Here is a 72089-nt window from a genome sequence, read left to right on the forward strand (position 1 = left end):
AAAGCGTAATTGGGTGCTTAATAAGTTCAAGATGCTTATATGCTCAACTATATGAATTCTGAATTCTAAGACTGAAGCATGCTTGATGGTGTGAATCATGGGGTGAATTTGAATAAATGAGTTTAGTATTTACCTGCAAATATTTGGTGTTGGTGGCTGCTGTTATTGATATTGAATCAGTGGATAGATACACTGAAATATAAAGATTGTTTCTCAAACGATGCAGGTTGAGTGAGCTTAGGAAGAAATGGAAGGAGTTAAGCCAAATCTTACCTCTAAAGTTTGGCAGAATAGTAATGAATGGAGTTCCTCCTTCACGTGGGTTATTAGTGCAGAATGGAGAGAGTTGCTGCTGATAATGAGATTATATGGAAAGAATTGTTGGCTGATTGACAGGTGAAAGGCATGGCTTTCGGTGGAAAAGGTGACAGCCCACTTATTTGGTGCCAAACAAATAAATATTTGAGTGGAGTTGGTGAGAAAAAGAGTAGTGGTGCACTTGAGTGTGGTGGGGAAAAAAAATGTAGTGGAGGATTAATGATGTATATTCCATGTCTCGGTAATTCTGTAACTGTAATAAAATACTAGTTTCGATTTTCAATCATCGCATTTCTGTATCTTGCTTGATATGTTATTCCTTGCCTGCTAACTTGATAAACTGTAATATAACTTAAATTAAATCCGTAGATTTAATCTGCGTTGCAGTCGGAATAATTCCTCGACTTTTAGTAGCACTAATAAAATATAACTGCTTTTGTTTCTCGATTAATAAATAACATGACTTTGCTAAGTCAGTTACAACTTGAAAATAATAATTATTGAATGGCTCAATAATCCTCGTCGCATTTTTCTCATACGTTATAAAAGTATAAAGCTAAAATAATAACTCTGTCTCTTATAAAAAAATTCAGGATCATAAACTGGATTCATATATAACTGGCAGCTGGGTTTCATTTACTAAAAGATGCGATATTAACTATCGCGATACCATATTAAATAAAAATAAAAAATGCGGGTCATTACACCACTAGAGCTCGTGGAGGGTATGAGTACTTCGTCACTTTCATTGACGATTACTCAAGATATGGGTATATTTACCTACTTCAACGCAAGTCTGAATGCTTTGAGAAATTCAAAGAATTCAAGGCTGAAGTGGAGAAGAGATTGGGTAAATCTATCAAGTCATTGCGGTCTGATCGCGGTGGCGAATACCTCGGGAACGAGTTCTTGCAATACTTGTCAGATTCAGGGATTACATCCCAATTGACTGCACCGGGTACTCCCCAACAGAATGGTGTAGCAGAGAGAAGAAATAGAACTCTTTTGGAAATGGTAAGATCGATGATGAGTTATGCATCATTGCCTATTTCGTTTTGGGGATATGCCTTGGAAACAACGGTATACTTGCTGAATCTAGTGCCTTCCAAATCGGTTCCTAAAACTCCTGTCGAGTTATGGTATGGGTACCAGCCCAGTCTAAACCATATAAAGATATGGGGTTGTCCTGCATACGTGCTAGACCAGGAAGCGAAGAAATTGGAACCTAGATGTGAAGTAATGCTATTTATAGGATATCCTAAAGGAACGAAAGGTGGTTATTTTTATAATCCTAAGGATCAGAAAGTGGTTGTTAGCACCAACGCACGATTCTTGGAACATGATTATATAGATAATCACAAGTCTAGGTCCGAGATTGTCCTTCAAGAAATCGAAGGCAATGGACGGGCGATTCCATCACCCCAGCCAAGTGTGCAAGTGAATGCACCACAAGACACTGCACAAACCATTGTCACAGCTGTACCACCACCGCTTCGTCGTAGTGGGAGGGTTGTAGTTCAACCCGATCGATTTATGTTCTTGGGAGAATCTTCGGATCTACTCCCTGTTGATGAACAAAAGGATGTCGACCCTGATAACTATAGACAAGCGATGAAAGATCAAGATGCAGATTCTTGGTACGAGGCCATGGTTTCTGAGATAGAATCCATGGGTGCTATGGATGTATACGAGAAGACCGAACTACCAGATGGCTTTGTAGCTATAGGTAGTAGGTCGGTATACAAGAGAAAGAGAGATTCGGATGGCGAAGTCGCAGCTTTTAAAGCTAGACTGGTGGCGAAAGGTTATACCCAGGAACAGGGTATAGATTATGATGAGACCTTTTCGCCGGTTGCCATGCTCAAGTCTATCCGAATACTCCTTGCCATAGCAGCCCACATGAACCTTGAGATTTGGCAAATGGATGCCAAGACCGCTTTCTTAAACGGTTTCCTTGAAGAAGGAAGGGACATCTATATGCAGCAACCTGAAGGGTTTGTGAAGAAGGGCGAAGAGCATCTTGTGTGGAAGCTTAAGAAGTCCATTTATGGACTTAAGCAAGCTTCGAGGTCATGGAACAAACGTTTTGACGAGGTCATTAAATCCTATGGATTTACTCGTTGTGAGAACGAAAGTTGCGTGTACCGTTTAGATGCCAATGGTGACGTGGTTTTCCTTGCACTTTATGTAGATGATATCCTCCTCATTGGCAACAATGTTGAGCTATTATCAGACATAAAGAAGTGGTTATCCGAACAGTTTCAAATGAAAGACTTAGGAGATGCAGCGTACATCCTGGGGATCAAGGTCGTTCGTGATCGCCAGAAAAGGATGTTGAGCTTATCTCAAGCGTCTTACATTGATACTGTGATTGCTCGTTTTAGCATGCAAAATGCCAAGAAAGGCTTGCTACCTTTTAGACATGGCATTCCTCTGTCTAAGGACATGTGTCCTAAGACGCCTGGTGAGGTTGAGGAGATGAGGAAGATACCCTATGCTTCCGCCGTAGGTAGCCTCATGTATGCGATGCTATGCACGAGACCTGATATTTGCTATGTCGTTGGCATGGTTGCAAGATATCAGTCGAACCCTGGACCAGGACACTGGACTGCGGTAAAGCATATTCTCAAGTACCTGAAACGGACTCGAGATTATAGGCTAGTTTACCAGTCAGACAGTCTATTTCCTTTGGGTTACACCGATTCGGATTTCCAGGCTGACCGGGATGAGAAGAGATCTACCTCTGGTTATGTGTTTACCTTGGGAGGTGGAGCCGTATCATGGCGGAGTGCAAAGCAGAAGTGCATTGCAGACTCCACCATGGAAGCCGAGTATGTAGCTGCTTCGGAAGCTGCTAAGGAGGCTGTATGGTTCCGGAACTACCTCTTGGATCTAGGAGTGGTCCCTAATTTGCCTAAGAGTATCATAATTTATTGTGATAACTCGGGTGCAGTGGCAAATTCCAAGGAACCCAGGAGCCACAAGGCGTCAAAACACATAGAGAGAAAGTACCACATCATACGAGAAATCGTAAACAGAGGAGATGTGCTAGTAGAAAAGATTGATACATTGGAGAACCTAGCTGATCCTTTCACGAAAAGCTTACCGCAAGAGACCTATGAGAAGCATGCTCGAGGGATGGGATTACGGTTGATGCCACCCACTTAGAGAAAAACTTTCAGTATAAGTGGGAGAGATGAAGTGAAGTTTTGTAATAGCTAGTATTTAGACACATTGTATACTAAAAGTTTTGCTTTAGTATAAGTGGGAGATTGTTGGATTTGTATACTGAAAGCAAGAACTTTATGCTTGTATACAATGATTCCTGTTATTCACTATTCTTATCTCCTATCTGATTGTGTTCATGATTGCATATGTATGTTCTTTATCTCTGTATAAGTAGATTATATGGTGTGTTGTAGATCACAGAAGACCATATAATTGGAATAACCTTAAGAGATATAATATGATCACAGCCGAAATAACTCTAGGACAAGTTATTGGTTTAGGCTGCAGTATAGATGGAAGTAGTTTGTCTTGGCTACTTGTTTATACTGGTACGTCATTACGTATTGATAGGACCACAGTTTGAGATGTATTCTTCTATCTGACTTAAGTGAAGAATCAAGATCTCGGTGACTTATAAATCTTAATACTAATAAGTATTCAGATATATATGTTGACTCGTATATCACTTTGACTTACTATGGGTGAAGGTTATATACTAACTCGAGTACTCTGTATCTTGGGTGATAGCGGTTAATATATGATATTTGATTATCTGTATTAGTACCCGTATCCGGTATAGGATAATGACATCCCCTTAAGGAGCTCAATAAGGTTTATTGCGCTAAACCCTGCAGGTTGATTAAGTTCAGGCGCAATAATAAAGTTTGAGTGGTACTACTTAAGGAATTATTAAGAGATTAATTAATTTAAGCTGTCAGAGCTCTAATTAATTAATGGATGTCGGATATTTTAAAAACGGAGATTTTATAAGTCTAAATACAAGCCCCGACTCATCACCGGCAATAAAGGGGTAAGTCAGTATCGGTTCTCTAGTGGAATGAACTGATATTTATAAATTAATTATGGTCTGGGCTGACCATGGATAAATTAATTTATTTGAGGCCCATCTTTATTCCTTGTATCTGGTCCCTGGGCTGGCCCAATGTCTCCTAGCCCTAGAAGACATAAAAATCGTCCCTCACAAGAAAAGGAGCGCCCCATACGTATTTAATTATCTATTAAATACAGCTGTCAGCTCTCAGGAAAATACACTGATAAAAATTAGGGTTTTGAGAGCAGAGAGAGGCGCAGGAACGTGAGTGGTGATTTCTGTCTTGGGAATTTCCATAGCTCGTTGTCCATCCAACGTTGGGAATTGAGCGGGATACAGTCGAGAAGATCAGAGCTGGAGTCTGAATCATTCGACGCGATCATCAACAGCTTGTGCATCCGATTCTCAAGTAAGTATTTCCTAACACCTGTGTGCAGCTGTTAAATTCATAGGAGCATGTTAGGAATTAATCGTTGTATGATGAATTAATAATAATCCAAGAAACGATCATCGGGCAATTGAGTATTAATTCAATTTAATATTCCTTCAATCCGTGACCCTGCCCTGTAGATCTGCCATCGTTGGTTGGCCTAAAACATCTACGGACGACTCGAGGGCTCTAATGTGGTCACGCAGCAAGAGTTATTCCTACTCTGGTGCATGGTAGAGAAGAGGAGGGTAAACTTCGGGTTCACCGCAGCATTGTAGTTTCAGTATGTGATAACCCATACCAACAAGTACCTCTCTCTATGCCCGCTGGTGACCATTCTCATAAAGAAGCTCACGGATTTCAACTATGACTCCCCGGAGGAAGAAACTGTAGCAGAGACCCGCTTCCTTAATACTGGACTCCTCATGCATTGGAGGATCATCGAAGCCGATGAAAGTGGTGGCTACCGCTTGGTCTACCCAGAGAGCAGCTCCGTCAGGCCAGAACCGAGAGCAGCGAAGGAGCAGGGAGCACCTCGCCTTGTCAGTGGTGAGGGCATCGCGCTGATGGTAGAGCTGAAGGAGATAAAGGACGAGCTGTTGATGTTGGATGGAGAAGTGGCAACTCTGAGAGAGACGATGGAAGCTGGTTTCAAGGTGATCATGGACAAGCTGGATGTGGAGGGCGAGCCCTCCGATCAAAATGACTAGGTTTTTTCCCCCTGAACTTTTTAGATTAGATTTTGTTTTTGCTTTTGATTTTATGTTTTAGTGTCTTCTGCGTCTGTGTTTGAGTCGATCTTTACCTGCACTGGTTGATGGTGATGAGAATACGCATGTTGATTTTGGTTTGTGGTATGACTTATGGAGAGTGTGATATGCATGATAGTAGTAGTGAGCTTACAGAGAGAAACCCACTAGTGAGATCCTAGCCAAATTAAAACTTGCATATTTTCTGGTGAGGCTGTGCTGTGATAGAGACTCTGAACTTTGTTTGTGAACTTCTACTACTAGTATTGACTCGCATGATTAGGGCATAATCCTTTTATTAGGGCCCCAGAATTATTCTTTGATGCTTAATGTGATGAATACCCTTGCTTCGCCAATTTGAGCCAAACATTTCTTTCTTAAGCCTTTTGATTGATGAATTTATATTGAAAGGAAAGAATTGTTGTTGTGCATAAAATGATAAGAAAGGAGTTTTGAAGGAAAAAGAAAATCTGGGCACAAAAAAAAAATGATGATAAAATGTTGCAAAATCAAAGAAAAAGATTAGTCCCTACTGAAAACAAGGGAGTTAAATGTTGGTTGTGGTCTTACTGAGTAAAAATGCTGGGCATGGGTGATACTGAATTAACCTACTTAACTATACATGTCTCACCTCTGCTCCGTATACCCCATTACAACCAAATTAAAGTCCGTTTGATAAGTCATGCTAGTCTGATTTACTTGTAGTTTTCAATCAAACTCATAGAAGAACTGGTACAGCATAGCACGAGTATATACACTGAGCTATATACTTGAGTGAGAGAGAAGCTACTATCACACATTATGCATCTCCATTACTCTTTGGTTTGTGGTTTGACTAGGCTGAATGATGCATGTTATGAAGGAATATCAAATTTAATTAATACTCTACTTGCGCAAGGATCGTCTCTTGGATTATCATAATTCACCATATATCGATTAAACCTAACATGCTCTTATTAATTTAAATACTGCACCGAGGAGTTAAGAAATACCTGAAGAATTCCTAAGAATTCATTAATTCGCCACTGAACAGGTCAGTCAACTTCAACGCTCTATTTGACCCCTTAAACGACCTCCAATCGTATTTTTCACAGAAATACGACTTCTTCGTCTTCGAAAGAGATTTCTGTGGCCGTCTTTTTTACCTCAATCGGAGTTTTGTAAAGGAAGTTATGGCTATTTTTTAGGAGACTGACAGAACCTAGTTTCCTGCAAAAATCTGACTCCAGCTCAGATCTTCTGAATTGTATCCCGCTCAGTTCCCAATGTTAGATGGACAACGAACTATGAGAACTCTCAGAGAATTCGACCCCTACAGTTGGCGCCTCCTTATTGCTCTGCTCTCTAAAACCCTAATTTTTGTGTGTCTTATTCTGAGAGCAGATATCTGTATTTAAAGACAAAACACAGACCTAGGGCCTTAATAACTGTAGTAGGCGACTCCTACTGGGCTCAGGAGACTTTGGGCCAATCCAGGGATCAGATACAAGGAATAAAGATGGGCCTCTAATGAATTAATTCTTATGATCAGCCCAGATCATAATTAATTCATAAATATTAATTCATTCCACTAGAGAATCAATATTGACTTACCCCTTTATTACCGATGATGAGTCGGGCTTGTATTTAGACTTATTAGACCTCTGTGTTTAAAATATCCGACATCCATTAATTAATTGAAGCTCTGACAGCTTATATTAATTAATCTCTTTGTAATCCTTAAGTAGTACCACTCAACCCTTATTATTGCGTCTGAACTTAATCAACCTGCAGGGTTTAACGCAATAAACCTTTTGAGCTCCTTAAGGGGATGTCATTATCCTATACCGGATACGGGTACTAATACAGATAACCAAATATCATATATTAACCGCTATCCCCCAAGATACAAAGTACTCAAGTTAATATATAACTCTCACCCATAGTAAATCAAAGTGATACACGAATCAACATATATATTTGAAACCTTATTAGTATTAAGATCTTATTAAGTTACCGAGATCTTGATCCTTCACATATGTCAGATAGAAGAATACATCTCACTGTGATCCTATCAATACGTTACGACGTACCAGTATAGACAAGTAGTCAAGACAAACTCCTTCAATCTATACTGCAGCCTAAACCAACAACTCATCCTAGAGTCATCTCAGCTGTGATCAATTTATATCTCTTAAGGTTATTCCAATTATATGGTATTCTGTGATCTACAACACACCATATAATCTACTTATATAGAGACAAAGGACATACATATGCAATCATGAACACAATCAGATAGGAGATTAAATAGTGAACTTAGGAAACATTGTATACAAGCATAAAACGTTCTTGCTTTCAGTATAAAAATCCAACATGTTAGTATGATCTGAACCAGATATCTGTGCAAGTCTCGTGTCTTAAAGTTTTTATTCATTTTCTTTCATCTCTTTTTCGTCCGTGTCTTCTGTGAATCCACCTACATACTTGAGGGCAAGTATGGTTTAAGTGTGTAGGTGTGATGCGTCTTCGACTTTTGGGCCATTTGTTTATGTCAGTTCAGGTCTTTCCGGGAGAAAACCAAGCCATAATGGGGAAGCAGTCTAGTAGAGCGCAAACAGAGAAAATGAAGTTGGAATGGGCATTACCAGCCCAGATTGCAATACCATGTTTACCAGCATGGAGCCTAAGCGCAGTACCTCTCAAGTGTAACTTGGGGCATGAGAACCCAAAGCAACCCACCTGGTATGAGTCAAACTGAAGGAAGCTATCCGTCTGACCACTACAAGCGAAAGAAGTCAGCCGTTGCCAGAATTCAGAATCAATTGCAAGGATGATGAAGGATGATCGAGGAAAGCAAAGAAAGAAGTAGAAGGATCCAGAAAGATGGAGAGTTGACCTAATCTGCTGCTGAAGGAAAGAATCAATCGGATCTTCAATCATATCAACCATGATGGAGCCAGAAAAGGAAAGAAGATCCTGATGAAGATTTGAAGGCTGGCGCAGCTAGGGTTAGCCCTCCACCAGACGTCAGTATAAAAGGAGAAGCAGCCCCAGCTATTAAGAACTTTTGATCCTAGAATTTTTGTCTGCTGCATTTTATTTAGAACTTTAATCTTTTGGCCGACTTGTGGCAATCCAGAAACACTTTACATTTCAGTTCTTTTAATTTCGTTAAACACTTTTACTACTTTCTTGTATTTTAATTCGTGTGCAAGGAACAAGATCAAGGGCCTTTTGCCTGAGGTATTTTTCATTAATTCAAGTATTTATCTTTTACTCTATGTTGCGTTTATGTTATTTTGTTTTAATGTTTATCAATATGTGTGAGTAGTTCTTTTGGTAAGGTTAAGGGGTAGAAGTAATTGTTGTCGATATGTGAAATAATTGTGAGGCATTTGTGCGTTCGGTTGAGTCCAGTGGTTTCGGATGGATCTGTACCGACTCGTAGGCAGTCGAGGCCTAGCAGGTGATCTCCGTTCTGGTGAAACTATAATTAAACCTATCATATCTATGGTGGAGATTCTCTTATGAGCTACCTGTGTTCCCATGATTATCCGATTCTCAGAAAGTTAAAAAGAGAGTTATATTGGAAAGAGAGAGAGCGTGCGTTTTATTTCAAGGTCGTGGGTATTTATAGGCATTACAACTGAGGGCAAGATAGTAATTTTATAAAGTCACTTATTTCGTGTGCTAACTACCGAACTAACTAGGCCTATCATTGGTATATGCCCTGTCGGGTCCTTGTCTCCTAAATGCAGAGCTAGCCTGGAAAGCCTTCCTCTGGTTATCTCATCTGGAAGTCTACGGGTGCTCTTCTTCTCTTTGGACGGACCCATCTCGGTTGGTCAGCTCTAGAAGGTTGCTTCGGACTTTCTTCTCTGCCCAATTCCTGCGGCTTTCTCGAACTCTGCTATTTATATCTAGAGTAATTTATTCTGCCTTAATGCGATCTGCTCCTCCGTATTATTCTGGTCTACCAAGTCAAGCCACATGTTCTGATCCTAAAGGCTTGCATACTTTACCCCTCATCACATTCGGTAAAAGGTTGTACATGTCAAGCAAAGGCCATGCATACTTGGGCGTGACAACCAGTATGCCCATAACCGAGTAGCTGCGTAACATCAACAAAAGATATTGTAGATCCGGAAGGCGAGGAAATGATTAATGGGATACACTGTCCTCCCTCGATCTTGGACTTCTCTAGTGACCATCCATCAACTGTGACGAGGCATAAAGCCATGGTTATTGATCGAGGGAAGCACTACGCATCCGTAGGAGTATCATGTGATTGGTTGGACGCAGTTTCAAAAATGAATAGTCCATGATGGTACGCCTTCCGAAGGTGCGGAACCGTAGACCTCAGGAGAGAAGGTTGGTGATGGTCATACTTGGTGGATAACGGGTATGACTACTATCTATGGAGAAGTGAAGCACAGCCTTGTGATCGGAGAAAAACCGTGATCTTTGGACCAAGTGATTACAATGGACTCAACCATCCTAAGTGTGAAGTATGATCTCTTGAAACGCCCCAATGTCTTCGGGCCACGCCTTGAGGTTATATGGATCATGGTTGGATCATCAGTATGCCTATGACCAATACAAATATCGACAACAGTTATGACCTAATCGAAAACCTTACCCCTTGTTATATTTGATCTTCGTTTCGTTTACTTGTGCAGGTTATACAGATTGAGACTTATGACACCTCAATTTGTCTTCAGAGAACAAAGTGATTCCTCACTCCCTGTGGGATTCGACCCTATACTTACTAGTAAGACTGATCTTTGGTTGCGAGCAATAGGAGCATGTACTGTCCGTCTAGGGGATACACGGGTATTTTGATCGTACCGCACGATAGGTGCGTGTCACCTCTTGCTCGTGGCCATACACCAGAGGAGATACAACTCGTGTTGGGCAATAAAATTGCTACTGTCCTTCTTGCCAAAGAAGTTGTACGCAAGAATTCGGTGGAAAATTCTATGTGCCCCGCTCTTGAGCTCGTAGGCCTTCGTGGCCCCTGAGTTGAACTATCCTCATCTACCAACGATGCTCCATTTCTCGGCCTAGTTGGCTGGTGCTTGCTTCGATGTTCCACGCACCGCTTGCTTGTACTCCTTTGATTTCAACTCCACTAGCGTGGCCATGTAAAGAATTGATTAAAATCATTGATGGAGAGAGTGTTTCTCTGCCCCATCAACTCAAACTTGATGGCCTCCGTTCCGAGCCCAATTCTGCTCGGATTCTTCACCTCAAGGTTTGGATGAACTCCCTCGTCAAACTCTCATAGAATTTCCCGGACCAATCCAAAAACTTCTCCCAACCTATCGCTCTAAAATACTTCCTGACCTCCCCGTCCACACCTAGTGTTTTCAAAATTGTGAAATCCACAGTTTAGGGCTCGAAAATCCTACATTTTTCGGCCCTTCATAAGGCTTGATCTTTTCTCCCTTTTTTGTTGGCCTAACAATCACAGGTGTGTCGGCCTTCTGCTTTCTTTTGACTTGTGACGATGAGGACGTCGTCTTGGTTATTTCTATTTTGGTCTCAGTCTCGATGGTCTCTTTTCTCTTCGACTTGTGATTATTCTTGCCCTACTTTTTCCTCCTGCTCAGTCTCCTCTGCGACTACTTCCTCTTCGGCCCACCTCTCTATTTTTTTCTTTTCCTCTGCTTCCTCCTCCATAGAGACTGGAGAGGCGAAGATATATTTCTCTGGACTTTTTTTGGTTGAGGAGGATTCTGAGTCAGACTCAGGGGCGGCGACGAGCTCCTTATCTTTCTTCTTGATCGCCGGTACTTTGATTCATTTTTCTTTCTTTAGTAGTTCCTTCTTCGGCTGTTGTACCTCCGAAGCTTTCTCGGTCGCCTTTTCAATGGCGACCTCTACTTCTTCAGTTTTTACTGGTGAAGGCAATTTGGGGGCAGGCTCGGATTGGGTTTTCTCTGCAGGAGACACGACAATCTTACCTTTGCGCTTTGATTTTGGAGGTGTTGGAGTGGTGGTGAGGTCGATTGAAGTACCGGGTGGAATCTTCTTTGGGAGTTTGGCCTTGTGCTTACCATGGTGAAAGAGAAAGTGGAGAGGCATATGGTTTTTAAAAAGGGAGGGAAAGAGAAGCTATCGAAGAAATTGTTGGGAAATTGATGAAAAATCCTAGCCCTAGTTTCATGATACCAAAACTCTTAGATTGTCTCTTCAGTAGACTAGAACTTTTCGAACTCAAGTGTTAGAGTTCAGTTACATAGTTAGACTGAAGATCTGAACATTGAAGACCATCGGACTGAAGACTGCTCAATTAAAGATCGGATCTGAAAAGACTAAAGTCAAATACTTATGTATTTAATGAATGAAGACTTCACTAAAGATCTGGCCACGTGGAATTAGCGGACTGATACATAAATCAAGTATCAGTTGACATTCTTCCTCGGACTGAAGACCTTAAGTTAAAATGAAGCCATGTACACACCAAGTATAGTCGCATTAAATGCAGAGATATTGAAGATCGTCCTTTCCTTAGTAAAAGCATTCCTTTCTTGTGCTAACTTTCAGAAGCGCTATGCTCCTGCACCTAGAGACGTTATTCCTCACCAAATCAGGAACCTCGAAGATTGAAGCCTCAACCAAAATTCAAATCTATCTCACAACGGCCGAATTCTTGAAGACCATTTTGCCAATGGATCTATAAAAGACTTCGCCTATTGACTCATCCAAAAACACCTAACGGATGGACTCGAATTTATACGAGGTCGTCCTAGGGTGGTAAGGTGACTCAAGTCGTCTCACAAGGAAGACTTAGCAGGGCTCTAATCGTATTGCTCACAAGAAACTTAAAAGAAATCTAAACACTCTAATCGGGTAATTGGGTCTGACACTTTCTCTCCGATTAACTAATGCGTAATTAAAATAAAGCATATAAAGTTAACTAGGCAAAAGATAGGAAGCCAATAAGAACGCAAGAAGGAAAACAAAGCTAAGGTTCTAAACTAGCAATCTAGAAAGCAATCATCAATTCAACACCATAAACAACGATTATCTAGGCGAAATAACATATTAACATTTAATCAAATGAATGTTAAGCAAACACACACAATCCAAGAGAATTCCGCAAGCAACTCAACGACGAACTAACTAGAACATGGTATTTGAACATTACGAAATCAACAAGAGTTTCCAACTCCAACACTAAACCAAACGATCATAAACTTGTAAACATCAAAGATTAATAACTACCTAGGCAAGAAACTAAATCAAGCATAAGATTCGAATGCAAAGAAAATCTTAATCTCCATAAAAAGAAATCTCTAAACTTTCACCAACAAGAAGGGAAAAACGTAAGCAATAGCAACGAACTACGAATCACGTAGATTATCTAAACTCAACAACAATCATCTCTAATCATTACATCCATCAAAAGTATAAAACAAAGATTCAATTAACCAAAGAATTTATATAATCAAGATTATCTAAACTCAACAATAATAATCTCCAATCATCACATTCATCAAAGCATAAAACACAAAACTTAATTAACCAAAAGATTCATATAACCAAGAAAATATAGCATCAACAACAATGATCTTCAATCATCATATTCATCAAAGACAAGAAACAAAAACTCAAATAACCAAGGGATTCATAAACAAAGAGAATCAAAGGGAGTTCTTACAAAACATAGCAATCCAAGGAAAACCAATCCGATGAAGTGTTAATTGACATCCAAAGCAATCCAATGAATCCACAATCGAAAGTAATTGATTTGAAACTCTAAAAACCCAAGGAAAAATGTGGAAATCGCCCTTGGAGGCTGCTGGGTTCGAAAGTATAAAGTGAAACCCTAGAGATGGGTTTTAAACTAAAAAATTCGTAACTGCCAGATCACGCAGTAGGCGGCCGCCTAGAGAAGGCGGTGGCCTAGAAGTAGGCGGTGGCCTAGAGAAGGCGGTGGCCTAGAAGTAGGCGGTGGCCTAGAGAAGTAGGCGGCCGCCTACTACCCCTTTCGTAAATCCAAAGTAGGCGAGCGGCGAGGCTAGGCGGGCGCCGTGCGCGCGGCGTTTTTGTTTTGGTCCGTTCTCCCTCGTTTCAAGTCGGATTTTAGATCCGTTTTCGCCTACGAACTCGTATCGAGACGAACTTTGATTCTTCATCAGACCATTCAACTAAATTCTGACTTTAATTTTGTTCACATATCAATCAATGTGAGCACAAAATCCTGAGACAACAAAATTAGCACAAAAGCTCAAATCATTCAACTCTTAAGTGAAAGAGACCAAAATAAAAGTCAATATAACACGTAAACACCCAGAGATTCATCACAAAATAGGGCTAAACACCTATAAATAGAGCTCAAGAAATATCTTCAATCTTCACCGATTTAAACGCTCAAGCTGAAACTCTGCCGAAATCGTAACTCACCCTATTCACTGCTTTCAAAGTTTGAATCGAAGAAGAGAATATTCAAATCCCAAATCAGTTTACTAATTACACAAATTCTCTTACATCATTAGGCAAATCCGTTGTTGATGAGGAGTAACGTGTGCGTACAGCAAAGGTGACAACACTGAAGTAGTCGGCGTTGGGAATGACTATGAATAAAGGATCTTGAATAGGGTTTCTGGGAGAAAACCACGAAGCGCAAGAGCCTCGGGGCCATCTTGAGAGGATTTGAACACTACACGTGTCAGGGCTGGAATGAAGTAAGAAGGGGCAATGCTGAAAACTTGAGCAGAGCTGGCATAGTCAGGAGGGGAACTTCAGCGCTGGTAGAAAGGTGCAGCGCTGGGAAAGATTGGAAACACCATCGATCGATAACGGCCTTGAAAGATTTCCTTTAACCTCCAGGGTCACTATTAGTTATGTAATTACTAGTTTACCATTGTCTTAGGTTTCTATAAATAGAGGATGCGCCGGTCATTGTAAACACATGCTATCAAAACACTAATACAATACTCTCCTTACTCGCTTTAGCTGTTCTCACTTTTTCTCTCGATTCATCAACATACTACAGGTGAATCACTTTCCCCATGATTAAAGGGTAAAATTATCGAACACATCAACCGGCGCCGTCTGTGGGAATTTGCGGATCGAGCTTAAGACATGAAGAAATCTGTGCATGAACTCTGCTCGGTCGAATTTCTTGGCATAAGCTATACATATTTGCCGAGAATTCAAGTGTGATGGGCACATACACTTGTTTGCGTGTGTTTCTAGGGTTTTGATACATCTCGAAGTGGGGTGTTTGCCTGGGTTTTCATAAATTTGCATGCATCTTACGTGATTTTAAATTTAACTTATCTTTTATGTTATTATAATTTTTATTGCGCTAATTTCTATTCAAATTTATGTTTATCGGAGTGTTGAGAGTTTCTTGCGGGCAAATCTATGGAATTCTTGGGATATGGTTCTCTGCCGCTTTATTTGCGGTAGAGATTTGTCGGATCCGTTAGATTTCTGGGGATTTTCTTGCATGATCTCTTTATCGAGTGGGAATTGGCTTTCTTAGGGAAATTCTTCGTGAAAATTATAGGCTGCCTTCCCTATGGATGTAAACATATGTTATTCAGGGAATTTTCCTTATATATTTCTTTTGAGACTGCTAACTCTATTTTTATAGGTCATAGAGGACACAAATATCATCAACAATTTACTGGGGCTCTTCGCGAGAGAGGGCAGGGCTCCTGCTCTTAATACAGATGCTACTGTCACCAATGAGGGAATCCGAGTTGAGGACTCCACACCCACTAGCCCATTTAGGCCCATGTTGTCAGGGCTGCAAGTGACTCCAACTGAACAAGGGTCAACTGCGCAAGGAACAGGACTGGTTAACGTTACAATGATTGAACAGATGCTGTCTTTTTTTAGCTACACCTACATGAGACAGGTGTTGGGAATGTCTGCACCACCGCTGAACTTGGGGTTACCGACAGCGGTGGGGCTTGGGACTGCCGGAATGATGGCTCAAACTATTCTTGAGAGATTACCAACTCAAAATCCACCACCTTTGGTGAGGAGCACTGTCGTCGTTCCTCCGAAAGGGGCAGGAGAAATCAGGGTTGAAAAAGTCAGGGATATGCGTTGTTTGGGACCTATGTTCCCAGGAGATATAGAGGGTATTGAGGATATTAGGGATACCTCCAGTCAAACTAATCATGTCACTGAACGACGAGAGAAAGGCACAGCGCTAGAGGATCCAGCTCAGTTGCAGGAGAGGGTCTCAGATATGCAACGACACCTCCAAGAATTGGATGAAGTGATTGAGGAAAAAGAAAAAGAAAGAAGCAAGGCTGTCTCACGAAAAAGGGGACGATATGAGAATTCCACTCATTCCAGGGTCGAGAGTCACCGGGATAGGCGTGACCATCTGCGAGAGAAAAATAAGTAAGCGCAAACATGCCAGTCAGCACTGCCCAGGGGAAGGCAAGGGAGAAAGCCGCTGCCAACAGCATTCCCTTGAAGCTATTGTTAGGACAGGGTCAAGTTCGTTCTCGGATTATATCTTGGCAGATCCTGATGACCCGGATGTACACATGGCCAGGTTTGAAACTATGATCATGTTACATCAGTACACAGAAGGGATCAAGTGTAGAATCTTATCTACCACACTAACGGGGATGGCCCAGCAATGGTTCAGAGCTCTGGAGCCTGATTCTATTCATTCCTTCTAACAATTACACGATGCCTTCATGTGCCAATTTGCAAGTTTTAAACACGCTGCGAAGATTGCTATGTCATTAATGGATTTAAAATAGAAACCTAATAAAACTTCGAAGGAGTTTACTCCCCGTTTTACCGAAGCATCTTTGGAGGTGCCCAAAGCTGAATCTCAGATTAAGGGCTACGCTTTCATACGTGGACTAAGACCAAGGGCTTTCTTTGATAATTTGCAAATAAAACAACCGAGGGACTTTGATGATATCTTAGCCCGACTCCCGGGATACATACATTTGAAGGAAGCTAGGGCTGCTCAAAAGACAGAATACAACGGCAACAAGCCCAAGAAAGCGGAGAATAAGGGTGAGATACTGGACACCCGTCATCAAGGGAGAGCACCGTACAGGGGACTACCGCCCCGAGTGCTGCCAGTGGAAGCGCAGCCGACATACCAGCCCGCTCGTAATGAGCAAACCTATAGAGGAGTGAATAATGTCAACCGACTCACTGATCAAACTCCGTTGAACAAACCTCAAGAAGAGATTTTTCATTTAATAAAAAATGAACCATGGTTCAGGGTTCCACGGGATTTTGCGGCGGGGCTCCCAAGCCAGGACCGAATGGACTGTTGTGTCAGTACCACAATCATTATGGACACCCTACAGAACATTGTGAGCATCTGTGTAATTTATTGGAAATATTTGTGCTATAGGGAAAGCTTGATCAATTTGTAAAATAAACACCACCCCCGCATTTGCAGGACAACAATTATAATCCCAGGGCTGGAAGGGAACAAGGGAATCAAGAGGATGATCGCAGGGCTGCTCCGCCTCGCAAAGAAAAGAGGCAGGTGCATATGATCATTAGGGAAGAAAGTGGGCCCATATCTAATAGGGCGCGGAAGCAAACCATCCGTTCGTGCAGGGTTGGCACTTTACCCAATCAAGTCATGAGTGTTCACAGTGCTGCAAGGGAGCCAAGCATTTCTTTTGGCCCCGAGGACCATGCCGGGCTGGTTCACCAGCATGATGACGCCTTGGTTTTCTCTGCAGACGTAGCAAATTGCACGGTCCACCGTATATTCGTGGATTCGAGCAGCGCTGTGAATATAATCTACAAAGACTATATGACGGCGATGGCTTTAGATGTCGCCTTGAAACCGCCGGGTAATCCACTATTTAGTTTTAGAGGGAAATCTATTTTGCCGTTGGGCTCTCTAGAGTTACCAATGATGTGGGGAAAAGAAGGGGCCTCGCGGACTCGCATTCTCAAATTTTTGGTGGTGGATTTTCTGAAACCAAATTACAATATCATCATCGGGCGGCCGACGCTGAATGCCTTCCAGGTCATGATCTCTATGTACCACCTGAAGATGAAATTTCCACTTGAAAATGGCAGGGTTGGGGAAGTGTCAGGGAATCAGTTTACGTCAAAAGAGCGCTTTGTCAAAAGTTTAACGACACAGGTCGGGATTAAGCGAGCACAAAGTTCCCAAGGAAGGTCAGCGGAGAAGGTTGCCAAAGCTGGGGGTAGTTCCAGGAACACAGCGGAACGAGCTAAGATAAAGGAAATCGGGAGATCTCCAGATAAGCAACAGCTGATCTCAACGAACGATAGGTGTATGTTGGTGGAATTATTCCCGGGAAAGATGGTTTCACCACTCGCGTGGGTACTGAGATGCCTCCAGCCTTAGAGAAGGAAATGATAGAATATTTGCGGTGCAACGCTGACGTGTTTGCTTTCACTACAGCTGATCTAAAAGGGATCGATCGGACACAAGCGGAACATCGATTGAATATTGATCCAACAAAGAAGCCAGTTATTCAAAAGAAAAGGCATTTTGGACCAGAGAAGGATGCAGCAATCAGGGAACAAGTTAAGGCCTTGCTACAAGCGGGTCATATTGTGGAGGTACAATACCCAGTTTGGCTGCCCGCCGTAATGGTTGAGAAAAAAGAAAAAGAATGGAGAATGTGTGTGGACTACAGGGACTTGAATGCTGCTTGCCCAAAGGACTGTTACTCTTTGCCTCGTATCGACCAGCTAGTTGATTCAGCGGCAGGGTGCGAGTTGTTGTCCATGCTGGATGCCTTTCAAGGCTATCACCAAATCAGCATGCATCCGGAAGACATAGCAAAGACAGCCTTTGCGGTGTGCTGCGGAGTTTTTGAGTTTGCAAGAATGTTATTTAGGCTTAAGAATGGTGGAGCTACATATCAGCGCATGATGGACACGATTTTCCAAAACCAAATTGGGCGCATCATATCAGTATACATTGATGACATGATGGTGCAGAGCAAGGCTGCCACTTCTCATCCTTCAGATTTGGAAGAGGTGTTCAAAGTTATCAGACAGAACAGACTAATGCTAAATGACTCAACTAGAAACACCTATAGATTGACTTGCAATAGAACAAGGACACTCTAGCAGTGGTAAGCTAATCCAATGTCGTCTCTCAAGGAAGATCTTAAAGGGCTTTTAATTATGTCACGAGAGAGCGGTAAACTTAGATTATTAAACTAAAACTTGTAATTAAAAACATAACGTGAAATTATACTTAACTTGAAATTAAACTAGAGAATTAACTAAGCATGCAAAGAACAAAGCTAAAAACGTAAGCAAAAAGAAACTATTAAAACCTAGGCAAGATTAAACGAACTTAAGAATTTAAACGAACTTAAGAATTTAAAGACTTGTAAATTAAAACTTCTAATCTACTAAGCATGAAACTAAATTGCATAATTTAAAGGAAAGCATGAAAATGCATAATTTAAAGGAAAGCATAATTTAAACAAAGCAAGTAAATTAAAATAAATACCGAAATACCGTAAACGTCGCAAAGATGAAATTGCTGTCACTCAATCCCTATCTTCGAAACAAAACTAAAACTAAAGTAAACTAAACTTGAAAATAAACTAGAACAAAAAGTAACTAAAACTTAAAGAACTAAGAAAGCTTGTAAAACCTAAACTTTGGCTACCTAGGCGAAAACTAAAGATTAGGGCAAAGATTTAATCTAACTAAGTGCCGGAGGCAGAAGATTATCTAACTAAATGCCGGAGGTAGGAGATTATTTTCTTCTTTCACGTTCAAGCCCCTTTTATAGACTTCATTCCAACCCTAATTATCATCAAACTCGCCTTGCAAAACTGGACTCTTAAGAAAATAGAATCGTGCATTCAAAGTTAAGTCCAGCTGGATTGTGCTCTGCAAATAAAAATCTTAGCTTTGGCGAGAAATTGTAGCTCTAGAAACGCAAGCTAACTCTGGAAAGGTATGACAAAGCTGGAAGTCAGCTCTGAAATTAGCGAGCTCTAGCGAATATAGCAGAGCTGGAAGTCAGCTCTGTCAATTCTTCCCAGCTCTGGAATGTGCTTACTCTGGTGCGTAAGTCAGCTCTGTCGAGTTTAGCTCTACTCTGACAAGTTTGTTCTGCTCTGGAGATTTCAGCTCTGATAGTGAAATTCAGCTCTGGAGATGGTCAGCTCTGACTATGAAAGTCAGCTCTGCTCTGATGCAGACCTATCCGCGCAGCTCTGCTCTGCTCTGCTCTGGTGCGGAATTTTAGCTCTGAACACCAATTTTGTGCCTAAGTACGCAATTTTGATCCAAAATCTCCAACATCACACTCTTCCATCTATAAAATCAGAATCTCCTACAAAGCGTAAAACAAACCATAAACGCACCAATTTGTAGAATATTTAACTTAAAATACGCACATGCAACCCCCTAAAATAAGAAAAATTAGGCATAAATCACTAAACCCAAAGAAATGCACATTCGGTGTCAGAACTGGGCAATTCCTGGCCTATCAAGTGACTCCGCAGGGCATTGAGGTAAACTAGGATAAGGTACAGACTATCGTATATATGACACCACCCAAGAATGTCAAAGAGGTACAAACATTAAATGGGAGACTCACAGCACTCAGGCGATTTATTTCTCGATTGGCAGACCGGAGTTTACCTTTTTTTCAAAATTCTGAGGAAGAGAACAAAGTTCGAATGGACTTCAAATTGTCAGCAAGCTTTTGAGTAGTTAAAACAATACATAGCGGAACTTTCAGTGCTGACCAAGCCGAGAGCTAGGAAAATCTTATTTTTATACATAGCAGTGGGAACGAAATCTCTGGGATCGGTCTTTATCAGGGAAGAACGGGGCCAACAGATACCAATTTATTTTGTCAGTAAAATGTTACAGGGGGCAGAGCTGAAAAACTTGAGCAGAGCTGGCATAGTCAGGAGGGGAACTTCAGCGCTGGTAGAAAGATGAAGCGCTAGCAAAGATTGGAAACACCATCGATCGATAACGGCCTCGAAAGATTCCGTTTAACCGCCATGGTCACTATCAGTCATGTAATTACTAGTTTACCCTTGTCTTAGGTTTTTATAAATAGAGGATGCGCCGGTCATTGTAAACACATGCTATCAAAACTCTAATACAATACTCTCCTTACTCGCTTTAGTTGTTCTTGCCTTTTCTCTCGATTCATCAACATGCTACGGGTGAATCACTCTCCCCATGATTAAAGGGTGAAATTATCGAACACATCAGTTGTAAAATCCCTAGCCTAAGTTCCCAATTACAGAGAGCCTGTTCTCTATAATATAGTTGGTATTTCGAACCCCATTTCAATCGAGTAAAAAGAGAGTTTGAGAGAGAGAGAGAGATAGTGGTCTGAACTCAAAAGTTCTTAGCCCCTGCAAGAAAGTCAAGTGTAGTCATTTCAACTGCGAGCTGAGAAGGAGACGAGAAGTCAATCCAGAGTATTGGCACTGAAACGTTGTTTCAGTTGAAGGTTTGTTGTGCACCCATAAGCACAAGCCCAGAGTGATTGTCAGTGTGATCAACTGACCATGGACGTAGGAACTTGTTCCGAACCACATAAAAAATCTTGTGTTGTTTATCGCTTTCAATATTTACCTTTCTTAGTTGTGCACAAACTCTTTATTTCACTGAAACTGATAAATCGCAAAGAGAAACTTAAAATCTGACAAAGTGCTAATCACAAAGGCTATTACTTAAATTTATTTTCCGATGCTGGTGTTATTAGTCTAACTGATAAATCCTTGTATAATCAGTAAGATTCATAACACTCATCTTATTTCAAAATCTAGACTGGAGCCTTATGAGGATTATAAATTAAAGCTTTGTGCCTAACTGAAATCAAAATACTGAAGTTATTTCAGTATCAGTCTACGCCCCTATTTTAACTTAAACTTTCTTTGACTATTGACTTCAGTCCACATCTTGCAGTATCAGTCGATACTCTTCCAGTCATAACAAAAGAATTTTGAAAAATAGTCTACTGATGTATTACCCCTCCCCCCCACATACACCAGTTCAGTGACCCTCCGGGACCCAACACCGGAGAAAAAAGAGGGAGAGGGCGCTTTTCATTTGAAATTGCTATGATGGCACTGACGACTGACGTGGGGAAACGTAGAGTCCCAGGTAGGTCGTGTCAGTTACTTTTTGAAAACTGACTTGACACGCCCGTCAGTTTGAAAACCGGCGGTTATCCTTATCCGCTGACATCACCAAGCCCACACGCCCCTTTTTCTGTACACTCCATTTTCTCACTACTAGAAAAACACTCATAGATAACGAATTTTTTCCGTTATCTATGACCCGAAAAACCGTTGTGTATATGACCGTTGTGTATGATTCATATCATACATAACGGTGAAAAAACCGTTATGTATAATAGCATAGATAACAGTACAATGCGCTCATACATAATGGTCGATACCCGTTATCTATAAAGGTTATACATAACGGTTTTTTTGCGTTATGTATTAAGATTTTTCCGTTATGTATTAAAAAAAATATTTTTATTTTCATCATAGTTAACAGTTTTTTGTACTTTATATAACGGTTTAACCGTTATCTTTTATAGAAATACATAATGATTTTTGAACTTTTTATATTGTCATGTATTCCAAATTAGCAATAACAATATTATATAGCATCCAAAATATTCATACATTATCATCCAAATGAACCAAGTATCATGTATACATCATCATTGCATATTTCGATTCAAAATTGAAAATACCAACTAAAACAAAAATCTATCATACTATGTTTCTAGCACCAAGTCATCAAGAACTAGTTGGTCAACCTGCTATGATTCTCTGGTTGTCTTTTGACCTCAAGCCATCCCAAGCTTCCATAAATTCATTACGCATTCTACTAGTTGCCTCATGCTCAAAAGCACCACCACGGGCGCCAAGTAAGCTGTCAATCTACACTCGGGTGTCCGATTTCATCATTCCAACTATCATTCTTATGCAATTGCACTTAAAGATACTGAATAAAGAAACACGAGCAAGGTTTCAGTTATTTGAACTATTCGCTTAGCATATAGTCCACAAGGAAGCACAAAAGACGGAAGTGGTCTCACCTCATCAACGAAAATTATAACAGGAGTTAGCTTGCTGGCAAAGGAGAAAACCACTCAAGTAAGTTTTTCAGCATCACCAATGTAACACCCGGGCTTTTGATGACGTGTTTAATTGCTTAAGTTTGAGTAATTAGGGTATAGATCCCTTGTTTGATTTACTTTGTAAAGAGATGAGGAGTTATATGAAGTTCCCTTGTTATTTTTAAGATGTTGAGATGTTCTTTTGATGATGTTTGGATGATGTGAGATTTTATATCCGAAATTGAGTTTGAGTATTCGAATAATTCGAGATAATTATTTGAATGAGAACGGTGAACTCGGAAGTGAGATCTGAGTCCGTTAAGACATTTTTGAAAATTTTGACTTTTTGACGATGAATAGTAAAATACTGCTATTTCGTCTTTTTGTCGACTTTCAAAATCTTACGTGCACGTCATCGAGAAATATTCTTAGTTTTTCGATACGAGTCCAATAATGAAAGTTTTTATTTTTGGATGACGAGTGAATAGTAAACTGTGATTTCTCGATAAACGAACCGAGCTCGTTTATCAGAATTTCGAGAACAAGCTTGCGTTTTCTATATTTATATAGAATTACGAGTATAATAAAAGTGAGTAGGAGTTGAGAGGGCGAGTAACGAAGAGTATGGGTAGTTAGTCGTTAAAACGAGACGAAACGAGATATTTAACGACTAAAGGATTAAATATCCTATAATATTTAAACCTACCCTACCCCTAACCACCCCCCAACCGCCCAAACCCCTTTTCCCTCACCAAGTGTTGACTGAGATCAGCCAAACACTGCACTCACTCACTAATCACACGCAACACACACACTGGCACCTAAAACACACACTACACACACCATTTTCCATTTAAGCTTGGACGGAGCTTTTGACTTCCGATTTGAGCACCGAGACGAGCGCCGATCATCTTTTCGATCACGTATCTAAGTAGGTAAGATCTCTACCTACGTTTTGATGGTTTTCTTTTCGATTTTCGTCGACGTCGAAAAACGTTGATTCTCGACTTTATTTTGAAACGACGTCGGATCGTCGTGAAATTTTAGTATGTTGTTCTTGGGTAGATGTTGAGCATGTTTAATGAAGGGAGTAAGAACGGAACGAACCGTAGCTATGAAACCCATGAGGGCAGCCCCGTTTTTCACATATTAGCTTGTCTTTCGATTTTTGTTTGATCGTTTTGACTTGATATTTGTGCTTAGGGGTATGCTAGGATCGATATATATTAAATTCGTATTTTTCCAAGCACGAAAATTGTATAAGTTTTTAGAGCATGATTATTTAAATTCGTGAAGTTTGAGACGTTGCATAATGAATATTATTGCGTATATGTGTTCTACGATATCACATGAGCATGCTAATTGATTTACAATTTATGGATGATAATTGTTGAACGAAATTAAAACTGGAATTCTGTCAAAATTTTACAGCAGTTTCAAGCTTATGTTTCGATGAGTTTTCATTGCTTGATGACTCTGAAATTTTAGTATGTTTATCTATGATATGTGTATTTCGTTGCTGCAAAATTTCATGTCTTTTGGATGATGTTTGCTATTTTAAAGATATTTTGAAAAATCCTTGACAGAATCTGTCAACTATTGGTAGACTTCACAAAAACGTTTATATCTATATATTAATCCATGAAGGATTTTGCATCACCATTTTTTTTAAACGAAACTAGACTTCAATACTTTTCTAAAAACATAAGATTTCGATTTTTATGACCTCTGAAACAGAGCAGTTTATTATTTCAAAAATGCCCTGTTCTGCTGTCATATTTGTCCAACAGTAAAAGTGTATGAGTTTCATTGTTTATTTGGCAGATCATATGAACGTTTTCTCTTGTGAAATTTTAACCAAATCTTCAAGGATACCTTTAGTTTTGGATGATTAAATTTGATGGAATTTTATTAAGGTTTGCCTTGGTTTCTAATGGCCTAAACAAAATTGGCAGAAACTGTCAATCTTTGACAGCCTGCACTAAAAGAGCAATATCTCCAAAAACCTTTAACCTTTTTGGTTAACTACTATTTTTAGAGTGAACTACACTTCATGAAGTTTTTGAGATCAATTGGTATGAGAGTTTATGATGATTGAGTTGGTTGTTATGAAGTTTTAAAGATGACACAAAAACAGTAAAACTTTCTAGAAAATAACTTGATTATATTTGTTTTGAGGGATGATACGATATGACTAAATGGTGTGAGTTGTGAGAGTTATGATTAACGCACATAAATGTTGGTATCTGACACTCGAACAATTGGTGTCGAGTATAAATGATAGTTTACTGATAAAGAGTTTTGATGATTTTGAATTGTTTGGTTTGCGTTGAAAAGATGTCAAGATGTTAAGTTTTGAGTCGAGAGACGAGTTCACGTAGTGAGATTCACGCGTTGAAATCTCGTGGCTGACATTATATATGAATAGGTCATGCCGAAATTTTTAGTGAAATTAGAATTTGAGCATAGTCAATTCTTGTTGAACCGTGACTCAAATACATGCCTAATGGAAAGTTTAACTTTCTAATCGGTTAATTAGACGAGATGAGAGCGAATAGATCTGCTAAGAAAGTGGACTTTTCGATGTGTTAAATATTTCTTTTAATTGAAGCGCTGCTAATTATAACATAAGGATGTTATAATTAATGAGTAATGACGAGAGATAATAATTGTTATATTGATTAACAATCAAGAGAGATGAACATTAGAGATACTAATGTTTCATAAAAGAGATTAGATTATTAATCGAGGTTTCTTTTATAACTTCTCACCAATTCTTCATAACGATGAAGGTCCTTTTGGGAAGTAACGACTTGAGGGAGAGAGTGACGTTACTCATTGATACAGAGACACAACGAGGTGGGCATTACTTTTACTATACGTATATAGAGATCCCCTGCGTGTCGTAGGCCTCTTATACGAATGAATGCATGGGATGATTTAACTGTTAATTTCAGTTTTATATATCTATCAAACGAGTTTAATGCTACCTTTGAGCAAGTTATTTCATGACAAAATCTTTGAGTTAAAGTTATTTCAAGTATTGTCTTGCCATAAAATGTTTAAATTTTAGTATGATATCTATCTGCTTTGGCTTTGCCAATGATGCAATCGAATTCGGGTCCTGAGCAGTTGATAGCTATCCTGCCAGGACTAGTGTACACCAGTGACCGTGAGTCATCTAGCGGGTTGGCCGGTCAAGTGACCGTGAGAGGTGGCCACCTCTCCGGCACACAGTTTCAGATATGATAGATTACAAAAGAACTTAGTCTGATCAGACGAACTTTAAGAATCACAAATGAACTTAGTAAGCTTGGGCATTTTTAGCGAAAAACTCCCTTGCTGTACTGATTATGATGGCATGACAATTTACAGTTTTGAAGCATGTATTTTTATACCTAGGCATACGTGCCCACTGAGTGCTTTTGTACTCAGCCCTGCATATGTTTTCTAAATGTGCAGGTTGAGCTGATGTGATGATGGTGCTGCAATGAGCGGAGTCTCCAGGGTTGTTAATAAATAGTTAACCTGTCTAGAATATGTCTTCATACATATGTCTAGCTACTTTCCGCTGCAAGATGTTGTTGATGTTATAGTATGTTATGTCATACTTTGAGTCTTAAGAGAATGGTTTCATACGATGTATAACTTGATTAATGATATTAATTAAGTTTTATGCTGTCTTTCATAGACTGTTTTCAATTGAGTATTAATGAATAAAAATGACGAGTTTTATTAAGATGAGTAAGTTTTACGGCTATAAATGACGCCCCTTTTCTTCCCCTTCTTCTTTAACCCCATCCCTAGTCGTGGATCACTCGGCCTAACTATCCATAGTTAGGGCGGGCTGTGACAGAGTGGTATCAGAGCGAAGGAAAGCTCTGAATTAGAAGTCTTGAGTTTAGTCTAGAATGAGTCACTAGACTAATAGTTATTAACAACCGTGAGCTCAGCGCACCATCACACCAGGCTCAACGAGGTATGTAAAATTTCAAAGTTTATTTGACGTTAAATTTTGAAGAGCATGATGTTGAGGTTATATGATGAGTTATGATGTTACACTTTAAAGGTGCATAGTTTGAGTTTGAGGATGACAACATGATTAATAATGAGTTATTATGTTGTAAGAGCATATGTTGATGTTACATGATGAATCATGAGAGCGTTTGTATCGTATGATGTTATATGATTGAGGATGCATAATTATGAGTTATGATGTGATGTATTTGAGATGTTTTGTGATGAGAATTGTTTGAGCAGTTGTGATAATTCACGATGATTTAGATGAAGGAATCTAATGTCATTGTTAAGAGAGATTTTTTTTACTAAGTAGAAGGATGAAATGAGAACTTAGAGCTAAAGCTTGAGAGAATTAGCAATTGCTTTAAGTACTTGTTGGTTTGAGTTATGAGTTTGAGTTATGAGCTTGAGTATAATAGCATGATTAATGATGAGTTATTAGCATGCTGCAATGAGATATTGTACGATATGTTGAGTTGTTTTGTGACGCGAGTTTTGCTCACGCAACCTTAATGGTACTTGAGGAGGTATCATGAGCCATAGTCTTTGGAGATGGCTTTGAGAGAGAATTGTTGAGTTGTCTTACTGAGTCACGATGATTTAGATTAAGGGATCTAATATCATTGTTTAGAGAGATTCCCTACTGAGTAAAGATGGGACGAGATGAGAATTTAGATGTTTTGAGCTTGAGTTTTAAGATAACAGTACTACTTAATAGGAGTTTTGCTAAGTTATGTTTTGTTTATTTCTGTTGCTGGAGCCAAGTAGAGTTAGTTCCTAGAGTCACCTTTAAGTTCTCCTTATAGGTTGGCCAGGACTGTTGGCACTGCACGAAAGTGGACTGTTGTGAGATCGAACTCAAGAAAGATCGGATACGAGGACGAGGCGTACAGTATGTGGTACAGAGATACCCTAGCAGATTTTCAAACACATGTTCATAGACTATGAAAGGATGAAAGCCTTATGGTTGTTACTAGACTGGATGGCATCGTGCACCTAGTCCCCGTGCTACCAATCGAGTGGTAGGATTGAGCAAGGAAGAAAGCCACTCAATATGATGGGACATGTTGTCTTGAGCATTGGACCCACAGGAGATGAGATTTGTTACAGATACCCAGATTTTCTATGCGGATCTACTGACCGGATGCTTGTTTTCTACCAGGGACTCTAGAAGAGTGTAGTAGATATCGAGTCGATCCTTGAGTATCAGTTACCAAAGATGATAAAATGATAAACGATAATGAGGATGAGAAGTAGCCGAGGAGGGCTAGAGTTGATGAGGATGAGAAGAGAAGTCGATGTAGGCTAGAGCTAAGGATGATCTTGAGAGTATGCGCGGTACACCCTCGTTTTTGATTAGTTGCAATTACATTGCGATGTATATAACTTACTTAGGAGATACTGGTACTTGAGATTTTGACATGATGATAGATAAGCATGCGAATATAGTACCCTACTGATGTTAAGTAGATGGATGTTCCTAGTGTGCTAAAGTAGCAACTAGATGAGTTAACTGGTAGCAATTACCGTAGGAGGTCCAGACCGAGACATAGTACTATTAATGGTGTCGGTTTAGAAGGGACATTACGATAGATACTATGGTTTTTGTAGGGTTTAAATAACCCCTTTATGTAAGCCCTCTAAAAGGAGGCATTCTACTGATGGATATATTAGGTTGACCAGAGTGGTCTTTTTGTTAGCATTTCGTGAGTGCTTATTGCCTTACAGATGAATGTTAAGGTGACCGTGAGGGTTTCCTTAAAGTTGAGTTAGTAAATTGAACTTGAGTTTTGAGGATGCTTAGAGCGTTGGTCGAGTTGAGTTTTCCTTTTGTGATTTCAAAAATGCCTCAAAGATGTCATCAAGAGTGTGATGTGAAGGATAGGCGGGATAATACTCCGCCACCACCACCGCAACATGAGAGGAGAGTCGAAAAATATTGAACTTTCGAAACAAGAGTCTAGAACATAGGACCCTGAGTTTAAGCTTTTAGCTTGCTGGTGTGAACTTAAGTTTTGTTATGTATAGTATGTTGAGGGTTTAGAAGACACAGAATTTCCAAGTTCGGGATAGTATATCCCGTGTGACTGGGGAGTGATTATGTTGGACCTGGCCAGTCCGCATGATCCAAATCTCAGTAGACGTGTTTTGGGTTTATAAACCCATGTGTTTCAACTTTCGGTTGAAAAGCCAGATGGGTTCTTACTCTAGGTCATTTTTGTTCGACCTGGTAGTTACTTCATTCTACCCTCTGGTCATTCATTTGAGTCTCTTGAACAATTTGTTTTGATGTCATTCTAGGGTTGAACCCTTACAACTTTTGAGTTATCCTAGTAGATTCTTTTGATGTATAAGACTAGTGAGAGGCACGTCAGAGGACTTTAACACCTGAGCAACTGGCAAACTACACTTGAGAACAATTGAAGACTACTCTTGAGAAGTATGTACAGAGGAGTACAGTAAGCAGCGAGAGGCTGATTATCGAAGTTTGATGCAAGGAAAGAAATCGGTTGTAGAGTATAATCGAGAATTCTGTGAGCTAACACGCTCGCTCATCAGAAGATGGATACTGATGAAGAGATGTCTGAGTTTTAAGTGCCGGTTTAAGGCAGGACTTTAAGGTAGTATGGGCAAGTTATTGGATGCACCGGTTAGAATCCTGTTTAATACAGGAGTCTCGCATTCTTTAATTGGTTGAAGCATGTTACCTTCAAACTCGAACCAAAAACAAGCTAGTCCCGAGTTGAGAGTAATCACTCCTGTAGGAAGAGCTACTACAGTTTCTCACATGATTTCTAACTTAGAGCTTGAGTTATGATCACTAAAGATGAAAACAAGAACCTTGCACTTAATGCCTATGTGGAACGTAGACATTATTCTAAGGATGGACTGGTTAGAAGAGAACTTTGCCCCGATTGATTGTAAGAAGAGACAGATAACTTTCCAACCACCTGGGAAGGAACAGACATGTTTTCCCAGCATTGATAGAAAGAAGAGAGTTCCAATCGTTTCAGCACTTCAGGCGTCGAAATTGGTAAAGAAGAAAGGAGCACAAGCTTACCTAGTTTACTTGAATGATGAAGGAGAATCAAGTAAAAAAAAAAAAAAAAAAAACTTTGAGGATGTAGCAGTGGTAAGGGAACATAGAGATGTATTTCCCGAGGTCTTACCAGGATTGCCACCAACAAGATAGTTGGAGTTCACTATCGACCTAGAACCTGGATCAGCACCAGTGTCGAAGGCACCCTATAGAATGGCGCCTAAGGAGCTACAAGAGCTGAAGATTCAACTACAAGAATTGCTCGAGTTAGGTTTTATTAGACATAGTGTATCCCTGTGGGGAGCACCAGTCCTTTTTGTCAAAAAGAAGGATGGCACGTTGAGAATGTGCATAGATTATCGAGAGCTGAATAAATTGACACTCAAGAACAAATATCCTTTGCCGAGGATAGATGACTTGTTTGATCAATTACGATGAGCGCATTTTTCTTGAAAGTTGACTTGAGATCATATTACCACCAGTTCAAATTTTGACAGAATGATATACCTAAGACAGCTTTTCAAATGAGGTATGAGCACTATGAGTTCATAGTTATGCCATTCGGTTTGACGAAGGCACCAGTAGTTTTCATGGATCACATGAATTGAGTTTTCATCAATAATTGGATAAATTTGTCATAGTTTTCATAGATGATATTCTCATCTATTCGAAGAATGAGCAGGAGCTCCAAAACATTTGAAAACGATGTTGGAAACACTAAGAGTTGAGAAGCTTTTTGCCAAATTCACCAAGTGCGAGTTTTGGTTGAACAAAGTAACTTTACTAGGACATGTTATATCATCTGAAGGAATTAAAGTTGACCCCGTCAAGGTACAAGCTGTACATGAGTGGAGATCACCAACTACGCCTAACAAGATTCTCAACTTTTTAGGCTTAGCAGGATACTATCAGAGGTTTATTGAAGGATTTTCCACGATAGCAAGACCGATGACACAATTACTTAGAAAATAAGCTAAATACAATTGGAAAGAGGAGTGTGAAAAGAGTTTTTAAGAGCTTAAAGGAAATTGACTACAGCACCAGTGCTGATAGTCCTAGAAATGGATAAAGAGTATACCATCTACGCAGATGCGTTAGAGAGTGGGCTAGGATGTGTTTTGATGCAAGAAGAAAGAGTTATAGTCTATGCATCACGATAACTTAGACCCCACGAGATAAATTATCCAACGCATGATTTAGAGCTTGCAGCCGTTGTGCATGCCCTGAAAATTTGGAGACATCATCTCTACGGAGTTAGATGTGAGATTTTCACGAACCACAAAACTTTGAAATACTTTTTCGAGCATAAGGATATTAACATGAGGCAAAGGAGATGGCTCGAATTAGTAAATGATGTTAACTGCGACATTAATTATCACCCTGGCAAGGCCAATGTAGTAGCCGATGCATTGAGCCGAAAGGTCTCGTCAAAGTTAGGATGTCTTCTCACGAGAGAGGATGAGCTTATAAAGGACTTTGACAAGATGAGGATAGAGATGATAAAACCACCAGAGACGATAGCGAGTATTGTTGCGACGATGCCTAGTTTGAGGAAAATGGTGATTGAAGCACAAGGAAAGATGAGACAATGAACAAGTTACGAGAAAGGATAAGAGCAGGAGATCTCAAGAGTTACAAAAAAAAAAAAAACATCAGACAATGCTATCTTATTTGAGGGGAGAAGATGCATTCCCAGCGATGATGAACTTAAGAATACGATCATGAGTGAGACTCATGACACGCCTTACACTTCCCACCCAGGAGGCACAAAGATGTATCAGGTTGTGAAAAATAGATTTTTGTGGGACGGAATGAAATGAGACATAGCTTCGTTTGTAGAGCGATGCTTAGCTTGTCAGCAAGTGAAAGCATTACACCAACGACCCTATGGGAAGTTAAAACCGTTGGAGATTCCCAAGTGGAAATGGGATCACATAGAGATGGATTTTGTGACAGCTTTACCCAAAAGTCAAAGAGGAAATACAACAATTTGGGTGATTGTAGATCGACTAACAAAATCTGCCCATTTCATACCGATCCTAATCGCGTATGGACCAGATAAGTTAGCACAATTGTACGTTCGTGAGATTATAAGATTGCATTGAGTACCGGTGTAGATCACCTAGAGAGAAAAATAATTTTTTTTTATTACATCACGTTTTTGGATGAGTTACAGAAAGAGTTGGGTACAAGGATGAATTTTAGCATAGCAGACGATAGAAGATATGATAAGAACTACTATCCTTGATAGAGGAGTACATCAGGAGAATGTGTTGCCACTAATTGAGTTTGCCTATAAGATGTGAGACAAAGTTTCGAGATTGGAGACAAAGTTTTCTTGAAGGTTTCACCCTCAAAAGGGGATGAATAGATTTGGAGTTAAAGGACAGCTTAGACCCAGAGTTATAAGTCCTTACGAGATATTGCAAAGGATAGGTCCAATAGCGTACAGGTTGGCTTTGCCACCTAGCTTTGGAAATGTGCATAACGTGTTTCACGTGTCACAATTGAGAGGATATATATTTTCGACCCAAACCATGTGGTTTACTAAGAAGAAATGATCTTAGAACCAGACTTGAGTTATGAAGAGAGACCTCAGATGATGCTAAATCATAAAATTTGGCAATTGAGTAATAAGTCGATTGCATTGGATAAGGTTCAATGGAGATATGATAGTTAGAAAGAAGTGGAAAGAGAGCTTGAGGATAAGATGTGAGAGAAGTACCCGAAACATTTACAGGAGGTACAAATTTCGGGACGAAATTTATTTTAAGGGGGAGGGTATGTAACACCCGGGCTTTTGATGACGTGTTTAATTGCTTAAGTTTGAGTAATTAGGGTATAGATCCCTTGTTTGATTTACTTTGTAAAGAGATGAGGAGTTATATGAAGTTCCCTTGTTATTTTTAAGATGTTGAGATGTTCTTTTGATGATGTTTGGATGATGTGAGATTTTATATCCGAAATTGAGTTTGAGTATTCGAATAATTCGAGATAATTATTTGAATGAGAACGGTGAACTCGGAAGTGAGATCTGAGTCCGTTAAGACATTTTTGAAAATTTTGACTTTTTGACGATGAATAGTAAAATACTGCTATTTCGTCTTTTTGTCGACTTTCAAAATCTTACGTGCACGTCATCGAGAAATATTCTTAGTTTTTCGATACGAGTCCAATAATGAAAGTTTTTATTTTTGGATGACGAGTGAATAGTAAACTGTGATTTCTCGATAAACGAACCGAGCTCGTTTATCAGAATTTCGAGAACGAGCTTGCGTTTTCTATATTTATATAGAATTACGAGTATAATAAAAGTGAGTAGGAGTTGAGAGGGCGAGTAACGAAGAGTATGGGTAGTTAGTCGTTAAAACGAGACGAAACGAGATATTTAACGACTAAAGGATTAAATATCCTATAATATTTAAACCTACCCTACCCCTAACCACCCCCCAACCGCCCAAACCCCTTTTCCCTCACCAAGTGTTGACTGAGATCAGCCAAACACTGCACTCACTCACTAATCACACGCAACACACACACTGGCACCTAAAACACACACTACACACACCATTTTCCATTTAAGCTTGGACGGAGCTTTTGACTTCCGATTTGAGCACCGAGACGAGCGCCGATCATCTTTTCGATCACGTATCTAAGTAGGTAAGATCTCTACCTACGTTTTGATGGTTTTCTTTTCGATTTTCGTCGACGTCGAAAAACGTTGATTCTCGACTTTATTTTGAAACGACGTCGGATCGTCGTGAAATTTTAGTATGTTGTTCTTGGGTAGATGTTGAGCATGTTTAATGAAGGGAGTAAGAACGGAACGAACCGTAGCTATGAAACCCATGAGGGCAGCCCCGTTTTTCACATATTAGCTTGTCTTTCGATTTTTGTTTGATCGTTTTGACTTGATATTTGTGCTTAGGGGTATGCTAGGATCGATATATATTAAATTCGTATTTTTCCAAGCACGAAAATTGTATAAGTTTTTAGAGCATGATTATTTAAATTCGTGAAGTTTGAGACGTTGCATAATGAATATTATTGCGTATATGTGTTCTACGATATCACATGAGCATGCTAATTGATTTACAATTTATGGATGATAATTGTTGAACGAAATTAAAACTGGAATTCTGTCAAAATTTTACAGCAGTTTCAAGCTTATGTTTCGATGAGTTTTCATTGCTTGATGACTCTGAAATTTTAGTATGTTTATCTATGATATGTGTATTTCGTTGCTGCAAAATTTCATGTCTTTTGGATGATGTTTGCTATTTTAAAGATATTTTGAAAAATCCTTGACAGAATCTGTCAACTATTGGTAGACTTCACAAAAACGTTTATATCTATATATTAATCCATGAAGGATTTTGCATCACCATTTTTTTTAAACGAAACTAGACTTCAATACTTTTCTAAAAACATAAGATTTCGATTTTTATGACCTCTGAAACAGAGCAGTTTATTATTTCAAAAATGCCCTGTTCTGCTGTCATATTTGTCCAACAGTAAAAGTGTATGAGTTTCATTGTTTATTTGGCAGATCATATGAACGTTTTCTCTTGTGAAATTTTAACCAAATCTTCAAGGATACCTTTAGTTTTGGATGATTAAATTTGATGGAATTTTATTAAGGTTTGCCTTGGTTTCTAATGGCCTAAACAAAATTGGCAGAAACTGTCAATCTTTGACAGCCTGCACTAAAAGAGCAATATCTCCAAAAACCTTTAACCTTTTTGGTTAACTACCTATTTTTAGAGTGAACTACACTTCATGAAGTTTTTGAGATCAATTGGTATGAGAGTTTATGATGATTGAGTTGGTTGTTATGAAGTTTTAAAGATGACACAAAAACAGTAAAACTTTCTAGAAAATAACTTGATTATATTTGTTTTGATGGATGATACGATATGACTAAATGGTGTGAAGTTGTGAGAGTTATGATTAACGCACATAAATGTTGGTATCTGACACTCGAACAATTGGTGTCGAGTATAAATGATAGTTTACTGATAAAGAGTTTTGATGATTTTGAATTGTTTGGTTTGCGTTGAAAAGATGTCAAGATGTTAAGTTTTGAGTCGAGAGACGAGTTCACGTAGTGAGATTCACGCGTTGAAATCTCGTGGCTGACATTATATATGAATAGGTCATGCCGAAATTTTTAGTGAAATTAGAATTTGAGCATAGTCAATTCTTGTTGAACCGTGACTCAAATACATGCCTAATGGAAAGTTTAACTTTCTAATCGGTTAATTAGACGAGATGAGAGCGAATAGATCTGCTAAGAAAGTGGACTTTTCGATGTGTTAAATATTTCTTTTAATTGAAGCGCTGCTAATTATAACATAAGGATGTTATAATTAATGAGTAATGACGAGAGATAATAATTGTTATATTGATTAACAATCAAGAGAGATGAACATTAGAGATACTAATGTTTCATAAAAGAGATTAGATTATTAATCGAGGTTTCTTTTATAACTTCTCACCAATTCTTCATAACGATGAAGGTCCTTTTGGGAAGTAACGACTTGAGGGAGAGAGTGACGTTACTCATTGATACAGAGACACAACGAGGTGGGCATTACTTTTACTATACGTATATAGAGATCCCCTGCGTGTCGTAGGCCTCTTATACGAATGAATGCATGAGATGATTTAACTGTTAATTTCAGTTTTATATATCTATCAAACGAGTTTAATGCTACCTTTGAGCAAGTTATTTCATGACAAAATATTTGAGTTAAAGTTATTTCAAGTATTGTCTTGCCATAAAATGTTTAAATTTTAGTATGATATCTATCTGCTTTGGCTTTGCCAATGATGCAATCGAATTCGGGTCCTGAGCAGTTGATAGCTATCCTGCCAGGACTAGTGTACACCAGTGACCGTGAGTCATCTAGCGGGTTGGCCGGTCAAGTGACCGTGAGAGGTGGCCACCTCTCCGGCACACAGTTTCAGATATGATAGATTACAAAAGAACTTAGTCTGATCAGACGAACTTTAAGAATCACAAATGAACTTAGTAAGCTTGGGCATTTTTAGCGAAAAACTCCCTTGCTGTACTGATTATGATGGCATGACAATTTACAGTTTTGAAGCATGTATTTTTATACCTAGGCATACGTGCCCACTGAGTGCTTTTGTACTCAGCCCTGCATATGTTTTCTAAATGTGCAGGTTGAGCTGATGTGATGATGGTGCTGCAATGAGCGGAGTCTCCAGGGTTGTTAATAAATAGTTAACCTGTCTAGAATATGTCTTCATACATATGTCTAGCTACTTTCCGCTGCAAGATGTTGTTGATGTTATAGTATGTTATGTCATACTTTGAGTCTTAAGAGAATGGTTTCATACGATGTATAACTTGATTAATGATATTAATTAAGTTTTATGCTGTCTTTCATAGACTGTTTTCAATTGAGTATTAATGAATAAAAATGACGAGTTTTATTAAGATGAGTAAGTTTTACGGCTATAAATGACGCCCCTTTTCTTCCCCTTCTTCTTTAACCCCATCCCTAGTCGTGGATCACTCGGCCTAACTATCCATAGTTAGGGCGGGCTGTGACAGAGTGGTATCAGAGCGAAGGAAAGCTCTGAATTAGAAGTCTTGAGTTTAGTCTAGAATGAGTCACTAGACTAATAGTTATTAACAACCGTGAGCTCAGCGCACCATCACACCAGGCTCAACGAGGTATGTAAAATTTCAAAGTTTATTTGACGTTAAATTTTGAAGAGCATGATGTTGAGGTTATATGATGAGTTATGATGTTACACTTTAAAGGTGCATAGTTTGAGTTTGAGGATGACAACATGATTAATAATGAGTTATTATGTTGTAAGAGCATATGTTGATGTTACATGATGAATCATGAGAGCGTTTGTATCGTATGATGTTATATGATTGAGGATGCATAATTATGAGTTATGATGTGATGTATTTGAGATGTTTTGTGATGAGAATTGTTTGAGCAGTTGTGATAATTCACGATGATTTAGATGAAGGAATCTAATGTCATTGTTAAGAGAGATTTTTTTTACTAAGTAGAAGGATGAAATGAGAACTTAGAGCTAAAGCTTGAGAGAATTAGCAATTGCTTTAAGTACTTGTTGGTTTGAGTTATGAGTTTGAGTTATGAGCTTGAGTATAATAGCATGATTAATGATGAGTTATTAGCATGCTGCAATGAGATATTGTACGATATGTTGAGTTGTTTTGTGACGCGAGTTTTGCTCACGCAACCTTAATGGTACTTGAGGAGGTATCATGAGCCATAGTCTTTGGAGATGGCTTTGAGAGAGAATTGTTGAGTTGTCTTACTGAGTCACGATGATTTAGATTAAGGGATCTAATATCATTGTTTAGAGAGATTCCCTACTGAGTAAAGATGGGACGAGATGAGAATTTAGATGTTTTGAGCTTGAGTTTTAAGATAACAGTACTACTTAATAGGAGTTTTGCTAAGTTATGTTTTGTTTATTTCTGTTGCTGGAGCCAAGTAGAGTTAGTTCCTAGAGTCACCTTTAAGTTCTCCTTATAGGTTGGCCAGGACTGTTGGCACTGCACGAAAGTGGACTGTTGTGAGATCGAACTCAGGAAAGATCGGATACGAGGACGAGGCGTACAGTATGTGGTACAGAGATACCCTAGCAGATTTTCAAACACATGTTCATAGACTATGAAAGGATGAAAGCCTTATGGTTGTTACTAGACTGGATGGCATCGTGCACCTAGTCCCCGTGCTACCAATCGAGTGGTAGGATTGAGCAAGGAAGAAAGCCACTCAATATGATGGGACATGTTGTCTTGAGCATTGGACCCACAGGAGATGAGATTTGTTACAGATACCCAGATTTTCTATGCGGATCTACTGACCGGATGCTTGTTTTCTACCAGGGACTCTAGAAGAGTGTAGTAGATATCGAGTCGATCCTTGAGTATCAGTTACCAAAGATGATAAAATGATAAACGATAATGAGGATGAGAAGTAGCCGAGGAGGGCTAGAGTTGATGAGGATGAGAAGAGAAGTCGATGTAGGCTAGAGCTAAGGATGATCTTGAGAGTATGCGCGGTACACCCTCGTTTTTGATTAGTTGCAATTACATTGCGATGTATATAACTTACTTAGGAGATACTGGTACTTGAGATTTTGACATGATGATAGATAAGCATGCGAATATAGTACCCTACTGATGTTAAGTAGATGGATGTTCCTAGTGTGCTAAAGTAGCAACTAGATGAGTTAACTGGTAGCAATTACCGTAGGAGGTCCAGACCGAGACATAGTACTATTAATGGTGTCGGTTTAGAAGGGACATTACGATAGATACTATGGTTTTTGTAGGGTTTAAATAACCCCTTTATGTAAGCCCTCTAAAAGGAGGCATTCTACTGATGGATATATTAGGTTGACCAGAGTGGTCTTTTTGTTAGCATTTCGTGAGTGCTTATTGCCTTACAGATGAATGTTAAGGTGACCGTGAGGGTTTCCTTAAAGTTGAGTTAGTAAATTGAACTTGAGTTTTGAGGATGCTTAGAGCGTTGGTCGAGTTGAGTTTTCCTTTTGTGATTTCAAAAATGCCTCAAAGATGTCATCAAGAGTGTGATGTGAAGGATAGGCGGGATAATACTCCGCCACCACCACCGCAACATGAGAGGAGAGTCGAAAAATATTGAACTTTCGAAACAAGAGTCTAGAACATAGGACCCTGAGTTTAAGCTTTTAGCTTGCTGGTGTGAACTTAAGTTTTGTTATGTATAGTATGTTGAGGGTTTAGAAGACACAGAATTTCCAAGTTCGGGATAGTATATCCCGTGTGACTGGGGAGTGATTATGTTGGACCTGGCCAGTCCGCATGATCCAAATCTCAGTAGACGTGTTTTGGGTTTATAAACCCATGTGTTTCAACTTTCGGTTGAAAAGCCAGATGGGTTCTTACTCTAGGTCATTTTTGTTCGACCTGGTAGTTACTTCATTCTACCCTCTGGTCATTCATTTGAGTCTCTTGAACAATTTGTTTTGATGTCATTCTAGGGTTGAACCCTTACAACTTTTGAGTTATCCTAGTAGATTCTTTTGATGTATAAGACTAGTGAGAGGCACGTCAGAGGACTTTAACACCTGAGCAACTGGCAAACTACACTTGAGAACAATTGAAGACTACTCTTGAGAAGTATGTACAGAGGAGTACAGTAAGCAGCGAGAGGCTGATTATCGAAGTTTGATGCAAGGAAAGAAATCGGTTGTAGAGTATAATCGAGAATTCTGTGAGCTAACACGCTCGCTCATCAGAAGATGGATACTGATGAAGAGATGTCTGAGTTTTAAGTGCCGGTTTAAGGCAGGACTTTAAGGTAGTATGGGCAAGTTATTGGATGCACCGGTTAGAATCCTGTTTAATACAGGAGTCTCGCATTCTTTAATTGGTTGAAGCATGTTACCTTCAAACTCGAACCAAAAACAAGCTAGTCCCGAGTTGAGAGTAATCACTCCTGTAGGAAGAGCTACTACAGTTTCTCACATGATTTCTAACTTAGAGCTTGAGTTATGATCACTAAAGATGAAAACAAGAACCTTGCACTTAATGCCTATGTGGAACGTAGACATTATTCTAAGGATGGACTGGTTAGAAGAGAACTTTGCCCCGATTGATTGTAAGAAGAGACAGATAACTTTCCAACCACCTGGGAAGGAACAGACATGTTTTCCCAGCATTGATAGAAAGAAGAGAGTTCCAATCGTTTCAGCACTTCAGGCGTCGAAATTGGTAAAGAAGAAAGGAGCACAAGCTTACCTAGTTTACTTGAATGATGAAGGAGAATCAAGTAAAAAAAAAAAAAAAAAAAACTTTGAGGATGTAGCAGTGGTAAGGGAACATAGAGATGTTTCAAGCTTATGTTTCGATGAGTTTTCATTGCTTGATGACTCTGAAATTTTAGTATGTTTATCTATGATATGTGTATTTCGTTGCTGCAAAATTTCATGTCTTTTGGATGATGTTTGCTATTTTAAAGATATTTTGAAAAATCCTTGACAGAATCTGTCAACTATTGGTAGACTTCACAAAAACGTTTATATCTATATATTAATCCATGAAGGATTTTGCATCACCATTTTTTTTAAACGAAACTAGACTTCAATACTTTTCTAAAAACATAAGATTTCGATTTTTATGACCTCTGAAACAGAGCAGTTTATTATTTCAAAAATGCCCTGTTCTGCTGTCATATTTGTCCAACAGTAAAAGTGTATGAGTTTCATTGTTTATTTGGCAGATCATATGAACGTTTTCTCTTGTGAAATTTTAACCAAATCTTCAAGGATACCTTTAGTTTTGGATGATTAAATTTGATGGAATTTTATTAAGGTTTGCCTTGGTTTCTAATGGCCTAAACAAAATTGGCAGAAACTGTCAATCTTTGACAGCCTGCACTAAAAGAGCAATATCTCCAAAAACCTTTAACCTTTTTGGTTAACTACTATTTTTAGAGTGAACTACACTTCATGAAGTTTTTGAGATCAATTGGTATGAGAGTTTATGATGATTGAGTTGGTTGTTATGAAGTTTTAAAGATGACACAAAAACAGTAAAACTTTCTAGAAAATAACTTGATTATATTTGTTTTGAGGGATGATACGATATGACTAAATGGTGTGAGTTGTGAGAGTTATGATTAACGCACATAAATGTTGGTATCTGACACTCGAACAATTGGTGTCGAGTATAAATGATAGTTTACTGATAAAGAGTTTTGATGATTTTGAATTGTTTGGTTTGCGTTGAAAAGATGTCAAGATGTTAAGTTTTGAGTCGAGAGACGAGTTCACGTAGTGAGATTCACGCGTTGAAATCTCGTGGCTGACATTATATATGAATAGGTCATGCCGAAATTTTTAGTGAAATTAGAATTTGAGCATAGTCAATTCTTGTTGAACCGTGACTCAAATACATGCCTAATGGAAAGTTTAACTTTCTAATCGGTTAATTAGACGAGATGAGAGCGAATAGATCTGCTAAGAAAGTGGACTTTTCGATGTGTTAAATATTTCTTTTAATTGAAGCGCTGCTAATTATAACATAAGGATGTTATAATTAATGAGTAATGACGAGAGATAATAATTGTTATATTGATTAACAATCAAGAGAGATGAACATTAGAGATACTAATGTTTCATAAAAGAGATTAGATTATTAATCGAGGTTTCTTTTATAACTTCTCACCAATTCTTCATAACGATGAAGGTCCTTTTGGGAAGTAACGACTTGAGGGAGAGAGTGACGTTACTCATTGATACAGAGACACAACGAGGTGGGCATTACTTTTACTATACGTATATAGAGATCCCCTGCGTGTCGTAGGCCTCTTATACGAATGAATGCATGGGATGATTTAACTGTTAATTTCAGTTTTATATATCTATCAAACGAGTTTAATGCTACCTTTGAGCAAGTTATTTCATGACAAAATCTTTGAGTTAAAGTTATTTCAAGTATTGTCTTGCCATAAAATGTTTAAATTTTAGTATGATATCTATCTGCTTTGGCTTTGCCAATGATGCAATCGAATTCGGGTCCTGAGCAGTTGATAGCTATCCTGCCAGGACTAGTGTACACCAGTGACCGTGAGTCATCTAGCGGGTTGGCCGGTCAAGTGACCGTGAGAGGTGGCCACCTCTCCGGCACACAGTTTCAGATATGATAGATTACAAAAGAACTTAGTCTGATCAGACGAACTTTAAGAATCACAAATGAACTTAGTAAGCTTGGGCATTTTTAGCGAAAAACTCCCTTGCTGTACTGATTATGATGGCATGACAATTTACAGTTTTGAAGCATGTATTTTTATACCTAGGCATACGTGCCCACTGAGTGCTTTTGTACTCAGCCCTGCATATGTTTTCTAAATGTGCAGGTTGAGCTGATGTGATGATGGTGCTGCAATGAGCGGAGTCTCCAGGGTTGTTAATAAATAGTTAACCTGTCTAGAATATGTCTTCATACATATGTCTAGCTACTTTCCGCTGCAAGATGTTGTTGATGTTATAGTATGTTATGTCATACTTTGAGTCTTAAGAGAATGGTTTCATACGATGTATAACTTGATTAATGATATTAATTAAGTTTTATGCTGTCTTTCATAGACTGTTTTCAATTGAGTATTAATGAATAAAAATGACGAGTTTTATTAAGATGGGTAAGTTTTACGGCTATAAATGACGCCCCTTTTCTTCCCCTTCTTCTTTAACCCCATCCCTAGTCGTGGATCACTCGGCCTAACTATCCATAGTTAGGGCGGGCTGTGACAACCAAAGCACTCGGACAGAAAATACATTGTATATTTTGAGTATCCCTTGGTGCGCACTCCAAAGAAAAGGTAGACCAGAAAAAATGCAAGGAGCAAAATAGATAAACAAGAACTTATAAATGGACAACGCAGGGAAGATAGTTTTAGTCATATTTGAATGGCCACATTAGTCATACTTATAAAAGGACACAACATGGAAGATAGTTTTATTCTAATATTCTTATAAAATATGGAAGTAAATATACTAGATAATCAATACATATTTAATCTTTCCCAAGCTAACTTCCTAAATACTAAGTATAAACACCATTGGGAGTTCAACATTCTAATGGAACTCTACATTCTAACTTACTAAATACCAACAGCAAGTCGAGAGTTCTACATTCTAATGGAATTCGGATATAGATAAAGCTCAAACTCATTAGGAGTTTTATAAGATAAACACTTGGTGAATTAACTAATTAATACAAAGAGCATCTAGAATTAAATAGATTAGATTCCTTACCAATCGTCTCACTTTAAAGAGTATAGACAAAAATAGGGAACAATTTATTGAGCAAAGTGTAGTCGTTATCACAACATGCATAAATGGTAGGATCATTGCTTAAGTTTTCAAAAAGTAATAACACTATTGAACACATAATTAGACCATACATGTATCTCTATTTCACGAAAAATACCTTAAGCAGCAAATCCACGCATTCAAATGAGTGAGCCTTGATTGCACATACAAGAAGGGTGTCCACAACTACATAATTATTACTTGGCTGCAAAATAGGAAGCAACAAACACAAACAATAATTTAGAATAACTTCTTTTAAGCAAAACATTCATCAGTAAACAATGCAACTCAAGGTTGTGCTTGCCAATCATGGCGCAACGAGACAACAAAAGCTTCACAACCTCAACATGTCCATGAGATGCATTGATAACACTCATGTTTCCATGGTTTTTAATGTTCATATGATGTTAATTTTATAGGAAATTGAGTGTTGGATGATTGTTTTGTGCTTAAATTGTTTTATCTTGTGAAATATGTTATTTGGTCGTACTTTGATGATTTTTATATAAATATGGAGTTCGAATTTGGACCAATGGTCTAATTAAAATTGCAGATCGTCTCGATACGAGTTCGTAGACGCAAACGGTTCGCAAATCCGAGTTCGGACAGGAAAGATATGGCCAAAACAAGAAAGTCGCGTGCAGCAGTAACACTACAAGAAAACTGATCGAACACCGACGGACTATTTTCCCTCGATAGATACCGACGGATCACCGACGGACCGTCATCGGGCAACATCGCCGGAGCCGGCATCTATTTCCGATGAAAATACCGACGGACTACCGACGGAATCGTTACCGACGGACATTGTCCGTCGGTAAATTCGATATTTTCGATTTTAATAATTATTTTTATTTTTTACCGACGGAACACCGACGAAATCTCTACCGACGGATCAAATTCCATCGGAAAATTGGGTAATTTCGAATTTAATAATTATTTTTATGTTTTATCGACGAAATATTCCGTCATTCAATAAATATTATTATTTGAATTTTTATTTGTTTTTTTATTTTTTATTTATTTTATTTATTTTATTTATTTTAAATTATTTTTAAAATTAGTACCGACGGTTAAAGTCCGTTGGTAAATTATTTTTTTATTATTTTATTTATTTTTATTATTTATTTTTTTATTTTAAATTATTTTTAATTAATTTTCTATATTATTATTATTTTTAAATTATTGAAAATATTTTAAAATTGATAGTTATTTCGAGCAATTATATTTTCTCTTTTTAATAAACGATAATATTAATTTTTTTATTATCTTAAATTCGATCATATATTTACCGTCATTCTTTCGCCGGCACCACAAGTCTTAGATATCATCTCGACATATTCTAAGGTTATGAATAAATGATATTGTATATTGAAATAGAGTTTAAATGAATTAATAGGTGCTAATTATATCAATAATACGTGTGTTCTCTACTGGCGACCACTCGAAGGAAACTTTAAGGTTAAGCGTGCTTGACTCACAGTGACCCACTGGGAAGTTGGTCAAATCGTATGCAATTAAGTTCAAAATATATTAGAAATACGAAATACTTGTAGGATACGAAGATAGGTTGATAAAAAATATATATATTTTTTTTCAAAACTTAATAATTAAAAATAATAATTATTTACCGACGGAATTTTCCGTCGGTAACCGCGCCACCTACCACGGCCAACACCGGCATCGGAGACTTACCTACGGACATGTTCGTCGGTAATCCGTCGGTACCCACCGACGGACAGAAAAAATCCGTCGGTAAATCATTTACCGACGAGCGTTTCAACGACGGGTGAAATCTGTCGGTAATCCTTCGGTATCTCCATTTACCGACGGAATTTTGATGGTTACCGATGGAATATTCCGTCGGTGTCCGGCCAGATTCTGGTTGTGTAAATAGTGCCCGACGGGAATTTCTGAATTTTCGGGATTTTGCGGGATTTTCGGATTTTATCAGTATTTTCGAGCTCTATACTGTATTTATCCTCTGTGCCTATATATAGGTCCTCTTTTGACCTATTTAGGGTTCCCAACTTTATCTTTCACTCCCCAACTTTAGTTTTTCAGTTTTATAGTTTTAGATTTTTATTGCTTTCCAGTTTTTAGAGCTTGGATTGGATTTCCACAAGATTGAAGATTCAAGATCATTCTTTCAATTTTATTTATTTCAATTCTTTCAATTGCTTTCTTTTTAAATATGTTTATATTTTATTTTAATATGTCTGGCTAGTTTTCTTTTTGATTCTAAGGTTTGTAAATAGTTAATTAGGTTCATGTGATTTATTTGTTAGTACCTATTTACCTTCCAGTTTATGATTCATAATTCCTGATGCTTGATTTCTTGTGGATTATCTGGCCAATAATTTGCATGTGTAGCTATGCATAATAGTATGAGTATGCTATGCTCCCCATATTTCTGAGGCTGTTTTTGTGGTTTAAAAGATAAACACCCATGGCCATGCCCATGATCCACAAACAACAGCACAAAAGGATATACTCCTATATTGTGCCGCAAGAGGATAGAACACGCGCATTGTCAGAGAGATTACTTGAGGTTGCTGCATCAGATGTACTCGTATTCGTGCCTTGCAACGTGGGGTGAGTGAACAAGTATATAAAATAGTTAGTATCCCGTATGTTTTTGGCCTAACAATCTGACATGCATATCAAATAGTGGGCATTGGATTCTTACAATCATTCAAGTTGAAAAAGGACAAGCTTTTCTAATGGATCCTAAAAGTCATCGTAATAAGGACATCATATGGAAGTCTGTTGTCGACACGTAAGTTTTGAATTATACAACTAATTAATCATCTCTTTCATTTTATTTGATGTTAATGTTAACTTTATATAAATTTCCTTTCAAGTGCGATAAGTATGGTCACTGCAAAAAAGGGAAAGAAAATGAAAAAAGCAACTTGGGAAGTTATAAAGGTATGTATGCTTAATTTACTGATAGTTTTGGGCAGTTTATTTGATGTTAATGTTAACGTTATATAAATTCTTTCATGTTTTTGTTGGATAGTTGGTAAAATGCAGCCTAACCATTTTATTTCTGTAATAATTATAGGGTCCTACACAACCTGATGACAAGCAATGTGGTTATTTTGTGATGAGGTTTATGAGAGATATTATCGAAGGGTTTCAAAATGCAGCAGCCTCTACTTTTCACTTGTCATCACTGGTATTAAATATATATACTTGAATATTGTCTAAACATATATTAGTAGTTATTAATAAAATATATTGGTGATCTTGTTTGTATTCGTAGTTTAAAGGAGTTACTACTTATTCTCAAAATCAACTCAACGAGGTCCGTGAAGAATGGGCAACATGTGTGATAAAGCATGCATTGGATGGATAGGTACGTTTAAAGTTTAATTATTCTGAGTGGTATGTCAATTTTTTGAGGGAAATGTTTATGATGTATTGAGCTCGGGGGAGTTGGAATGCCTCCTTAATTTTTTGGTTTTGGGAGATTGAATGGTCTTCGCTTGGTTTAGCTTTCAAGTTAATGGATGCTTTATCATTCGTCACTTTTCGATGTGGTTGCAAACTCGTGTTTCTTGTTTCTTGTTTCTGACAAGTACTGTTAACTGTTGTATTATCCTACAGATGCTTTACATGAAGTGAAATAGAGACGTGACAGGAGAAAGGTTATTTCAATCAAGATGGCTATCTATCAAGCTAGTAGCATCATTTTGTAGACTTTGTTTGCACGCACGATTGATAGAACATGTGTTTTTGTTAACTCTATTTTGGATGGTGATTGCATGAAAATTTCGAATGGTATATGACATGATTAATGGATGGTTTTTATTATTTTATTGTACTAGAATTTTAATAAAAAAGCTATCTGTAGCATACATAATGAAAATAAAAAAATATACATAACGGTTACAACCGTTATGTATAAAAGCAAACATAACGTAAAAAAGAGTAATCTAAACAACAATTTGGCGATATTGTAATATTCAAAGATCGCACATAAAAGTGTGATGTATATGAAAAATAACTGTTATGTATAAATAAATAGATAACGGATAAATAGAAATTTTAATTACGGACGAAAGCGTTATGTATAACACGCATACATAACGCTTAAAAAACGTTATTAATTTCAAAAAACCGTTACGCATATTTGCATACATAACGGCTAATATCAGACTTTCATGATGGTCGGAAACGTTATTTATAACAATTATAGATAACGGATTATCCACGTTACTTATATATTAAAAACCGTTATGTATATATGTATACATAACGGTTAAATTTAAACTTTCATAACGGTCGGAGATGTTATGTATAATCCTTAACATAACGGAAATTCCAATGTTATTTATTTCAAAACTACCGTTATGTATACAGATATAGATAACGGAGAAATATAAACTTTCATAACGGTCCGAAACGTTATGTAAAAGGCCTATAGATAACGGATTTTCAGGCGTTATTTATTTATCGATGACCGTTATGTATAATAGTATAGATAACGGATAAATATCCGTTATCTATGCGCGCCGCATACATAACACCACTATACTTAACGCAAGATTATCCGCATAGATAACGGATAAAATCCGTTATGTATGTGCGTTTTCGGCGTAGTGAGATATGTGGATCATAGGGAGCTATTCTTAGGAGCTATTGAGAGTTAGTGGATTTTCTTGAGACCTAGCGGAGATAGAGAATTTACTAATCTACGATCGTTGCTGCTCTAGCGAGAGTGATTGATTAATTAAGTGATCTCTAATCATAACTGGATTAAATTGGTTAATATGATTAATAGTGATGAGGAGTAAACTCTGCATCAATGCTGTGCAATTAACATGGCTGAAATCTTTCTTCTATATTATTATTATTAACACATTTATTATTATTATTTTAAATATTTTGTGCAACACTGACTTGACATGGCTAACCTTATCAATCGGGAATTGTCTTGATAGCTCAACGACTCGGCTTCAAGCTCAAGACTCATGTAATAAGGGCTTAGGCCTGATTATTTAGATAAATGGGCCTTAGAGGTGAAATGGGTCTAGCTCACTTAATAGCATATAAATAGAGGTCATTCATTTTTTACTCATAAGGTAAGTTAGACAAATTAGACAAGTTAGTGATTCCTTCAATTCTCAAGTTGTCTTTAATATTTGATTTTTCTACGTGGATGTAGATCTAACGATCGAACCACGTAAATCCTAAGATCAGTTGTCTTTAATATTTGATTTTTCTACGTGCTTTTAGTTGTTGCTATTTGAGTTTAGTGATAATCAAACCTTTTTTATTTTCGTTTGTCTGTCTACTGTTATAGTCTGTTTAGGGGATAGCTAAAGTTCTTTCGTTGTGTCAGTCCCTGTGGATACGATACTCGATTGTTTTTTATGCTACAATTACACCGTGTTAGTTGCGGTATTTTTATTGCTAATAAATTAGTGATCAACTTTTTGGCGCCATTGTCGGGGACTGATTAGAAGTTTCTTTAATATCTCCGATAGGACTTAGTAGCATTTTAGGCTTTTACTATTTTTTTTTAATTCTCGTATTTTCAGGCATTGCATACGATGGCTACCCCTGAACAAATTCAAATTCGTTCTCTACAGGAGCAGCTGCAGCAGTTATTGGATGCGCAGAAAAAGCTAGAGGAGCAGAAGCAGCCTCCGATTAATGAGGCATTCATACCGCATTATATTTACTAGGAACCTCCACGAGTCAATGTCAATAATTTCGAGCTGAAGACTAGTTTGATCACAATGGTCCAATAGAGTCAATATGGTGGACATGCGATCGAAGATCCTAATGCGCATCTGACGCATTTTCTAGAGCTATGCAGCACAGTGAAGATGAATGGTGTTCCCGATGACATTATTCGTCTTCGTCTTTTCCCTTTCTCACTACGGGATAAAGCGAAGTCGTGGTATCATACACTGCAGCTGAGAGAGAATACTGTGTGGGAGGACTTGGCTCATGCGTTCCTACGAAAATTTCATCCGCCTGGCCTTACTTTGAAATTGAAGATGGACATCGTGCAGTTGCAGCAGTATGAGGGAGAAAAGCTAGCGGATACTTGGGAGCGATATCAGGAAAAGCTCAGAAAGTACCCGAGCCATGGATTTGATGAAGGCACGCTCGTGATCATGTTCTACAATGCCTGCGGGGAACGTACACGGATGCATATGGATACAGCTGCAGGTGGCTCTCTACTCCAGAAAAGCAGTTCTGAAGCATGGAGCATTATTGATAGTATGGCTTCTACGAGTTACCAATGGCCATCAGAGAGAATGCAATTGAAAAAGGTTGCAGCTGCTTCCAGTTCTGATCCTATAGCAGCAATGGTTACACAACAAGCAGCAATGGCTACACAACAGGCAGCGATTTCTGCACAGCTGGCAGAGTTGCATGAGAAGTTCAGTGGATTGACTGTTGGACACCTTAAACAAGCTGTGAAAGACCCGTCGGGCATGGAAGACATTAATTTAATTAATGGCATAAACTATGGGAATTTCCAGCGAGGACAGCCAGGAATGTATAGCAGAGGTCAGCAATATCAGCCGGGTCAGCAGCGGTTCCAGCCAGGAGGACGCCCGCATTCGAATCTATCTTATGGCAACCCAAACAATGTTGTGCAACCTCCACCAGGATTCTCTGTTTCTAGTGGGGAAGTGATAAATGAGCCAAAGAAAGATTCCATGGAAGACATGATGAAGCAGGTGCTAATGAAAGTGACTGGGATGGAAACAAATGTGGGGAACAAAATTTCTAGCATGGAAAGTAATTTTTCAGCACTGTCCAAGCAGGTGCAAATGTTGGAGAATCAAGTTGGTCAGATGGCCAACCAAGCAGCTGCGTAGCACACGCCGGGAAAATTTCCTAGCAACACGACTGTCAATCCTTAGGGCCAATGCAATGCAATTTTCGATGGCGCTCTGTCCCCGGAAGATGAGGAGACAATCAAATTTTTTCTGGCAAGCTGTAAGGAAACGAGCAACGAGCACGAATGTCTAATTGAGGAACCATACAAGGCTCCTGTTCCACTTATGGAATACATTCCTAAGGTTCCGTTCCCCCGTAAGATAATGTAGAGGGATGTGCTCGAAGAGCAATGTGTAATGAATCCGCGTAAAAAGATGGACGCCGAGAGAGCCAAGCTCGAAGTTTTACATGGAAAGAAGGAGAAGGCAGTTGTCTACACTAAGGAGATGGGTGATGAGGATGAGAAAATTCCACAGGCAAAAGCTGTGTGCACTGAGCTGCCAATGAAGCTACTTTCGAAGAAGAAAGATCCGGATACCCTCACCATTGAGTGCGAGATTGGAGGAGAGCTCTTTCCCGAGGCTCTTTGTGATTTAGGGGCTAGTGTTAATGTTATGCCCGTCTCTGTTTTCAAGCGGTTGGGAATTGGAGATATCAAGCCGACCTCGATGGAGATTCAGATGGCGGACAGATCAAGAGTGAAGCCGAGAGTTAAAGACATCTTTGTGAAGGTTGACAAGCTCGTCTTCCCTACGGATTTCTTGATCCTCGATATTCCTGAAGATGCAAATCCGCCGTTGATTCTTGGTCGATCATTCTTAGCTACGCGGCGAGCTATGATAGATGTGCCGAATGGAAGCGTTATCTTTCACCTAGCTGATGCACATGAGTCCTCTGTCTCTGTTCGTGTTAGGCAATCTGTCACGCCCGCTGCATTTGATGTTCATTAAGGCCATGAGGTATCGTCGAGCTCTAGACGTTAAATTAAGCACTTGTTGGGAGGTAATCCAACCGTTTTCTTTGTTTTGTTTTCTTTCTTTTAGTTTCTTTTTGTTTATTTGTTTTCTTCGTTTTGGGGTTTTAGTGCAGCGTTGAGCTTGGAAGATGCAGGAACTCGCGCCTTGTTCTTACCACCACCATGGAGCATGTGTTTCTGTGAGTAGTGACACACATATCATCATCCCTCCAAACTTATTTTTGAACTTATGTTCTGTAATAAGTTTGGGGGAGGGGGGTGAGAGTAGATATGTGTATCACTTTTATCTTTTTGTTAGCTTTATTGTTTTATCCTGCTTGGTTTGTGGTGTGTTTGTTTTATTTTTGAGATGATTATTGCTCCATTAGATTTCTAGGGAGGTGCCAATGATGATTTCTGTGAAAAAAAAATTGGAATTTGATTTTCTTTGATGATTTGAGCATAATTGGAACTAATTTGCATAATTCTAGAGTGATTTTGACCTTGACTATTAGACGTTGAATAAACTTGTGAGATTTTGAGCCATAATTGTTTATCATACACAGTTTATTCTTTGTTGTGAGTTTTGTCATGCATGTGGTGATCTTCTAGAACTTGCCATGGTTTCTGTCTCGAGATTGCTGTTGTGCCCAGGATTATGAGATGATTTTAGGCCATCCACATTTTTTCCCAAACACTGTCCTTAATGAAAAATTTATCATTTGTTATCCACTTTGAGTCTCTTTAGCTTTTATTCTCTAGCCGGATGATAGGGGTTGATGAAGTTTATGGAGATCCTTGTGTGGTGATTTGTAGTGGGTTGATTGAAAAGAAGGGATGATTTTGTGATACTATTTTCTCTTATGAGCTCTAGAAAAGTTGTGAAAAGAAAAGAAAAAAAATATTGAGAAAAGAAAAAAAAATATATGAAGTCGAGTGTTTATTGATAAATTTGTTAGAGAATTGACTTTGTTTGTTGGAAATAAGTTGAGAGCATAAAAGAGTGTTTAGTTCTGCATTATGATAATTAAATCCCTCGAGTTGTGTTAATTATGGTGATATAGTTGGGTGGAAGATGAAATTATTCCATACTTGATTTGTGAAGCTATAGGTTGGTGTTCTTAAATTATTTTGAGTCACTTAGCCTATATTTCCCTACCTTAACCAATGTCCCTACATTATAACCCGAAGAAAAAGATCTTTTTGATCTTAGTCCTGGCACACTTTTAGCGATGGAGATTGTAGACGATTGGCAAGCATATGGTAAGAGATCCGCATTGCATTGAATTCGATGAGAGTATACACGTCTTATTCCATCAAATTGAGAGTTGACTAATACACATATCTTGTGAGATTCAATTGTTTGGAATGTCAAGGTTGATTTTGCTATAGGTTGTGTCTATTGGTGAATTTTGTTCTTAATTGTTGAGTATTTGAGAATTCTGCCATTCTTTATCTTTCGGAGGCATCGATGAACTAGATTTCTTACCTATTCGTGTTATTGATTGTGTTCTTCTCATTATTCGAGGACGAACAATGGCTAAAGTTTGGGGGAGTTGATAACACTCATGTTTCTATGGTTTTTAATGTTCATATGATGTTAATTTTATAGAAAATTGAGTGTTGGATGATTGTTTTGTGCTTAAATTGTTTTATCTTGTGAAATATATTACTTTGTCGTACTTTGATGATTTTTACAGAAATATGGAGTTCGAATTTGGACCGATGGTCTTAATGAACATTGTAGATCGTCTCGATACGAGTGCGTAGACGCAAACGGTTCACAAATCCGAGTTCAAACGAGGAAGATATGACCGAAAAAAGAAAGTCGCGTGCAGCAGTGAATAGTGCCCGACGGGCATTTTCGGGATTTTCCTGGATTTTCGGATTTTATCAGTATTTTCGAGCTCGATGCTGTATTTATCCTTTGTGCCTATCTATAGGTCATATTTTTATCTATTCAGGGTTCCCAACATTATCTTTTAGTACCCAACTTTAGTTTTTCAGTTTTATAGCTTTAGATTTTTATTGTTTTTCAGTTTTTAGAGCTTGGATTGGATTTCCACAACATTGAAGATTCAAGATCATTCTTTCAATTTTATTTATTTCAGTTCTTTCAATTGCTTTCTTTTTAATTATGTTTATGTTTTATTTTAATATGTCTGACTAGTTTTCTTTTCTGATTCTAGGGTTTGTAAATAGTTAATTAGGTTCTATGATTTATTTGTTAGTACCTATTTACCTTCCAGCTTATGATTCATAATTCCTGGTGCGGCCAATAATTTGCATGTGTAGCTATTCGGTTTGAGACCTAGCGGAGACAACTGTTTAGCGGATTCAGGAATGTATGATATTATCTTAACCTTGACACCTAGCGGAGATAAGTGGATCATAGGGAGCTATTCTTAGGAGCTATTGAGAGTTAGTTGATTTTCTTGAGACGTACCAGAGATAGAGAATTTACTAATCTACGATCGTTGCTGCTCTAACGAGAGTGATTGATTAATTAAGTGATCTCTCATCACAACTAGATTAAATTGGTCAATAGGATTAATAGATTTATTGTGTAGATTTAGTTAATGAATTTACTACCCTAGGATCAGTTGTCTTTAATATTTGATTTTTCTACGTGCTTTTATTTGTTGCTATTTGAGTTTAGTGTTTGTTAGGTCCTGAGGGTCTCGAATAGGTGTATGGGGGGGGGAGAATACACCTATAGGCTATTTTTAACTTAATCTACTAACCTCAATCAGAGGGATCTCAGTCAGAGATCAAAACGAAACTTTGCATGCAAACAAGGACTCCTATTTTACTGAAATTAGTTTTGACCAATAGGGTTGACGACTGATACTGAAAGCTCTTCAGTAATGAGTTATCAGTTAAGTTGCTGGAACTTAACTGATTCAAGTAAGGGCTTCAGTCGTGTTTGCTAAAATAGAGATGATATCACTCTTCCTGACTATCAGATGATAGTTCAGTCAGATCGATATCATACGCAGCGGAAATTAAACTTAGTTCCGTAATAGCCTCGGTGGAGCAGGTTGTTGGATTAAGGTTTCTCTTTGCTGTTAGTCAGTGTTCAGTTTTATCAATTGAAATAGCACAAGTAAGAATGTAAAACTGAAAGCTGTAAATAACACATAGACTTTTACGTGGTTCGGAAAAACCCTTTCCTACATCCACGGTTGGTTGATCAGACCAACAATCCACTCCGCAAGTGCTTCACTGGTGCACTGCAAACCGTACCCGTGTGCTTGCCTAGTGCACACAACTGTGAACTGAAGAAAACCCTTCTTCAGCACCCACACAACCTCGCGTAGGATTTCCCTGCTAAGCACACCTCGTGTTCAGACTTTTCACTCAGAGTTCAGAGTACCTTCCTGAACTCCGAACCACTCAAACACTCATATGGGGGGGAGGTTTGAACGAGTGCCAACTATACTTACAAAGAACAAGTTCTTTGAAGCAAGTTTGACCTTTGGCTTCTGGGTAAACAGATATGTGCCTAGGGTCTAAGAGAATGTATGTAATCAGCAGTGACTGATTTTGGCTTTGGAATTCTCTTCTTCGATTCAAGCTTTGGGGAGGTTAAGCTTTAGGCTGAGTAGCAATTTTGGCAGAGCTTCAGCTTATGTCGTTGAATCGGTGAAGGTTGAAGTGATCCTCGAGCGCTATTTGTAGGAGAACTCTTAAATAGATCCGTTGGCGTAAATCGTCCTCAAGATTTCTTCCGTTGGAGAGCAATTCGAATTTGGGTTGAGGCTTCAATCTTCGAGGTTCCTTGTCTGTGTGGAAACGGTTCTCTTTGATGGACAGGAGATGTGACGTCTCTGAAAAGTTACCACCAGATAGGAATGACCTCTGCAGAGATAAGATATTCTGAGATCTCTGCATTTAATGCGGCTGTACTTGTGCGTACGTGGCTTCCTCTGAACGTTGGAAGATCAGTCCTAGGAGGAATGTTCAACTGATACTTGACTTTAGTATCAGTCCATTGCGCGCATTAAATAATCAGTCTTCAACTGGTTCTTCAACTGATACTTCATTTGGTATCTGCAGTCTTTAGTCTTCAGTCTTCAGTCTTAGACACCGCAAGCTAAACTAGAAACGAACTCTAACACTTGAGTTCAAAACGATTCTAGTCTATTACATTTAAGTCCTATGAATTTTGGTATCATCAAAACAAGGGTTAGGATATTCCTCAAGGTTCCCAACAATTTCCCCCTTTTTGATGATGCCAAAACCACACAACAGTTCTAGACAGCTAAAAGACTGAACTCATAGTACAAGGTCTAAACATGGGGTGAAAACAGTTCCCCCTTAACAATAGAACCTAAAAACTTGTACTTAGAGCAAGAACGAAAACAGTTCTAAAACAGAACATAAAGAAGACAGAAAAACCATAATCAGAGCCTGGACAAAGAGTCATTGTCTTCAGGTTGAGATCAATTAGAAGTTCATTTCATTAATAAGGACTGATAAGCCATCAGTCGAGGTACAGAGCAAGACTTACATTGGAGTAAAAAGAAAAACAAAAACAACATGGGAAACCCATGGACTCCAGCAGTCTGCTTCGCTGCGCCTTGAATTTCTTGATCTTCATCTTCTGTCTTCGTGTCTTCATGTTCCTAAGCTTGTTCCACTCTCACTTGTGTTCCGTTGAATTGAGGTCTCTACTGGAACGTCATCCTTACAACTTCTGGTGATCCTTTTGCTGTTCCATCATCAGTCAAGAGTTAGAGGACAGAAGCAACCTTAGAGAAGGTTTCTCTCTGACTTCCAACTTTCCCCCTTTTTGGCAACATCAAAAAGAGAGCTGACGATGGAGGCTATGATCAGACGGTACCCAACTCCTAGTCTCAGAAGCTCGTGAGAAGATTTGAGAACAGAGTGAGTCCGGATATACAGAAGAGGAGAACGCCAGTGGGGAGGTGAGGAGATGAGGAGACGGAGAAGTGGAGGAGGACAAGAAAACGTAGAAGATGGAAGATAGAAGAAGGCTGCCTTGGAAGAAGGAGAGGGCTTCCTTATAAGGTGAAGTCAGGTTCGTGAATTGGAAAGAAAGAAAGGAGAGTAGAATGGGCGTGAGAAGGAAGAATCGAAGCGGTGGCAGCTGGGAAGACTAACACCGTCGATTCGCCGGCCCTAGGTCTGTGAAGAATAGACCAGGTGCGGCTGAAGATGCCGGCTAACAATGAGAGAGGTCTCGTTGTGTGTTGCAAGTCAGGGAGGAGCACAACATATGCGATACGGAATATCTCCTCCAGAAGCGATGAAGCTTCTTGGCGCCAGGCATGAGAATGGAAGACGCTCGCTTCGCTGGATACAAGTGAGGGTAGAGCAAACATTGACGCCGGAGAGACGTTGAGGTCCAGTGGAAGGGTCCGGTGAAGACCAGGTGTGTGAGCGTCATTCTTCCACTCCATGACTTTGCAGTCATAGATTTCTCCTTTAGTCGGAACAAATTTTCTCTGCAACTTTAGAAAAGATTGAAAATTTTTCTCACAGTGAAGGCTGTGGAGATTTGTTAGTTGATGCAGAAAAATCGTGAAGACAACATGGTATAAATAGACAAGATTTGAACCATGTAAGAAGATGAAAAGGTTTTTCGAAAACTGTGCCTAAAATGCAATTGAAAAGAAAATTCGCGTCCGCCGTCACTGCGAGGGACTGCGTCTTCAAAAAGTTGAAAGGCACCATTGCATTATGTCATGTCAATGAGCTTTTCAAGAAATTTTATTGCAGAGGCAAAAAGGTTGGAAAGAATTTTGGTAAAAAGATCAGGACAAGTTCAATCAAAACAGATTTTCCCTTTATAAAAATCTTGTCCTTCTCGGATATTCCATTTACCAACAATTCCAACAATCAATTAAAGTTTTTGAAAGAAACTGATCAGTTAGAGAAAAGATTTTGAACTAAAAACTTAAAGCCCTTAACTGAAATAACTGATTTTGAAAGGTAAGCACTTAAAATACTTACTGATCAACTGAACATCGTAGTCAGTTGATACCACTTGATCCTGGTTGTTTCATCAGGATGACTTCTTCTTCAGATGAGCATTCGGACTTCATTGCTTTCCATGTCGGCGATCGAAGAATCAGCAGTTGGTTGACCACCAGTCAGCATGACTGTTTGAGAAGATCTTCAAACACAGCATCACTCTTCAGGGTTAATGGTGATGCACTGAATCACCAACACCTAAACTAGAAGGTTGATAGTAGATCGGAACCTGAAGTAAATAGACGGACGGATGTTTCTTTTACTCTTCAATGGAATAGTTCTTTACAGATACCAAAACATACATGTAAAACTTGAGAGAAAAGATCGGTCCCTTCTACTATTACAGACATGCTATTTATAAGAGATGGAGAGAAGAGGGTAAGATTGTCTTTTCCTTCATGGCACGTGCTCGGTACGTCCTTCACGTCGTTGTCACTGGTGGTTGTCCTTGCTCCAACGGCCTTGCAGCTTTTGTATCCTTCAGAAAGTAGTTGGGAGCTCTTCGCTCGTGCCGTCGTCTCTAGGTGTTGAAGCCTGCGCTGCCTTCTCCAAGGAGTGCTGGTGCTGCGCCGCATTCTCTTAGGGTGGTGATAACTGCGCTGCTCCTTCAGGGGGGGTGGGGTGACTGTACTGCTCCTTCAGGGGGTGGAATGACTGCGCTGCTCTCTCAAAGGGGCACTGGGATCTCCGTTCTTTGTCCTGCACTGTTAGTTTTCCTATTTTGTGCGATAATCATTAAGGCAGTAGATACTTCATATTGGTAGCATATGGAATACGGGTCGTGTGCTGCGCTGATGAGGACCTTATCCCTCATCAGCTACTCCCCCCCTTATTCTACGAAAAGAAGTAGATTTTCACGTGAATTTTCGTAGATGAAGAGTGTTTGCTTTGAGGTATGGAAGAATGGCCGATATCAGGGAAGGCAATGAGTGAGCCTGCGCAGGAGGGCTTCGTATCGCCGCCTGCGCTGACTGCCATGGTACAGGCCTTGTCCCATCGCATTTAATGTGATCTGATGTTTTTGAGTACTTTGTGACGTCCTTCCACGCTTCTACTTTTGTGAGGGTGAGATCTCGACCCTCCGTTTTCACCCACCATTCTGGGATGAAATCCCAACCTTCCATTTTCCTTTCACATATCCCAACCCTAATGATTATTCTCCCTCCTTTCCCTCGATTCAAATTCCCCTCTTATAAATACCCCCCATCACCTTCATCTTCTTCTTCTTCTTCTCCTTCTCCGAACTTCCTTTCAGATTTTTTCGGCTTCTCCGATCTCTCGTCGTCCCCAGTTTCCTTGTTAGGCTTCCCCTCCGACCATCACTTCTCCTACCAGGTTAGGTTCTCCCTTCCTCCATTATCCCCTGCGGCCTGCTCGCTTCCTCCCGGTTGTGTTGTTGCGTGTTTGTTTTCTTTTTGTTTTGTGTATTTTTTTTTCATGCGTTCGCCATGGCCACCGTGGGTGCCAGACAACAACAAATAAATGAGGCGGATGATATGACGTGCCAAGGTTGTCGTTTTCCTCGTTCCACCATCTCCACTGCCCAAATGGCGGAAGTACGGGGGTTATTACGCATTAAGCCGGATGATCGTGAACTGAAAATCCGGATGCAGCGGGAATCCGGCGATATGCCTGATGCGGACGGGCAATGGCGCCCGGACACCATCCCTATTTGGCATGCGCAGGTGAAGGCGGGTCTGCGCTTACCCCCTTCCCCTTTTTTTGTGGGGATATGTGAACGATTCGGGATCCCCTTTTTTCAGATCTCCCCTTCTTCTCTCCGTAGGGCCCATATTCTACATATCCTCTGCGCTGCTAATAACTACCCCCATAGTGTAGAGTTGTTTCACCAGACCCACATCCTAAAAAAGACCGATTGTCACTACAACTTTACTGCCAAGCCAAAGATGAACTTGACATTCCTAGGTAATCTTCATTCTAGGGATAAGAAATTTCGTGACAAGTATTTCTTTGTACAAGTGCGGAATGGGACTTGGGCGGACTGCACAGGGACTAACGAGGTGGAGTGGCATCGGACGAAGCACTCCTCTCCCCCAAATAGAAAACCCCTAGGTAAACTATAAATTGCCTTCATCGATCTCCTGGGCCAAGCCTTTGCTAACAAAGATTTTGATGTCCTTAAACTAGTCGCTTCTCCCTCTGTCTTGGCTGGGGCTGGCCTCTTCTCCCGTTATCCCCAAACCTCCATCGGTATATTCCAAATGTTTGTATCGTCTTTCGTGCTAAAATTTTTCATTTCCTAATCATTCTCCTTCCTGCGCAGGTATGTGGAGATCTGCTGAGCACGGTGCCATTGCTTCATTCAGTTTCCTTCCCGATCCTGCTGTTGAGGGAGACACTACCCCGCAGACCGGGTCGGCGCAGCATGTGTCCCCTGAGTCTTTCAATCCTGGGCGGCCCCGTCCGGGTTCGTCTGCTGCTGACATTCAACCTCTTCAACTCCACGACGAAGGTGATGCGAGTTCCGCTGAGGGTACTCGTAAGCGTCGCAAGACTCGACAGGTAGTCTCATCCAAGAAGAGAAAGGTCCCTGCTTCTGGTGCCGAGAGTAAGGATTCTTTCGAAGCCTTACTCGATGATGTGCCTCATCAAGCTGCGCCGACAAGGGAGGGGTCTGACTCCGTTGTGGAGATTCCAGGCCCTCGTGCTTTGAGAGATTTGACCGGTCAGGAGTGCCGGTCCCAGATGGAATCGCAGATTGCCTCTGTCGACCTGCGCAGGTACGATGTCATGAACATGGGGGACCTGGCCTTTGACATGTGCCTGGGCGTAGAGCAGGTAAGCTATGCGTGTTCTTGCTTTTATGACATTACTATTGTGCGGATATTTTATTCATGCCCTGGATTGTGATTGTGTTTGCGCAATTGCGGGTGAAGTGCTTGTCGGCCTCCCGACATATGACCCGGGCAGCCGCTGATCTTCATGAGAAGGAGGGGGAACTCATGGCCTCTCTGGCTGATAATACTGAGTTACGGGAACAGCTGCGCCAAGCTCAGGCTGAGCTGTCCAAGATGAAGGTGGAGAAGGAGTCCCTCGAGACTGAGCTCGCTCGTGTGTCCCAGAGCAAAGAGGAAGAACTCAAGGCTCTCAAGCATGAGATGTCGGAGGAGTGCCGGGCAAAGTTGAATCAAATGAAGACAACGATTGCCGATCAAGAAAACCAAGCCTTCATGCGGGGGATACAAGAGTTTCGCCAACAATACTTCCTGACTGCGCGTGGTCAATTGTTCCTGCGCTATATGTTAGAGGATTCTCTTCAAGCTTTCCGTCGTTCCCCTGACATGCTCCTCTTGATGGGGCGGCCATGCAGTTCTTGGTTAAGGAAGGCAGTCGGCTCGCTCTTGACCAGGTGGAAGCGACGCCTGAACAGCGCAGCAAGTTTGATTTTAAGGCAGTGCTGGATCAAGTGGATGACACCAGTCTAAATGGGCTGTTGGGCGTCGATCCTTCCGCTCCTTCGACTCCTGGTTGGTGGCTTCCTGTTTTGGATAAAGCCCTCCAGCTCTTTGCTAGGGATGAGACGAAGGACGCCTTACCTGCGGCGCCGGTGATTCGATCTCCCTATCTGAATGAGCTGCGCAGCCATATGCGTTCTCCTCGAGGCAACTATCCCGGGGGGAACTTGGTCTACCCTCCTCCAACTTCCTCCTCGGTCGTGCCCGACTCTCAGGGCCAAAAGGGGTCTACCTCCCGAGCGGCGCAGGTTGGGACGGAAGTTGTGGTAACAGAGGCTGTGCAGGAGGAGGTCGTGTTTCAGCTGCTGGTGGTGACGGATCCGGTGATCGAGGAGATCGCGCAGCCTGCCTTTGTTGAAGATCCCCTTGTCGAGGAGTTCATCGTGGATCCTCCTTCTTCTCCCCAACGCCTTGACTGAACAACTCCCTTCTATGTTTCTTTTGTTTGTAAAAGATTGTTCTTTTTGTAGACATTATCCCAGTTGTAAAGTTTCTTTTGAACCCATTTTATATAATCGTATGGTTTGATCTTCTTGAATGCTCTGGATGGTGTTATTTTATTTTGTATAACCGTATTTCGTGTTTGTCTTCATGACCTCCTACTTCTCTGTGAATATGATCGTCATTTTGTTAAGTCTTCATGTGTTCATGAAGAATTTTGTTTTAAGTTTTTAGTTCTCTATTTTTCTATCATTTATGCAGCCATTGTGTATCCCTCTTTTAAGCATTCGTTGTCCCGTTTTCTGCGCAGTCGTATCTGCACGTCCACTATCCCCTTGGTCTGCGCAGTCATATCTGCGCATCCACTATCCCCTTGGTCTGCGCAGTTATATCTGCGCGTCCGCTATCCCTTTGTTCTGCGTAGTCGTCTTCTTGATATCCTGGCATTTCTTTTTGAGTAATAGTGCTATTTTCTTTCTTTAGATCCTTGGTGATAGTTTCCCTTGAATAATTTCCCTCAAGATGGTACACCCCTAAGGTGGAACAAAGATGGTACATTTCCGCAGCGCGGCCCTTAAGATGGTACATTTCCGCAGCGCGGCCCTTAAGATGGTACACTTCCGCAGGGCGGCCCTCAAGATGGTACACTTCCGCATCGCGGCCCTCAAGATGGTACACTTCCGCATCGCGGCCCTCAAGATGGTACACTTCCGCAGCGCGGCCCTCAGGATGGTACACTTCCGCATCGCGGCCCTCAGGATGGTACACTTCCGCATCGCGGCCCGGTACACTTCCGCAGCGCGGCCCTCAGGATGGTACACTTCCGCATCGCGGCCCTCAGGATGGTACACTTCCGCATCGCGGCCCTCACGATGGTACACTTCCGCAGCGCGGCCCTCAAGATGGTACACTTCCGCAGCGCGGCCCTCAAGATGGTACACTTCCGCATCGCGGCCCTCAGGATGGTACACTTCCGCATCGCGGCCCTCAGGATGGTACACTTCCGCATCGCGGCCCTCAAGATGGTACACTTCCGCATCGCGGCCCTTAAGATGGTACACTTCCGCATTGCGGCCCTCAAGATTGTACACTTCCGCATCGCGGCCCTCAGTGAAATATAGATGCAGTGTGAGTGTGTGTCTAGATGTTGTGCAAGTAAGAATATGTTTCCCTAAACCATGAAATCCATTTTATTAAGATATCCATGGCCCAAACCTCGTTAAAACCCAGTGGGAAAAAGAGTGTTTTGTCTACATGATAGTGACTGACTTAGCACTTACACGTAAAATTTCTTGAGGTTACTTATGTTCCATGGCCTGGTAAGAGGCCGCCCTTCTTGGTCTGCTAGGTGATAAGCTCCTCCTCCCAAGACTTCCGTGATTACAAAAGGACCTTCCCAGTTAGCTTCAAATTTCCCTACGGGCTTCAAGGCGTCTGCCCGTTTGAGTACCAAATCTCCCTTCCCAAGTCTGCGCAGCTTTACTTTCTTGTCGTAACCAGCCTTAACAATGCTCTTGTATTTTGCCGCTCTTACTTGTGCTTCCTCTCTATGTAACTCAATCAGATCCAAGTCCAGTCGGCGCAGTTCCTCATTCTGTGCAGTGTCATAGGTAGTAACCCGATGAGATTCCAGCCTTACCTCAGCAGGTACCACAGCGTTCGACCCGTATACCAAAGTGAAAGGAGCCTCTCCGGTTGCGGTTTTCGGGCTGGTTCTAAGTGCCCATAACACTGTATCTAGCTCCTCAACCCATCGTCCCCTGCTTCGTTCGAGTCTCTTCTTGATCCCTTCACATATGGTGCGATTTGCCAATTCTACCTGTCCATTGGCTTGAGGGTGGGCTACTGACACAAATTTCTGTGTGATGTCCATCCGAGAACAAAAATCTTCGATCTTCTTGCTCGTGAACTGGGTTCCGTTGTCCGAAACCAAGATCCTTGGCACCCCATATCGACAACAGATGTTCTTCCATATGAACTTTTCCACTGTGTTATCATCGATTTTGGTGACAGCTTCCGCCTCGATCCACTTAGACAAGTAGTCTACGGCAACTATGAGGAAGCACTTACCTCCCGGAGCAGTTGGTAATTTACCCACAATGTCGATTCCCCATTTGTCGAAAGGATGCGCAGCATGCATTATCCCCATTTCCTCCCCAGGTATGTTGATTTTGGGAGCGTGTTTCTGACAAGCTTCACATTTTTGCACGAAGGCTTTCGATTCTTTGCTGATTCCGGGCCAGTAGAATCCTGCTCTAATTATCTTCCTTGTCAAATCCCTGTGTCCACCGTGATTACCGCAGCACCCTTGGTGGATCTCTTTTAAAGCAAACTGTGCTTCCTCTGGGGCCAGGCATTTCAAAAATGGATGTGTGAAAGACCTCTTGTAGAGCTGATCGTCGATGAGGCAGTAATTCTCGTATTTGGCATACCGTGAAGTATCCTCCTCCATTCGTTTACCATTTTTCAGATAGTATATGATGGGTGTTCTCCAATCATCCTTGGTTTCAATGTTGTATACCTGCGCCACCACCGCTCTCTTAGGTTCGAACACCAAGGTAATGTCCTCGCTCCACGTTTGTTCGACTGCACTGGCTACTCTGGCCAGGAGGTCTGCTCGTTGGTTTTCTTCTCTCGGCACTTGTTGTATTTCAAATTTCTCAAACTTTTTCCCAATCTCCTGGACTTTGTCAAAGTAGTGTTTCATTCTCTCTTCTTTTATCCCGTAACCTCCTGTTAACTGTTGCGCCACCAATTGAGAGTCAGTTTTAATCACTGCGTTGTCGGCTCTGAGTTCTCTGAGTGTGTGGGCTGCCCTTAGCACTGCTTCATATTCGGCTTCGTTATTGGATAGCTTATCTTCAAACTTGATAGCGAATTGGTAGACTTCTCCTTCGGGCGAGGTGATGTAGATTCCCACCCCACACCCTTCTTTGGTGACCGACCCATCAACCTGTGTTGTCCACGGTCCCCTCATAGGCCACCTTGTTGCTTCTTGAATGAAGTCCGCCAGTGCCTGCGCTCTAATGGTAGTGCGCGGCTCAAACTCGACCTCGTACTCTCCGAGCTCTATGGCCCATTTCACCATCTTCCCCGCTAGATCCGGTCGCCCTAAGATTTGTCTTAATGGTATTATTGTTCTCACAATGACCTTGTGTGATAAGAAGTATGGCCTCAACTTTCTGGCCGTGATCATGATTGTGTACGCGGTCTTTTCAACCTCAGTATAGGGTAGCTCTGCACCCTAGATGACATTGCTTACAAAGTATATCGGTTTTTGTTGCCGGTTCTCCTCTCGGACCAGCACTGAGCTCAGAGATTCAATTCCCACAGAGATATATAAGTACAGTGGTTCTCCTGAAGAAGGCTTTGTTAGTACTGGTAGTTTGGTGAGGTAGGTTTTTAGGTCCTCGAAAGCTCTCTGGCACTCACTGCTCCATTCGAATCGACTTCATTTCCTTAGAACTTTGAAGAACGGGAGACTTCGCTCAGCTGAGCGTGAGATGAACCGACTCAGTGCGGTAATCCGACCATTGAGTGTTTGAATTTCTTTGACATTCCTGGGTGGTGTCATGTTCAGGATGGCTTTGACTTTGTCGATATTAACTTCAATTCCCTCTGGCGTTACCCTGTAACCCAAGAACTTTCCTGATTGCACTCCAAAGGTGCATTTGGCGGGGTTGAGCATTAGTCTGTTCTTGCGGACTACCGAAAAGGTTTCCTCCAGATCAGCCACGTGAGAACTGGCTTTGATGCTGCGCACCAGCATATCGTCAACATACACCGATATATTTCTCCTTAGCTGTGTCCTGAAATCTTGTCCATCATACGCTGGTACGTGGCCCCTGCATTCTTGAGGCCGAAAGGCATGCTTTCCCATCCGAAGACCCCTGTGCACACTGCGAAGGCAATTCTGGCGACATCCCCCGGGTGCATCTTCACTTGATGGTATCCTTGGTAAGCGTCCATCATGGACAGGAGTTCACACCCTGAAGTAGCGTCAACTAGCTGATCTATCCGAGGGAGTGGGTAACAATCCTTAGGACAAGCTGCGTTAAGATCTCTATAGTCCACGCACATTCTCCACACTTTGGCTTTCTTCTCTTCCATGACTGCATTAGATATCCACTCGGGATACTGGATTTCTGTGATGTGTCCTGCTTCTAGGAGGGCCTGGACCTGTTCCCGAATTGCGGCGTCCTTCTCCGCGCCGAAGTGTCTTGTTTTCTGTTTGACGGGTTTGACCATCGGGTCCACATTAAGATGATGTTCAGCTAGCTCTCTGTCGATCCCTTTGAGGTCAGAAGTATTAAATGCAAACACATCCGCATTCCTGCGCAGGCATGCGGTGACTTCCCTTTGGAGGACGGGTGTCATTCCTGCTCCAATCTTGGTGGTGTATCCCTCCTTGTCAGGAAAAAGTTCGATGAGCAGGCATGCGTCACTCGTGGATACAAGGGGTTGTTTATCAATCCCGTCTCTAAGTTCCATGATTTCTCTGCGTTCGGGGTTTGACGCGGTGACTATCCCAACCTTCTCCTTTCCTTGATCATTGGGTTCCCCCAGGATTTTTGTTTGCTTTCGTTTCTGCTTTCGAGTGTTGGGGTCGTCTCCCATATTATCCTTTTGTTGCTGGGTTAAAGTTTGTACATGGCATTGCTTCGACGTAGCTTGATCCCCCCACACTTCCCCGATCCTTCCACCGTCTATCGGAAACTTCATTTTGAGGTAGAATGTGGAAACCACTGCTTTGAAGGTGTTTAGAGCGGGCCGCCCCAAGATGATGTTGTACGTGGGTTTAGGAGCATCTATGATCAAGAATCTGACTGTTCTGGTTTTATAACCCTGCGATCGTCCCAAGGTGACTGGCAGTTCTACCATTCCGATTGGTACTACTGATTCTCCCGAGAATCCATAGAGTGGTGCGTTCGTTGGTTCAACATTGACATCCGAGCCAAGGGCCTTCCAACAGTTCCAGTACACAATGTTCACCGCGCTGCCTGAGTCCACGAAGACTCGGTGGACCAGGCATCCAGCCACATCTGTTGAGAAGACTAAGGCGTCATCGTGGGGATACATTAACGATCTGGCATCTTCCGGGCCAAAGGATATGGTGGGTTCGCTGGCTGCGCTGGTAATAGCCATGACCTTAGAGTTAAAGTGTCCTGTTCTCACAGCCCTGACAAGTTGTTTCTTCGCTCTGTTTGACATGGGTGTACCATTTTCTCCGACGATCATATGGATTTCCCTCTGGAAAGGTGGTCGCTCCGGTATTTCATTCCTTAGTTCTCCTTCGCGTCTGTCATCCGCGCCATTCCTCAGCTCCCTCTCGTCGCGTCTATGATCATTATGATTACGGTTGTGCAGTTCTCTGTTTGTTTTCTTCGGAGGTCCAGCAACGAACCTGTCCAAAAAACCTTGTCTCACCAATATCTCCAGCTGGTTCATCAGATGTCCGCAATTCGCGGTCGTGTGTCCATAAGCGTTGTGGTACTTGCATAACAAATCATTTTTCCCTGGTTTGGGATTACCACGGGTGTAGTTCCACGGAGCTCGGAACCAATTTTCATCTTTAACAAGATGGAAGATTTCGTCAGCAGGCCTATTCAGCGGATGGCGCTCCCGGATATCACCACCACCCTTGTTGCGTCGATCATTCTGCGCAGGTCTTGGAGAAGGAGGTCTGGTCTCTACTGCCATGGCTGGTATTCTTGGCGGTAGACCCTTGTATGGTGTTCTCTGAGAGTGTTTATCACTGGGGTGCATCCCGTTGTCACCTTTCTTCACTCGGAGTTTATCGGCCTCGGCCCTTCGTGCGGCCTTAGCATCCTCCAATTGCAGATATCCTGGTAGTATGGCCATGATGTTGTCGAATTCCTTAGGCGGTGTTATTTGTAATGCGTCGAAAAGGGGACCTTGCTTTAATCCTCGAACGAACGCGTAACATTTGATCAGTGATTCTGCCTCTGGTGTGTCTAACACGGCCATGTTGAACCTGGTCACGTACTCCCTTAACAATTCCTGTGGTTCCTGTTTGACATCCATCAAAGATATAGCGGTCTTTCCCATTCTCTTGGAGCTAGCAAACTGTCGCATAAACATGAGGTATAAGTCCCCACAAGAGTAGATGGAGCTGCTTTTCAAGTTGTGGAACCATCTCTGGGCCATTCCTGATAAGGTGGTGGCAAAAATTCGGCATTTTATGCCTTCTCCATACTGGTGTAACGATGCCAGGCCCTCGAACCGTGCCATATGTGCCTCCGGGTCAGTCGTCCCATCATAATCGAGAGAGATTGGGCGATAATTCACTGGTAAGGGTTCCAGTAAGATCTCATCTGAGAATGGACTATTGCTTAGTCTCGGCACCTGTCGGTGAGGTGCGTTCTTCCTTCTTCCCCCAGATGTGCCCATGGCCCTGCGCTTGTGTGGAATTTCCCTTCGAGGCTCTTCCTCCTGTTCCTCCGATGAATATGCTTCCTCGTCGGAGACTTCGTTTCTTACGGTCTCTTGGGGATGCTCTCTCAGTTCTGTTTCTAGGCTCTTCAGCTGACTTTTAAGGAATGATACTCTCTCTTTGAGTCTGGTGTTCTCCCTTTGGGTGCCCCAACTGCGCTGTGGAGTAGTGCCACTTGTAGAGTCGCCTACATCCTCGATTTGGACACTGTTAGTGACAAACTTCCTCTTGTTATTCCCTTGTCCTTCCCCGGTATTTCCCATTCCCTTTTGCGTGACCGGGTGTGATATGTTAGGTAATTCGCGATCCCTGTCCTGGGCTGGTGCTGTGGTGGTTTTCTTGTGTGTTACGGGCTCGGCTTCTCCCAACGCTGTCGGGATAACGGGAGGGGGCTGCATCCCTGCCAGTTGCCGGATTGTGGCGTAGTTGAGCATTGCTAGTATTTGTTCAGTGATCGTGACATTGAGGGGCCCTAGTGTGGAAGTAGGCACTGTACCCCCTGGTGCTGAAGTTCCGATCAGAGACTGTGTTGTTCCCGGAGTAGTCCCAGTAGGCCCCGAGGCGGGGTTGTTGAAAGTGGTGAAACCTGGTGGTGTGAGTTCAGACAAGTTAATCCCTTGGGTCGAAGGGATCCCAGCCTTCCCGTTTCCTGACTCTCCCGCGACTGTGTCAAAATCATTAGCCAGATTCTTACAAGGATCGTCAATTCCCATGGTTGGTACCTGAAGTAAATAGACGTCAGTATAAGCATATATGAATAATTATTACTGCGCAGCCGTACTGCGCAGCCCTGTCTCCTCTATCCTTGGGATCATTGACCGCAAGGGTGGGGCCCGTAAAACCCTAGAGAAACCCTGAAGAGATTCTTAAAACGAAAGATTCATAGAAGCCCGCGAACTTCGGCCCATAAAGCCATTCAGGATCAAACGTACGGATTTCTCGAAGAGAAAAGTTGCGTAGAAAACCCTTCCTCATAGATATTCATGAGGAACATCAAGTTTTTCTGGGAAATAAACCCAGAAAAGGTATCTCCACATTTCATCACCAGAAAGGAAAAAAACCATTATGACAATAAGGAGCTCAGTTATATGGTAATCATTACCAAAGAAAACAAACGTTAGTGAACATTGATATCAGGGAAGTGAAGGTTTTAGGCAATCTTTAATCATACATCAACAAAGAAAAACCCTCAGGATTATACCGGAAGCCGCTACCTAACAGAGGCGTTAGGCAGGTAAACAGAGATAAGTGTGAGTGAACAGGGGTTTATGCACAATAACATGTAAGAACAGAGCATGCATGTAAAATTTCAGAACTCTCAAATCAACCAAAACTCTCGCCCCAACTCAACTGTTCCCATGTGCATACGAATGGTAAGTGAACTTCTACGAGCGAAAAAACTCATCTAAAGAACGAACACCCCATCCCAAAGCTAAGATTTACAACAAATACATTAGGAACTAAGAATCATACGAACTCAGTAGGCATCAAGAAAATTTTTCATGCCTTCTTCCAAGATTTTTCATGCATAACACGCAAAGAACTCAGATCAGAACACACGTTTGAAGATTTTCCCCACAGCATACTCATACACCATAGATCTCCACTTATATTGAGCAAGAACATGAAGAACAGAACCCCCAAACACACCCAAAAACTCACGCCTTAACTAGCATAATTCCCACAGACGGCGCCAGTTGGTGATGCACTGAATCACCAACACCTAAACTAGAAGGTTGATAGTAGATCGGAACCTGAAGTAAATAGACGGACGGATGTTTCTTTTACTCTTCAATGGAATAGTTCTTTACAGATACCAAAACATACATGTAAAACTTGAGAGAAAAGATCGGTCCCTTCTACTATTACAGACATGCTATTTATAAGAGATGGAGAGGAGAGGGTAAGATTGTCTTTTCCTTCATGGCACGTGCTCGGTACGTCCTTGACGTCGTTGTCACTGGTGGTTGTCCTTGCTCCAACGGCCTTGCAGCTTTTGTATCCTTCAGAAAGTAGTTGGGAGCTCTTCGCTCGTGCCGTCGTCTCTAGGTGTTGAAGCCTGCGCTGCCTTCTCCAAGGAGTGCTGGTGCTGCGCCGCATTCTCTTAGGGTGGTGATGACTGCGCTGCTCCTTCAGGGGTGGTGGGGTGACTGTACTGCTCCGTCAGGGGGTGGAATGACTGCGCTGCTCTCTCAAAGGGGCACTGGGATCTCCGTTCTTTGTCCTGCACTGTTAGTTTTCCTATTTTGTGCGATAATCATTAAGGCAGTAGATACTTCATATTGGTAGCATATGGAATACGGGTCGTGTGCTGCGCTGATGAGGACCTTATCCCTCATCAGTTGATGAGGCCGATCTTTGCACATAGATCATTGAACCTCTCTTCTGAAAGAGCCTTGGTCAGCAGGTCCGCTCTCTGAATAGCAGTGGGAATCCATTCCACAAAGATATCCTTCTTTTCGACATGATCACGAATGAAGTGATGTCGAATAGCAATATGCTTCACTATGGTGTGATGAACTGGATTCTGGGAGATTGCAATAGCACTGGAGCTGTCGCAATAGATAGGAACTTCCTTTTCGTCGATCCCATAGTCCTTTAGTTGATGGACTAACCACAGGATTTGTGAGCAGCAGCTTCCGGCAGCAACATATTCAGCTTCAGTTGTAGAGGTGGCGACTGAAGTCTGCTTCTTTGAAAACCAAGAAATGAGCTTGTTGCCTAGGAATTGACATGTTCTGGAGGTTTATTTGCGATCAAGCTTGCCTCCACCGAAGTCTGAATCTGAATATCCGGTGAGCTTGATGTCGTCGTCTGCTGGATACCACAATCCTAAATTGGGCGTGCCTTTGAGATATCTTAGAATCCGCTTTGCTGCATCCAAATGAGCTTCCTTAGGATCTGATTGATATCTTGCACATACCCCGATTGCAAATGCGATATCTGGTCTGCTCGCAGTCAAATACAGCAAAGATCCAATGATTTCTCTGTACTTCTTCGAAGAGACGGAGTTTCCTTCTGAACCTGGATCAACTTTCCAGTTTGTGTTCATTGGGATCTTGACTGACTTCATGTGCTGAATACCGAACTTAGCTATCAGTTCCTTGGTATATTTGGACTGACTGATCAGTATTCCTTCGTTGGTCTGCTTGACTTGCAATCCGAGAAAGAAATTCATTTCTCCCATCATGGACATTTGAAACTTGTTGGTCATGATGTCAGCAAACTTCTTGCACATGCGTTCGGATTTGGATCCGAAGATTATGTCATCGACATAAATTTGAACAAGCAAGAGATCTTCTCCTTCTTTGAGAGTGAACAGAGTTCTGTCCACAGATCCCTTTTTGAAGCCTTGTTCAACAAGATACTCCGAGAGAGTATCATACCACGCTCTTGGTGCTTGCTTCAATCCATAGAGCGCTTTCTTCAGCTTGTACACCTTTTCTGGTCCAGCAACCTCAAATCCTGGAGGTTGTTCTACATAGACTTCATCTGTGAGCACTCCATTGAGAAATGCACACTTGACATCCATTTGGTGTACTTTGAAACCTTTGTGAGCTGCGAAGGCTAAGAAGAGTCTGACTGCTTCCAATCTGGCAACTGGGGCAAACGTCTCGTCGTAGTCGATTCCTTCTTCTTGACTGTATCCTTTAACCACTAGCCTTGCTTCGTTTCTCACAACGTTTCCTTCTTCGTCTTCCTTATTCTTGAAAATCCATTTCAAGCCAATCACCTTTGCATCGTCTGGTCGATCCACAAGCTCCCAAACTGAATTCCGGTTGAATTCATTGAGTTCCTCTAGCATTGCGATGACCCACTGAGTATACTTTAGAGCTTCTTCAATATCCTTGGGCTCTGTAGATGATAAGAAACAGCTGAAATTCTTATCTTCGTTGATGCAGTTCTGATTGATGTCGAAGACGAGGTTGCACATAGATCTCCGAGTCTTGACGCCATCTGATGGTTCTCCAATGATGTTCTCCTTTGAGTGGAGTTCAAACCATCTTCGATACTTCTTGATCTCTTCTGGAGATGGTGGGGCTTCTTCGGTCAGAATGGTTCTGAGGTGTTGAGCACCTTCTGGAGCAGGGGAGTGTTGAGCTGGAGCGGCTTCTGCGCGTTCAACTCGAACTTCAGCAACTGGAGTTCCCCCTTCACTGATGCCATCTGCATTGGCTCTAGTCTGAACTTCAGACCTTTGGTTGATCTTCTGATACTGAAGCATCTCAGCATCTTCATCTTTGCCAGGTCCCCACACCAAGATAGTAGAGGGCTCAGTGTTGTGGATTTCAGCTTTGGAACCTTCAGTGTTCTGAACACACTTTTCAGCTTCATGTTCCCTAAAACCATCTGTAGACTCATCAAAGATCACATGAGGTGCTTCTTCAACACAAAGAGTTTGAGTATTAAACACTCGATAGGCTTTGCTTGAACGATCTGTTCCAGAGTATCCAAGGAAAACTCCTGGATCAGCCTTGCTATCAAAAGTGTTAAACCTCTTCTTATCATTGTTGTGTATGAAACACTTAGAACCGAAAGCATGAAAGTAGGCAATCGATGGCTTTCTGTTCTTCCATAACTCGTATGGAGTTCTTCCATGTCTCTGAGTGAGGAAGGAGCGATTTTGCGTGTAGCATGCGTTGTTGACTGCTTCGGCCCAAAACTTCAAGGGGAGTTTTGACTCGGCTAGCATCGTCCTTGCTGCTTCCTTTAGAGACCGGTTTCTTCTTTCTGCAACTCCGTTCTGCTGAGGAGTTCTTGCTGCAGAAGTTTGATGACTGATTCCTTATTCATCACTATACTTACGAATGACAGTATTGAGGAACTCAGTCCCACGATCTGATCTGATGCTGATGATGTTGACTTTCTTTTCAATGCTCAGTCTTCTCAGCAGCTTTGGCAGTTCCTCCAGTGTTTCTTTCTTCTTGAAGAGAAAGATAACCCAAGTATATCGTGAATAATCATCCACAACTACTAAGGTGTACTTCCTACCGTTGTAGCTTCTTGGAGTGATCGGGCCAAACAGATCCATGTGAAGTAGATGCAGAATCCTTTCAAATGAGTGTCCTGACTTTGACTTGAATGACATCCGCGTCTGCTTTCCTCTGAGGCATGCTTCACATTCTTGCTTCTTCTGGAATACAATAGAAGGAAGGCCTTCTACCAGTTGATGTTTAGCAAGTTTGTTGATCGTCTTGAAGTTGAGATGGTTCAGTCTCTTGTGCCATAGCCAATTGAACTCCGAGCTGCTCTTGCTGATGAGGCACGTTTCTGGTGAGCTGTCTTCCCAAGAAACGACGTAGAGACTCCCTTGTCTGAATCCTTTCAGAACCACCTTTTTTTTATTGTTTCTAACAGTGAATTCATCCTTCTTGATCTTCACTGTGAAACCACTGTCACAAAATTGACTCGCAGACAACAGATTATGTTTAAGACCAGAAACAAAGCTAACATTACT

General features: G+C 40.7%; 2 protein-coding genes and 2 long non-coding RNA genes across 4 annotated transcripts; all 4 read left to right on the plus strand.

Annotated features, from left to right (window-relative positions):
• Window positions 1-15925: 15925 nt before the first annotated feature.
• On the plus strand, window positions 15926-17879 carry LOC131008173 (uncharacterized). The gene is made up of 3 exons (XM_057935067.1): window positions 15926-16012; window positions 16285-16857; window positions 16947-17879. Exons 1-3 carry the CDS (start codon window positions 15926-15928, stop codon window positions 17877-17879), a joined length of 1593 nt encoding a protein of 530 aa, XP_057791050.1.
• Window positions 17880-23348: 5469 nt separating this feature from the next.
• Window positions 23349-26301, plus strand: LOC131007808 (uncharacterized). Its single transcript, XR_009096300.1, has 3 exons — window positions 23349-23548; window positions 25406-25472; window positions 26076-26301. It is a non-coding gene; the product is annotated as an uncharacterized LOC131007808 (long non-coding RNA).
• Window positions 26302-32441: 6140 nt separating this feature from the next.
• Window positions 32442-36088, plus strand: LOC131007807 (uncharacterized). Its single transcript, XR_009096299.1, has 3 exons — window positions 32442-33333; window positions 35193-35259; window positions 35863-36088. It is a non-coding gene; the product is annotated as an uncharacterized LOC131007807 (long non-coding RNA).
• An 8916-nt stretch (window positions 36089-45004) lies between these two features.
• Window positions 45005-46335, plus strand: LOC131008174 (uncharacterized). Its single transcript, XM_057935068.1, has 6 exons — window positions 45005-45150; window positions 45227-45334; window positions 45420-45486; window positions 45623-45736; window positions 45824-45916; window positions 46168-46335. The coding sequence occupies exons 1-5, from the start codon at window positions 45005-45007 to the stop codon at window positions 45914-45916; spliced, it is 528 nt and encodes a 175-aa protein (XP_057791051.1). The 3' UTR covers window positions 46168-46335.
• The last annotated feature ends 25754 nt before the right edge of the window (window positions 46336-72089 follow it).

This window comes from Salvia miltiorrhiza, chromosome 2 (genome assembly GCF_028751815.1).
Source record: "Salvia miltiorrhiza cultivar Shanhuang (shh) chromosome 2, IMPLAD_Smil_shh, whole genome shotgun sequence".
In the NCBI taxonomy this organism is placed as follows: domain Eukaryota; kingdom Viridiplantae; phylum Streptophyta; class Magnoliopsida; order Lamiales; family Lamiaceae; genus Salvia; species Salvia miltiorrhiza.

Bases quoted from the DNA above. Each gene is read 5' to 3' on its own strand.
- LOC131008173 (XM_057935067.1), top strand. From the start codon at position 15,926: ATGCCAGTCAGCACTGCCCAGGGGAAGGCAAGGGAGAAAGCCGCTGCC. The intron at 16,013-16,284 runs GTTCGTTCTCGG...GATTTAAAATAG, and splicing joins TATTGTTAGGACAGGGTCAA to AAACCTAATAAAACTTCGAA. The intron at 16,858-16,946 runs GTGAGCATCTGT...CCGCATTTGCAG, and splicing joins TGGACACCCTACAGAACATT to GACAACAATTATAATCCCAG.
- LOC131008174 (XM_057935068.1), top strand. From the start codon at position 45,005: ATGGCCATGCCCATGATCCACAAACAACAGCACAAAAGGATATACTCC. The intron at 45,487-45,622 runs GTATGTATGCTT...TAATAATTATAG, and splicing joins CAACTTGGGAAGTTATAAAG to GGTCCTACACAACCTGATGA. The intron at 45,737-45,823 runs GTATTAAATATA...TTGTATTCGTAG, and splicing joins CTTTTCACTTGTCATCACTG to TTTAAAGGAGTTACTACTTA.